A 63,861-nucleotide genomic window follows, 5' to 3' on the forward strand; every position below is an offset into this window, starting at 1 on the left:
AAAAAAAAAACGTGTTGAGTGAGTCTATTTATAAGTTGAATCGACATGGTGGCTTTGGGTTATGGCTAGTCCATATATGATTTATTCGTCTTTTTTCTGCACATGTATGTGACCTCATATCTGCTTCAATACATTTTATCCCATTAATCTCCACACTTAAAAATAATAAAAGAGTTTCTTCATTTTCAATGTGGGATTACACCTTTTTCCAACTCTTTATCTTCCGTGTTAACTCCCCCATCTTTACATTTAAGTTGCCAATTTTATTTATTTTAATTATGAGTCCGAATTTGGTAAGGATAGAGTGTAAAACTCATGTTTTACACCTTCCCATAAGAGATTACCACATCTGTTTTTTATTTAAAACTTAATACATTTCACCACACCTAATAACATCTCAATAAACTTATAATTGGATTGGATTTTCTGATAGGTATTAGAATTGATTGGATACGGTTATGTCTATTCTTTATTATGTGATCTAACGATGTGACAGGTTAGAATTGGATGATATAAAACTTATATTAAACACCACATTTTTATAGAATTTAATTTATTTAATTATTTAATACTAAAATGCTATAACAAGATCCAAGATTTGATCATATCAGAATTACCTTGGCAATAGAACTTTTAAAGTAATGTGTTGTCCCAATCTCTGCTAAGAAAGGGAGATTTACAAGATGAGAAAATATTATTGATAGGGGCACTTACGTTGGATGCTCTATGGTAATTTAGGAACAGACTTTGTTTTGACAGAGCTGGAGTGGACACACAAGGACTAGTGAAATAAATTAACAAGAGGTATTGTAGTTTGTGGAAGGTTTAAAGTTGACACTGATGGTTGGGTAATACTAAGGGCAAATTTGGTATACTCGATGATAATTACATTAGCAATAGGAATATGTTTTGTCGGTAATAGAAGATGTATTTTATTCATATGTTCGGTTATAAAATTCAAACAACTCCACTTTACCATTAGCTACAACTTTATTAGATGTGAATTTAGACAAATTTATCATTAAATTATATTTTTTTATTAAATATTTAATATTCAAGTTTTTGTAGTATAAAATTATGCATAAAATATAATTTTATGGATTGAATAGTAAATAATATCTGATTGACACAATTTTTTTTTACGCTTTAAGAGCATGAAGAGTATGCAATTTAATGGTTAGATTTTCAAATTATGTAATTATGTTAAGTTTTTTAGTGGGACTCATAACCATTAGCTACAACCAAGGTTATAACTAGCCAAACTTTGTCTCTTCTCCAAGCAAGTTTTTTTTATTCCCCTTCAATTTTAGTATTATTTCTCATAAACATTTATCACATTGAACAGAAGCTATGGATTTCCTTCATAGTAATTTCTTCGTTCTACGTTAGGAAGGCACGACGAAAACAAAATGTCTTTATATTTATTTGACTAGTTCTAAAACCTGATACACATGTATAAAAATAATACGAAATGGGTAAAATCAAAGAGAAGAAATTGAATATGGAAAACAATTGTTAAAGAAAACGTTTACATACAGTTTGAAATGACTGTTTCTGTCTTTCACTTGATTTTTCTAAATATTGAAGCCTCAGATGCTTACACAAGGGACTTGGATTCAACAAAGCAAAAGTGCAATAAGCGTTGGAATTTATTATTATTCGGAAGGTTTAGCTGAAAGTTTTGGGTACATAGTGCATAGACTTCGTTGATAAATTGGCAAGAACCAGGCTTTGGATTTTGGTTCCAGCGGAAAACCCAAATATGATAGCATGGGCTGGGCCCATTCTGTGAATCTGTAAGGACTATAGTCGAACACTGATTATTAAATGGGACAGGGCTTTTAAACTTGGGCTTAAACCAAAAAATAAATCGTTGGATTACATGAAATATATGGAAACCTCCCTCCGGCCTCCCCTCTAGCGATGATCGAGGTTGGGTCAAAGGTGTCTCGATCAAACTCCGTCTTGTTTCTTCTTTTGGGTTGGTTGAGTATGAGATTTCTCAACCCAAGGAGGTCGGGTTTGGTTTATAAATGTACAGAATTCAACGTAACTCAACCTATTTACACCCCAAGTAATGTTATATAAAAGATTTTTTTAAAATTTAGAGAAAATTACAATTTACTATTTTGTTATTTGACCTATTGCGATTTATCATAAATGTGTGTATATGTGTGTGTACATTGATAATTTGATAGTTGGGAAAGAGTTAATTTGAACCGTCGACATTTTTATTGAAAATATCGGGAGATGTTAATTGAATTACAAGACTCTTGACACTATAGAGATCTTAAATCATATCAAAATTTTGTAAATCATATAATGTGTAATAAAGTTGTGTTTTAGAAGCCGTGTTTGTTCCAAGTGAATACCCTATGTACTTGTCACAGAACTGATTTTAATAATAGTTTTAATAAATTTTTTATTAACAATGGTAAAATTTAAATGATTTGTATAGAATGTTATTGAACTGGGAACCATGTTTTATGTTTATCACGTTATCTTAATTTTAAAAAAATGATCTCAATTATAGAAAGAAATTAATATAATAATTTTTTTTAATCAAAATAGAATTTCCCAACATTCTCGTTTAATATTATAAGTATAGTTTTCACTTATTTTATATATATATATATTGTTTTTTTTTGAGAAGGAAAAGAAAGGGGTGCAACATGAGGACTTCCGAGAAGGCCACTTATTATATTAAAGATTATAATTTTAATTCTGTAAAGACTTATGTGATTCATTTGTCAATGATGGATTCTTCTGCAATGTTCATTTTATATTAATCATTGCTTTCTTATTATTTAGCTTGTCACCACATCTAATTGCCATACGTTTTGCTTTTAATGATAGTTTTATTATTAACTTTTATTAGCTACTTTTTTATACACGACTTTTCTTCAATGCAGGTAACATTTAGTTATTATTTCTCAATAAAATTATATATATATATATATATATATATATATATATATTTATATTGAGAAGGAAGAGAAAGGGGTGCAACATGAGGATTTGAGGTCACTTATTATATTAAAAATTAGAATTTTAATCCTATAAAGACTTATGTGATTCATCTGGGTAATTCTATAAAGACTTAAGATTAGAATTTTTAATACATGACTTTTCTTCAATCTAGGTAACATTTACTTATTAGTTCTCAATAAAATTATATATTTTATAAATTAATGACTAAAATCATGCATTGCAATTTGCAGATCTTTCTTTCAAAGCTTACTCTAAAAAATTTTAAAGTTATGTTCAACGAACACAACATATCACATTTATTATGGAAACATTTCTTTGTTTGAGTAGGACCGAAGTAAGTTGTTCAAACTTAAACAACATTATAGGTATAGAGCTATTAATAAATCGGAAAATTCAAAACCATATAAAAGATTTTTGCTTGAACGTTCCATGGTCAGAGTTATGAATTCATGACTTTTTTAGGGATTGAATGGAACGAGCAAAAGGCAAAGACTTCTTACGGCATTAATGCCACCGTAATTAAAGGTACAGTGTGGCAGTGGCATGAACCTCGTCTATGTACATTTTTATTCAAATTCCAAGTGACATGTTTCCCAAAAAAAAAAAAAAAAAAAAAAAAAAATCCAAGTGATATGGGATGAATATGTAAATAAAAATCAAAGACTTGTTTGGTATTGTTGTTTAAACAACAGTTTTCAATATTTTAACACCACAACACGCATTTACATAACACTTCTTAATTTACACATTTTTACAACACTTAAGCAATTTTACTAGAAATCTCTTATCAAATGGGTTCCCACTTTCCAAAACTCTCTTCTTTTTCACCAATCATATATATTAAAAAATACACATAGAATTTTAATTTATGGTGTCTGCTTATGATAATAAAAAAGTATAAGACATCAATTGATTTTTATTATTAGAAAGATTTAATCTGAGGGTGGGTTTGGATAGAGAAGTTGGCGTCTGCGTTTGGGATTTTCACGTTTTAAACTTTTTTTTTTTCCTATGCACAGATTTTAACCAGGAGACATAGGGTACTGTTCACCACTGTGCATAAACAGTAACCGCACAGTGGTGCACTATTCATGCACTTTTCAGCTTTTTTTTAAAAAAAAAATTAAAAATGAGACCTACGGCACTATTCACATATTTAAAAATTATTTTGCTACAATATTTTTAGTTTTCAATTTTCAGTTTTCAATTTTCAGTTTTCAACTGTATCCAAACGGACCCTGAATCTCTTTACTATTCATTTTGAGAAAGTTTTTATAGGAATTTGAAAAAACTATTAAAACAGTGAATCAATTTTTCATTTTTATATAAAAAAGTTTCTTAAAATAGTTTACTAATGAATATCTAGGGGCACATGATAGTAAAACTCTTTGATGTATTATTAATGAAGCATAAAATAGAACATATTTTTATATAGATGGGAGGTGTATGTAACTGGGTACAGTTAAGGTGTGTCCTTTGATATGTTATCAATGAAGCATAAAATAGAACATATTTTCATGTGGGTAGGAGGTGGGTGTAACTGGTTACATTTAATTTATCTTTCATTTTTGGTCGGTCAAAATCGGAATAAAGGAAAAGAATCGAAGACCAATCGAGTTTGAGATGGGGACTTGAAGTCAGGATTGAGAATACTGGTTCAAAGTTCTGTACCCATTCCTTTCATGAATCTCAAGCATAGATAATTTCAATGGTGGCCAATTACATTATGTGCTTGTCTTGTGCCTAAGATATCGATACCAAATGTCTTTGTCTGCTTTGATGCATCATGGAGAGTGACAGAAAAGCATGATCCAGACAAATTCGGGGTGTGCTAACTAGCTCTACCAATTTTGCATAGAACTGACTCCGTTGTCGTTCAAGCCACCATGTAACCTAATTGTGAAAGAAAGAAACAAAAAAGAAAAAAAAAAAATCAAAAGTCGATTTTGATGTTTTGAAAAGTCATTGAATAATTTTTCATCAAAAAAAAAAGTCATTGAATAATTTAAAACTTGGGGTCCTCGATCTAGACTTTCCACTATAAAGGTCTCTTTCTTTCTCTTTTCCCTTCCTGAATGATCAGGAAGGTACCTAGTGTGGAAGCCATCACTAGCTCTGGCAGTACACTTGCCCTAGACCAATATTGGGCTTGCTCTAATTATATTCTTTTGATAATTTTGCACGTGTTGTTGATATTTTTGCTTAGGACCAAAACGATTTTTTTTTTCTCAAAACTAATTTGAAGGAATCTCTTTGAACTTTCTAAACGATAATTACATGACCATCAACGCATTTGTAAGTTAAAAGAACCTTTTTTTTTTTTTTTTTTAATTTATGGTCTATTTGAATTGGAGAAAAACTTTTTATTTTTCTTGCATTTTACGTAACACAGTATTCTGGTTTTTTTTTTTTACTTTTTGATCATTTTCTTAATGTTGGTAAAGTTTTATATACCTTTTTATTTTTTTGGTGGTGATTAGTTTTAGTTCTTACCAAATCTGATTGTCTCTGTATTGGCGTCTGTAAAAATTATACTCCATTTTATAACAGTAGTTTTTGAAATTGTATGATACTGATATGCCACTTTATAAAAGCAATTTTATAGGCTGCCCAACAGGTTACAAATTATAAAAGCAAAAGTCAAATTCTCGATCAACGTAAGTTACATAACACACACACACACCAAAGGAAGATAATATGTGTACCATTTTATGTTACTTAAAAAAAAAAAGTGTGCCATTATAAGAGGTTTATCTAATTATAAAGAGAATGAGTTTGATCCTACAAACAATATTTTACGTTAAATAATTGTAATATGTATTAATTGGTTGCTCTTGTGGTGAACCACATTGGGTACATAGATATGCCTGTTCATCAAAATAATGATATAAAATAGCACTACGGTACTTTTCTGATAGGGAGATAATAAAAAAAGACGAAAAGAAAATTCCAACGTCATGGTGTGCTGCCCTGACATAATCATATAGTTAGGTGAGATATCAAGTCATATTTATGTTGAATCCATGTATAAGTGCACTTGCAGCAGTGGAGCTAAATCTCATTTTTTTAGCTCATTGTTTATGAGAGCTAAAAAAAAATTAATTTTTTATTTTGTGTTCACATTACCTTTTTATTGTGGTGTTTTTATTGTAGTGAGATGTATTATTTTATTGTGGTAGATATATTATTTTATTGTGATGTTTATATTATTTTATTGTGTTGAAAGCTAAAATAGATTCATTGCTGCAGCATGTGTGTAGGTAAAATAGATAAAGTAACTTTTGATAGAGCTAAATTGCTAAATTTTTAACTCCACTGCTGTGAATGCTCTAAAATGGACCGATTATAAAAAAAAATGTATAAAATGGACCATCATCAAAGATTTAATAAATAAGAGGTTCAGCCAAAAAAAAAAAAAAAAGGGTTATGAAGAAAATTATGTAGTCATAAACTTTATCACTTATGAGGGATTGAAGGTACTATTCTAGAGAGTGGCAGTAGGTTAAAATGCAAACTGTGGTATCTTGCGAGGTGAAGAAGAACGCTGTGTTTATTAGGTACAGAATGGGCAACAGCAAGTCCATTTGTTTATGAGATGCATTGTGATCGTATTGGATTGGGTTGGTACAAAGTTGGATAAAATTTTGATAATTTTCTAGTTGGTACAACTATTGGTGGACCCTCAAGTAGAATTTGTTTTTTAAAAATTGAGTGCGTGTATTTTCTGACCAGTTTATCTTATTTTTACTTTTTACTATGACTATTGATGTCCTATGGTGGTTGTGAAATTCAATTGTGTCTGCCAATGGGATTCATTCAGTTGGTAAGGGTCGGATGCTTCGTTTAAAAAGGTCTAGATTCGAGTTCTATTGCTAGTCGTTCTCCTTAGTGAAATAAGTCCAATGTAAGTTCTCTATAAGACTTGCAGTTTGCCCCTAAATCATGGGATGGGCCCCATAGTGGGATTCACGTATGGACCTAACTCTCATGTGAGAGGAGGGAGCATTGCTTTTGGAGCATGTAAGAATTACTTGGTAGAGAAAAACTTAGGTGCTTCAGAAGTAATGCTAGCTTCCTCCTCTCACATAAGAGGTGAGTCCTATGGTGGAACTCACGTATGAGACCCACCCTTCATGTGAGAGGAGGAAACATTACTCTGGAGCATGTAAAAATTACTTCCTTCCACCTAACTTTTCTTTACCAAGAAAAAGAAATTCCATAGTGTTTGGAACGGAAAAAGTTAATCCAAGCATGTTGTGCTTAGCCATAGTACTTTAGGGTCCGTTTGGTAGAAGAGTTTATATAATGTTGTTTGTAATTTTTTGAAATACTTGTGGGGGAAAAAGTGTGTGAAAAATTGTATAATATTATTTAACCACTGAAAATATGGGTTCTAACTACTCTACCAAAATAGGAACTTAGACTTTAGAAAGTGACATGTGGCATTAAAAGTGGGAAAGTTCTCCTGTTCATTGGATTAAATTTAACGTGGATGTTACACAGGACAAATAAAAAGAGCATTACCATCTTTTTGTGCCAAAAAAGAAAAAGCTATTTTGGCACATTAAATAACCTTTTTTTTATTTATTATTTTAACATACTATTTAACAATACACCTTATATTATACCTTTTATTTTGGTATAGAATATATTAAAATAATCTCAAATAATTGAACAAAATGAGGTATTGATGGTTGTTTTCGCAACAAATTTTCTACAAGCTTGATCTAGCCAAGTTTGACTTTTTTGTAATCTCAATTCATGTACTATAATAAATCTGACGTAAGGGAAATTTGAGAGAGTGTGACTTGGAGAGTATGAGTTGATTTTTTTGGTCTTTTTGCATAAGCCCGAGCTATGCATGCTATTGAGTGGGCTAAGGACACTCGCAACACTTAAAACTCATGTAAGTGGCTAGGTACCCAAAATCTTCACCCAAATAAAGACTTGTAGCTCCTGCCGTATGTGACTGAAGTTTCACATACTCCAATTTTAGGCCCCTAAAATTAAGCTGACTCCATGGCCGACTTTTGATGTGTTCAGCCACAAAGCAGCTTTCTTGGGAGCAAAATCAGCTAGGAGTGTGCACCCAATTGCATTTGGTCAAGCATTTCCTTAGTTATGATAAAACAAAACAGTCCATTCCTTTACCTAAACAAAGGCAATATGAAACTTTTCACTTGCTTGACAACATAGGGCCAATAACTTCACTCCTTATACTGAGACTAGTTCCTAAGGAATATCAAACACAACCAATTAATGTTTAACCTGAAAGCTAATATTTTAGAACAGAAGCTCATACAGCCATGAAAGAGCAACACGATTCTTCCTCACCACTTTTCTCAAATTCCGCTTCCTGTTGTATGTACAAAACAATTCTATATTTAATGAATTATGTATATTTTCCATCTCTTTGTTATTTTGCATTTTGATTTCTTTCTTGTGATATACCACTAAAATCTATTCATTGAATATTGAAAATTTGAGCTTGAATCTCTGCATTTAATCACACTTTAAAGAATCCAAGGGGAAAAAAAAAAGGAATCCAAGGGGAGTTTTGGACTTGTTTTAGCTTTTTCGGCCCTTGTTGCAAAAAGTAAGAGAAGAAATGAATAAATAAATAAAAATAAGGAAAAGAAGAAATGAAAAAAAAAAAAAAAACCGTTACTACAATGATCTACTACTAATAAATGGTAAGAGCAACCACATCAGCATGTGTAAAGTTTTCTAAAATAGAAAAAATGTATCAATTTTACACATTTTGACAAAAAAAACCCACATCAATAGGTGAAGAATTGTGCATTTATACACAATTGCTACAGTAACCGTTAATAAAATAATAAATGGACGAGCTACAGTAACCGTGCATATATGCACGGTTATTGTAGTTTGTCAATTTATTATTTTATTAATTTTTTCTCTCTCTTATCTCTGGTAGCTCGTCCATCGCTCTTTCTTTCTCTCTCAACCATCTGGTAAATAGAGAAGCAGTTTTTCTTCGCACTATTTTTGTTTGCTTTGATTGAAGTTTCACTATTTTTAGATTTGTGTTTTTGTGTAAAAGGTGTTTGGATTTTGAGATTCTAGTCGGATTTGGTCGGAGAACATGGTGTCGTCTTCATCAGTGTCGACTTCGGCGAGAGCCGGAGGAGGCTCCAATCAACCTTCGCAACCGCAACAGAGGAGGATCATGCGGACGCAGGCTGCCGGAAACCTTGGGTTTTGGGTTGAATGCGTTTGAATACCTAGTTTGAAGCAATTGATCTCTCTTGTAAAAAATCGAAAACCATGAGAGTAAGAAACAAAAAAAGCGCAAAGCAAGTAAATAGATCTGGGTAAAGAAATAGAAACTAATATAGAGTGGGTTGTGTTGTGCAAACTTGATTGGGTTGAGATGAGATGACTTGAGTCTAGTGTAATGAGTTATAGTGGTAAAACATTTTTAGGTTGTGTTGTTCTGATTGAGTGGGTTTCGGCTTGATGGTGGCTGGGTGATGATGATGGTGGTTGGGTTTGAGAGAGAGAGAGAGAGAGGCCATGGGTGAGAAAATAATAAAAAATGTAAAAGAATGAATATTTTATTGAATAAATGTGTAAAATAGATAAACTGATGTGAATGTTTTATAAAAATGGATGTGTAAAATAGAAAAAGTAGGTTTTAGATGTGCAAATTTACAAAATTTTTGCAAAAAAAATTGACAAACAGCACAATGGTGGTGAATATTAATACTTGGCTTTAAGACTACTTGTATAGACATGCGCAATAGATATGGGTGGAGTTTGGATTCAGCTTTTATGCGTTTTGCGTCTGCATTTTGTTTTTGTTTTTGTTTTTGTTTTTTTTTTTTTTTCTTCTGCTGCGGGGGGACAGGCGCGCACTGTGCGCGCAGTGCGCGTACTGTGCGCGCACTGTTCATGTACGTTTTTAACAATTTTTTATTAAAAATGGGTCCCGCAGTACTATTTACACATTTAAAAATTATTTTGCTACAGTATTTTCAGTTTTCAGTTTTCAGCAATAAGTTCTATCCAAACGGACCCATGGTGATTAGCCAGGGGTTCAAGCTGGCCATTTGGGGTGATACCTAGGTAGTCATCGATGTGAATATGCTTAGCTTGGATTTGCTACAATTGGTGGTTGATATTATTATAAACTTAAAGCATTCTATCCATTTGGTATATGCGGATCATCGAAAGAAAGTTGCTCATTTTTTTAGCTAAATGTGTATTTAACTGTAAATTTTCTATAGTAGTTAGGCTCAAATCCTCTAAAAGAGGGTTGTTGATGCCTTGGTCTATCATGGACCGATTGGGTGAGTAATTTATCTTTGTTTGGTTGGAATAATATTGTCTCTATCCAAAAGGAAAAAAAAAAAAAAAAGCACTAGGATTGAAACTAACTTTTACTAGAATATATTTAAAGATATCATTTATAAAGATAATATTATATGCACATATACATATACACACGAATAGAACATATTTTCCTAAGATACCATGGGTTACGGTAGTTTTGTAAAATCAGGGTTATCATGATTTTAGGATTACTATACTAAATATAATGTATTTCTATATAAATACCTTAAAAAATGTACTTGTTTAGTTCTTTTTGTTGTGGACATAGGCCAATGCAAACCACGTTATTTTGTTATTTCTAATTTAACGTGGCATCAAAGTTATGGTTTTGGACATGTTCGGTTGTGTTGTTTAAACAACACAACACATATTTTTACAACACTTTTTTATTACACGTATTTTCACAATACTTAAACAACGTTATTAGAACAACATTATTAAATGGACTATTTTGTAATCTTCTCTCCTTCACCATCTTTTTTGACATTCCTTCTAATTAGAATTACCTCCCTCCAATGAAGTTCATACAGTTGTCCAAGCATTGTTCTCTTGGATCTTTGCATTTGAGCTTCTTTTCAATTTCTGAATACGTCACTCAAAAGATCTAAAGTCGATCTACAAAACGCTGCAAAAAATTAGTCGAATTAGAGGATGTCACACGCACCCTAACGTAATACGTGACGCCCAAAGTTTCTATATGTCATATCAATGTGCCTGAAGTGTTGCTAGACGAAGCTTTTATGCGTCAACCATGCCTAAGAGCACTTGCACAGTAAGTGCAAAATTGTGCAAAATAGAAAAAGTGTTGAGATATTTACATTGTGATAAAAAAAACATCCACATTAATAGGTGTAAAATTGTGCATAAATGCACAAGTGTTATAGTAACTGTGCATAAATGCACAAGTGTTATAGTAACTGTGCATATATGCACAGTTATTGTAACTCATGCATTTAATATTTTAGTATTTTTTTGATAGTGATGGGTCTATGAGAGAAGGGTAGTGAGTGAGGAAATAATAAAAAATTGTAAAAGAATGAATATTTTATTCAATAAATGTGTAGAATAAATAGACTGATATGAGTGTTTTGTAAAATGAGTATGTAAAATAAAAAAAAAAGTAATTTTTTTTTGTGTGCAAAATAGACGGAAAGTTTGCAATGACTGATGTAGTTGCTCTTGCTATCATATGCCAATGTCTTCTAGTAATCTATTTGGCTCTCTTGTCGCTGCTGGGGTCGCCATTCTCTGGCCACCGTTTGCTACCCATATCACTCCTATCGCTGACTTCTGTCTCGTGTATCCTTGAGCCAATCATTCATCTACTAATGTTCCTTAGGCCACCAATGCAGTCATCCTCTTACCATAATAGCCACTCTTTGGCCATTGATGCAATTGTTCTCCTGTCCTAGTAGCTCCCTTTCAACCATCATCCATTAAGCCAACGGTTATTTTTCACTACCAGAACCAAAGTTTTCAAATGTTTGATTCCATGTCATGATCAATCCATTCTACGTTCGATTTGATCATTCCTGCTCATGCTTTCTTCCTAAGTTTATATTAAAAATTCAAGGCGGTTTCAAGCTTATACTCTGACTTTGAGGGGAGTATATTAGAATATATCAGGATATGAGCAAAGGTATGTAGACTATAATTTTGTGGAAAACCATTGGTTACTTTGTTTTAATTTGTAATACCACGGGCTATATAGCTATCATACTAAGACTAATATGTTGTTTTATATATCCTACAAGGATATGTGGCAAAACGGGCGGGTCAGATTGTGTCGATTTCGTGTTGGGTCAATAAGGTTTGGGTTGTGTTGGGTCGAGTCAACTAGTATTTTTCACATGATTTAAATAAAAAACATGTATTTGCCACTTGGTAAGTTAAGTAGCAAATTACTTAGTGTGAAATACATTACTTTGAATTCACAACTCAAGAAAAAGTTTAACTTAACAAATTATAAAATTATAATCCTAACATTGCTAACCAAAATAAATAGCACAAATACATAAGAGTTTAATCTACCATTTGAAAATCTAATTAAAATAAACACACAAATTTCACTTCTACACAAAATCAACAGCCTAAAGCATAAAAGAAAATTACAAATGCCCTATTGGATAGCTAATGTGACAAAGACTAAAAATATATAAGATATTTACAATCTTAAAAGCTAATTTTAGAATCTAATATCTTAAAAATAATCTAATATTTGTGCTTAATTTTAGATGTACTGTGGTTGACACTTTGTTAATTTCAATTTGAGAATGTACATCGAAGTTTGATCATTTACTTATTTATACATAATATTTTTATGAATATATCATTGTTAAGCAATACACTCCCAATAAATTATCATTATTATGAATATATTTAAGGCCATTGTTTTTGAATGACGTTATATGTTATACCACCTAATAGTTTGCTATTGAATTTATATTTTGAAAATTCAACCGTTGAATCATATATTCTATATATTCTTAACATGCATACCAATTTTCATGCCAATTGGATGTACCCAATAGCTTATTGAATTTATATTTTGAAAATTTAACTGTTGAATCACATGTTTTGTATGCTCTTAACATGCATACCAATTTTCATGTCAATTGGATGTACCCAATAACTTGTTACTAAATTTATAATTTTAACCATTGAATTACATGTTTTATATGGTCTTAACACACATGCCAATTGGATGTAATTTACTATTTGATCTATCTATCTATATATATATAATTGAGTTTGAATTATGCATTGTAAAGCTTACAAAAAAAGAAAGTGAATCAACCATGTCTTAATTTAACTTAATTTTTTTAAAAGTTTTTTAAAAAAGGGTTAGGTCATAAGTTAGCTGGGTTGGATCAGATCACATGTCAACTTGTTTTTTATTCGGGTAAAAAAATTTATCTTTTATTTTGAAAAGCTGTTTATTTTGGCTATGAACTGTTAAAAAATAGGCCCACAAACATCCATAATTTATGCCAATTTCATTAATATAATTCGGCTTCACTATTTTTATATTTATGAATACTTCTTACTCATGTTTATAATTTCAAATATATGTTTTTAACTCTACTGTAATAAAAAATTATCTTAGCATTTACATTGTCATTTGATATCTAAAAATATTTTCTTATTTGGTTATTTAAGCAATAAGAATGCCTTAATTGTTTGTCTTTCAATTCATTTGCATGCAACTAAATAAAGATTTCAATTGTTTTCTTAAGGCCATTGTATTTGAATGACATTATATGTTACACCACCCAATAACTTGTTATTGAATTTATATTTTGAGAATTCAACTGTTGAATCACATGTTTTATATGCTCTTAACATGCATGCCAATTTTCATGCCGTAATATATATATATATATATATATATATATATAGGTCTCAATTGTTTTCTTAAGGCCATTGTATTTAATGACATTATATGTTACATCACCCAATAACTTGTTATTGAATTTATATTTTGAAAATTCAACTGTTGAATCATATGTTCTATATATTCTTAATATGCATGCCAATTTTCATGCCAATTGGATGTACTTAATAATTTATTGAATCTATATTTTGAAAATTCAACCGTTGAATCACATGTTCTGTATGCTCTTAACATGCATGTCAATTTTCATGCCAGTCAATTTTCATGCCAATTGGATGTAGCCAATAACTTGTTACTAAATTTATATTTTGAAAATTCAACATTTGAATTACATGTTCTATATGCTCTTAACATGCATGCCAATTAGATATACTTTACCATTTGATCCATATATATATATATATATATATATATATATATAAAATTGAGTTTGAATTATGCATTGTAAAGCTTACAAAAAAAAGAAAGTAAATCAACCATGTCTTAATTCAACTTAATTTTTTAAAAAGTTTTTTAAAAAACGGGTTAGGTCACAAGTTAGCTAGGTTGGGTCAGGTCACAGGTCAACTTGTTTTATATTCGGGTAAAAAAATCAGATTCAGATCAAATATTTTCCTTTGGATTTGGGTCATGTTGGCGGATCCTAACTCGTTTTGCTATGTCTACTTGCGTGTACAGTTTCATTGTAACATACAAAAATAATTTAGAATCATAAAAATTTAGGTTCTTTGGATTTTATTTATTTATTTTATTTTTGGGTGTGGACATGGGTCGACCGTGAAATCGAATTATATTAAAACCATTGCTCTTGTTTTTCTCTTTTACATTATTTGACTTTCTTCATTCGATTTATAAAACATTAAAACCTACACATGTTTACCTTTTGATAAAAGAAACAATGCTATAAATAATATAAAAGCAAGTCGTTACCTATCATAGAAGCTAGCTATGCAATTTTCCTGAGGTCAAATTGAGCTTTGAAATTGCAGTGGCAGTTCCACGATTTCATCTTGGATCAAGAAATTGTCAACTTACTACTCCACGCAATGTACCTCTAAGTTGTGAGTCTTGTGACTAACGATTTGGTCTTAAAAAATTTACCAATTTTAAATTTCATGGCTTCAGTTTCGTGGTCGTAGCAGTCCATGGTTTCAGATGAATCAAGAAATTGTCAACTTATACACCATGTGAAATCGTACCACTTCTAAGTTGTGACTAATTTGGTCGCAAATGAAGAAAAAAAAAAATCAAAAGCAATTTAAAAATTTTCATGTCTTCAATTTAATAGTCTCTTAACTATGCCGTGGTAAAAGGGCAGGGCCATCGATCTCTTCTGGACCAAACAATACAAAGCTTAAGTTGTTAAGAGTCTTAAGATTATGAGTCTGTTTGGATAGAATTTATTGCTGAAAATTGAAAATTGAAAATTGAAAAAACTGTAGCAAAATAATTTTTAAATGTGTAAAAAATACTGTTCATTGGCCTAAAATTACTGTTCATGGTCAATGAACAGTGACAGGCACGCTGAAAAAAAAAAAAAAAAAAAAAATCCAAAATGTGGACGCTGGACGTTGAATCCAAACGCCCTCTATATATATTATAGGAAGTTACTTTCATACACGTGGAAGCGGTGCTATTTACCAAATAAACAAAGTACGAATGAGGCAAGGTAAAACTAGTTGTTGGGTATTACCAAATTTAAAAATTGACCAATAAAAAGAGGAAAATACCCAATTAAATAAAAAAAATAAGAGCATTGAATCAACAAATCTAGACTCTGTACGAAGAACCAAAGAATTTTTTTTTTTTTTTGAGAGGAAGGACCATAGAACTTTAAATCATCAAAATGGTCACGATATGCCTTTGTCTTAGTTATGATAAAACTGTAATAAAGGATTTTAATTTCAAGAGACGTGTACGCTTCAATTTTCAAACTCTATGTTCTCAATAAAGTTGGTTCCAATTTCCAACTATGACTGAATGCTTCATTTCCTCTAAGCTTCCTACTGTATTCTAGGATGTTTCCTTTTGCCTTCTGAGTTAAAAAAAAAAAATTAAGGGTAAAGCCACTCGTACATGAAAACGAGAAATCCATGCATGGTTTGATTTTATTTTTATAGACTTCCATCTCTTTCCCTAGTTATACACTGTATATTGTATTATGTACAATCGTCTATATGCATGTATTTTTATGTGTTTATATACTAAGCACATGCAAAGTATTCTTATAGAGCAAATACAATGACTTTATCAACTGTATGAAATGCTTGGTCAAACTCCAAAAGCTGCATGTGACATTCACTCGCTAGTACCTAAATGGTTTCCTTTTGTGTTGACTTACGTATATACATATTTTATCTATATGAAAATATATACATATTCTAAGTTAGTCAACACTTGCTTGTTTTATATTTATTTTCAATTTTGTGTCTTGCCTATCTCCTTTGCATCGAATGATCCCGAGTTGTTTCCCAAAAAAAAAAAACCCCTACACTTTCTAAAATAAATAAATAATAGGTTTGATTAGAATTAATAAATGAAGTTTAATATGTGAACATTTTAATTTTTGGACTTGGTTTAGATCTGGGGCATCTAGTGCACTGGACCTGGTCAAATGGTAATACATGTTCAAAAGTGGACACATGTTATCAATGGCGGAGCCAGGAATTTAGGTCAGGGGGGGCAAGATTAAAAGACAAGATTGGAAAATCATGATCAACTGGTTGACAAGGTTTATTTTGTAGATAATGCCTTCTAATTTGATCTCTTTCATTAGGATGATAGTTACAAATTTTTATTCTTAAACCAGGATCCGTGGGAAGATTTGCAACATCCACTTCGATACGAGTTCGTTTAGGATTTGATCCGGACTCATTATTATGATCAAGATTCTCCATAATCTCAATTAACTACAAATATATATGTCATATCATTAAAATAAAGAAAAAAAATTACAATCTATGATTAAGAATAATCAAATGAGGAGATCATTATAAATACAAATAGTTTAAACATATAATTTGAATTATAAATTTATGGTTAAGAATAGTCAAATTAAGAGATCCATCTAAATATAAACAGTTTAAACATATAATTTGATTCTTTAAAAAAAAAAATAATAAATCAAAGCAAAAGTATTAAGAGTATGCATACCTATAAATATTTGAATGTAACTTAAAAACCCAACTTGAATGCTTTTAAAAACTGCACAGCAATTCTGAGATCCAAACAAAGAAACTGGATTGAAAAGAAAATTTTTCGTTGTGATGGGAGGCGTGCCTTGTTTGCATTATATATACTTTTTTTTTCTTCAGAGTTCTACTGACTTCTAATCCAGGTAGGTGTAGCAAAGTTGTTATAGAGATCATTAGAATTGTACTACTTCTAGGGGTAGAAGTCTACTACTACTAGGAAAGCAGGAAAGGTTTTATCACTTCGTAAAAAAAACTAAATTAACTCACGTTACTTTTCCTTTTTTTTTTTTTTTTTTTTTTTTTTTTTTTTTGGGTAGGGGGGGGGGCAAATATGGTATTTCCTAGTAAAAAAAAATTGAAATTTCGTGGGGGCACCTGCCCCCCTCGCCCCCCCCCCCCCTCCCTCCGCCCCCCGCATGTTATCATCTTAACAAGTTTAGTGTCATTGGACACTAGACCTAAGTCTGACCCTTAACTTTTAAATGAGATAGAATCATAGAATTATTAAAAATAAGAAAAATAAAGGAAGATAGAGTAAAGATATTCAAATGTTATACCATCTTCCAAAAAGTATCAACTACTTTCATACCTTCCTCCAAAAAACAAAAAACAAAAACAAAAACAAAAACAAAAAAAAGTTATTGTTGATGAGAAAATATAGATTTAATCTCTTTAACCATTATTTCAAGAGCTAAAAAAGATTTATCATCGCACACCCTTGTTGAAAAGAAGCTCAAATGAAAATATAGATTTACCACCGCACACCCTTGGTGCAATGGTCACTCCACAAGTATAAGTGTTTGTGAGGTGTGAGAGCAAGGGCCAGGGTTCAAGTCTCTAGGAGGGAGATTCACATATATATACACTTAGATTAGGCTAGAGTAGAATTCTATCTTGTATAAAAAAAAAAAAAAAAGCTAAAAAAGAAGAGGGCTGCTTTAATGGGTACCGCAAGGTGCTTGTTAACAGCAATATCTTTATATTTTTTCTGACAAAAGTTTTTGTTTTTATTCACATTTATGACAAATTTTCAACTTTTTAAGTTTTTTTTTTTTTATCTTTATTTTTTTTACAAGATAGAATTATACTCTAGCATAATCTAAGTGTATATGTGTGTAAAGTTTTCTCCTGGAGACTTGAACCTCGGCCCTTACCCCCACACTTCACAAGCACTTATACTTGTGGAGTGACCATCGCACTAAGGGTATGTGGTAGTAACTTTTTAAGTATTATATGATCTTTTTGACTTTTTTTTGGACATTTTTTTTTGTCATTTTTCACCTTAATAAGCAGTGAACCGGTGCTTATTAACAAATCTCCGAGGAAGAAGACATGAAACACCGATTTGATGCGCCAAAAGTTCATGTGTGTTTGTTATATGTCAGACTGAATGAGTGAACACATTGATTGCGTGGTCCTATTATACGGATTACACTGTGAGTACTTTTGTATCAAATACTTACATTCTGACCCAATGAAAAGTCCACGGATCGATCTACCTAGAAATTGCTTATGTATTTTCCTTCTGTACCCAACAAGATCATTTATTAACGCAAACTATTCATCAAAGAAACTTTGTCAAAGGTACATAAACCCGTTTTGTATCAAGTTATTTTATGGGAGACTCTAACCCCATTGTCCTCCAAGCTCTTAATTTGGTGCACCTGCTAAAATTTTGTATTATAGCACGTCATAGTTTCGAATATTTCTATATGGTCTCCCACTATGGTATAAAGAAAAACGAAATAGGTACAGCAAAGCTATTATAGATAGGATGAGACCAGTCCGAATATATAGTTTAATAGCTAGTGTGAAAGAACTTACCAGTCTCGATGTGGTGTTGTATGTATTACTTCGGTTGTCCTTGTCCTTGTTCTTTTGTTATTATTACTTTCTAAGCAATAAATATGAAAAGCAAATCCATCAGTCAACTGTTGTACAAATGTGCACATAACTAGCTAGAATATGAAATTATGGGTTTTAGTTACTTTTACTCATTAAGTCTTCAGTCATATTTTTTATTAAATAAAGATTTCTATCATTGAATAAGGAATGTGAATGTGATCTTTACTGTTAGCATAAAATATAAATGCATTAATATCTTGTTCTTATAATATCTTGTTCTTATAATAGTTTAGCAAAAAATCTTGTTCTTATAATAAAGGATAATTGTCTATAGCACATGTTACATAAAACTTCAAATTCTTTCATATTTATTATAAAAAAAAGAATTTGAGAGATGGTCTAGCAATGTGTATTAATCTAAATTTATTAGCGGTAGAAATTGAGATTGATGCTACCTACTTTTTGATTGGGTTGCTGGCTCTCATTGTAGTAATTTACAGCATACAACTTTTGTTATGAATTGCGAAAATCCCTTTCAGTCAAATACTAAATTGTCAGTTAAAGAAGTTAAAAAAAAAGACACATAGGTAGGGCAAAGCTATTATAGACGGGATGAGCCAGTCTGAATATATAGTTTAATAGCTAGTGTGAAAGAACTTACCAGTCTCGATGTGTTGTTGTTGGTATTACTTCGGTTCTCCTTTATCTTGTTCTTTCGTTTTTATGACTTTCTAAGCAATAAATATGAAAAGCAAATCCATCAGTCAACTGTTGTACGAATATGCACATAACTAGCTAGAATATGAAATTATGGTTTTAGTTACTTTTACTCGTTAAGTCTTCAGTCATTTTTTTTAATGAATAAAGATTTCTATCCCCCCTCAAAAAAAAAAAAGATTTCTATCATTGAATAAGTAATGTGAATGTGATCTTTACTGTTAGCATTAAATATAAATGCATTAATATCTTATTCTTATATATAATAAAGGATAATTGTCTATAGCACATGTTATATATAACTTCAAATTCTTTCATATTTATTATAAAAAAAGAATTTGAGAGATGGTCTAAGAATGAGTATTAATCTAAATTTATTAGCGGTAGAAATTGAGATTGATGCTATGTACTATTTGATTGGGTTGCTGGCTCTCATTGTAGTAACTTACAGCATAAAACTTTTGTTATGAATTGCGGAAGTCTCCTCAGTCAAATACTACATGTAAAATGATTAAGCACTGCTTCCACGAGAAAAATTAATGTACAAATGTTATGGCTAGAAAATGATCAGATCTAAGCCAGGAACATAGGTGACCCGACATTAAAGTCAAGGTGGTCACATGACCACTTGATCTGGACATAAAATAATTATTATATACTAATTTAAAAAATTTATGACTTTTTTACCGGTAAAAGAAATTTGTGACTATTCTAAATTCTTTTAGGTCCAACATAATTAAACTTTGGAGAAAGTTTGACAATAAATTTAGCTATAGACTAAAGTTACAACCTCACTTAATATATATTTTTTATTGGATGTGAATTTTGATAAATCCACTATTGAATTACATTTTCTTCTTTTATTCTCCATAATTGTAAAATTTCAATAAGATCAAAGATTAATAGTTATATTATCAATCAAATATTTAAATTTTGAATTTTTGTAGTCTAAAATTATACATACAAAATAAGTTTAGAGATCTAATAATAATAATATTTGATTGATATAAAATTTGACATGTGTTTTAAAATTATAAAAAACATTCAATTAGATTTTAAAAATATATAGTTATTTTAATTTGTTTAGTGAAAGTTACAGTCTTAGGATACAATTAAATTTGCAGTCAAATGTTGTCCTTAAAATTTGGTCTCCTTAACAATTTATTAAACTCTTACAAACAAAAAGAAAAAGTTCAAGGAAATTTTTTATTGAACTAAAACTTTGAAAGTCATATAGTTTGCAGCATTAATAATGATATTATCATGCAACGATTTTAAAATAACATTGTGGAAGGAAATTGTAAGACTTTCTGTATTTGCGTGTATTTTTCTTGTTAAAATATGAAGTTCCCTAGAAAAAATTCCTGAAGCGGCCATTGACTAGGATCTTGTTATTTTTCATAGTCTCCTTGGAGATTTTTGTATTTTGCTTCATTGTGACAAATTGGATATGTATTACGAGAGGTGTTGTCCTCCTAACAATGTTTTAATTATCTGCTTAGTCTTTAAAGGCATGTATTTACCACGAAAAAGAAGAAAAAGAAGTTACTGAGAAATTCCAACTTATAATTACCATGTACCACCTAAGGAAAAACCAGGGAATGGACGAAATTTCCCTTTCCTAACTAATCAATTTCAGCTTTAGAGCAATATTATTATTATTATTTTTGTTCGGTAATAGTCACATTTGGCCCTCACCAACCTCCCATTTTTCATAACATGTGCTCTCAGCGTGTCCACTCATGCAAAATCCCTATAAATACCAAGCAAAACCTTCACATTATTCCAAACACATTTCAAGTTTCAACCCTATAGGTCTCAGCTCTCATCACATCAAAAATGGCTCCTGTTTTCTCAAAAATTGGCATAATAGGAGCTGGTGTTAGTGGCTTAGCTGCCGCTAAACAACTAGCCCACCACAACCCTTTAGTCTTTGAAGCCTCTGACTCTATTGGAGGGGTCTGGAAGCATTGTTCTTATAGTTCCACAAAGCTTCAGTCCCTTCGTTGTGATTATGAGTTTTCTGATTTCCCTTGGCCTGATAGGGATAGCACAAGTTTTCCATCTTATACTGAGATATTGGAATACTTAACATCTTATGCTAACCACTTTGATGTCCTCAAGTTTGTGAGGTTCAACTCAAAAGTGGTGGAGATTAGGTTTGTTGGTGATAGGGAAGCCACTGATCTCACTGGGAAACCTGGTGACTATCCTACTATATTGCCTGGACACCCTGTTTGGGAGGTTGCTGTGCAAACCAACCATTCAGATACCATTGAGGTCGTTACCCATTTTTTTCTTTTCTTTAACTAATAAAAAAAATGGCTTCCAGGATTTTACTAGCTAGGGTTCCAAAAGAAAAAGAACCTGATTTTCTTACTTCTTTCTTTGTGTATTTCCTTTCATTTACTCCGTTTTTTCCTATCTATTTAGAACCTACATACTCCGGTGTTTCCTAGTTTCTAATCTCTCTCTTTTTTCTTTTTTTTCTTTTTATTATTAAATCCTAGCTGGTCTCCAAGAAAAAATTGACACCTTGTATTTTGGCCTATGTCAACCTTCAAAGTCTTATATATTTTGCGACTAGCGGTAACGGGATATATAATTTGTTGATAATGAGAAAAAATCTTTTGCTTCAATATGAACATTCAACTTTATGCTTTAGCAAGCTTTGCTAGTCAAAAATCTTTTTATTTTGAGTAATCAAAGTTTAAAATGAAACGAAATGAATCAAACACACATGGGTAGACTATAAATATATGATTTTTGTGTGATACTTTGTGGTCCACCGATTGTATATATAGTTGGCAATTTGAGGAATCGTATAATGAAACTTCCTATAAGTATATTACCTAGAAATTAAGGTCGAAAGTCTATGTATATACCATCGTTAGTATTACCTTTACATCTACCTAGTATTTTGGTGACTAGATTATATTATTTTATATGTATATTGACTTGTGTTAATTTATTCGATTCATTTCAGTGGTATGCCTTCGAGTTTCTTGTGGTTTGCATTGGAAAATATGGAGATGTACCTAAAATCCCAGAATTTCCAAGAAACAAAGGCCCTGAAATATTTCAGGGAAAGGTCTTGCATACCATTGATTACTGCAAACTTCAAAAGGAAGAGACTTCACAACTACTTAAGGGGAAGAAGGTTGCAGTCATTGGTTTCAAGAAATCAGCTATTGATTTAGCACTCGAGTGCGCAGAGGAGAACCAAGGTATAAAGATCTCTCTCTCTCTCTCTCTCTCTCTCTCTCTCTCTCTCTCTCTCTCTCTCTCTCTATATATATATATATATATATATATATATATATATATATAAAGGTTTTATACCAATTGTCCCTAAATATTTTAGGTACCAAAGTTTCATTATTATTATGTTATTATTAGTGTTATTATTAGTATTATTATTATTATGTTAATTAATGGTTGAATAAGAGATCTGGAGTTCAATCTCCGTCTACACCAAAAACTGATTAGTGTCTTGATTTGATGATAAAGGACTATCATTACGAGTAGACGCTATAGATTGAAACTCTCTCTCAAAAAAAAAAAAAAAATCATTCATTAATTTCCCTCACAAAATATAGTTGGACCCCTATCCTAAAGAAAGAAACAAGTTCATTGATGTGTAGTCATCATGCTCCAATTCAGTTGTCATCACCTTGTTAAGTGACCTATCAAATTTTTTTATTCTTATTATTAGCTTAATTTGTTTTTTGTTAATATTTTTTTATAGGTAGTATAGTTTATTTCTAACAAGCACAATCAATGGGATGGTTGATGGGTTATACAGCTAATAGCGGCTAGTAATTTATGATTTCCAAACTCTGTTAGTCTTTTTTTGAGAAGCAACTCTGTTAGTCTTTGAATCAAAATTCTCACATTTTCCACAAGCGTGGAAGATAAAGTGAAGAGTTGAATTATTAGGGATCCATACAGGAGTTGTGTATTTTTAACAGACACAAGTGCACGTGGAAGATGAAGTCAAAAGTGGAGTCAATTTTTAATAAAGTAATAAGTAATATTCTATGTAAGCCTAGTTTCGTTTAGAAACTTATAATTGAGATATGAATACAATGAATTGGACCCCCTTTTTTGTTTTTTTGTTTTTTCGTCAATTCAAAGCCCAGAAAAGGTTTTATAAGATTGAAACGTCCATTCAACACTTACTGACGTATTATTTATATATTATATCTTTTATATATAGAAATTAAATTCTATAAGTATGGTTTAAAATCTAAGTCTTATACCTCCAATTCCAAATTATCACATCATCATATTACATATTAAAGAATAAACACACTCAATAAATTTTAATACCCATTTAAAAATATAACTTAACTATGAGTTTATTGATATATTATTATGTGTCATAAGATATATTAAATTTTAAGTAAAAAATTAATGTAATAATCTCTTATTAGATTATGTAAAATATAAGTTTTACCATTTATCTTTATATTTTGGACTTATATATATTCATATATCTATATCTATATTATATATATATATATATATATATATATATATATATATATATATATTCCTAAGTGCATCAAGTTTGTCCTTTTCCCTTTGTTTCCGTAACTTACAATTACCCATTTGGATGAAGTTGATTGTTCAGGGACTTTTGGTCGCCAATTACCTTTTGTTTCAGTACACTTTTTGCTCTTTAATTGAAACATAGAATCAATTTGGTCCAAAAGACAATAGTGAATGTAGTGCAATTTAATTAGCTCTTATTTTTCACGTTATGTAGTTGGCATTTGCATGGTTTGGGTTTCACACAATCAAGACGTATTTGACTTGTTGACTTTACAACTTTGTACTTTTTAGACGATTCCAAAACACATGAATTAGAATTCCGCACATCTTCTGTACATTATGAGGAAAAGAAAAAGACTTACTAAGTTTCAACTTTCAAGTTTCAACAACACGCACTACAGCAACGGGTATCATAATATGTCTGCTCCGTATTGGGCCAAGCTTGGAAAATTCTTGATACCGATATGTTCCCTTTAATTGCTGTCAACTATTTTTGCATGGAAAATTTTGAGATGCATAAATGTGCAAGAAAATAACTTTTGTTCCTGTTTTACTTTCAAAAAGTACGAAGACAATTGCTTTTTTTTTTTTTTAATAGTTCAAATGTTAGGGTGGAGGATTTTAACTTCTTGACTTCTTCCACCTCATTTTGTTTTCATAAAGGTTTAGGACACATATATTGCATCACAATTTTGATATGACCAACTACGAGTATGGTTCAATTTTTAGAATCGGTCAATGAACCATTTTTGAACCCGATTTTTGGTTTTTGATAAATTTTGGCTGGTTACTAGTTTTGACCAGTTTTAAGTAGTTTTGTCAGACCAAATTGGTACCTGATTCTCAGTTGAATCAGTTTGACCAGTCGGTTCAATCCGGTTTTTAAACTATGACTACGAGTAAGGGATGAAAGTTATGGATCCAAGTAAAAATTATTTTTTACTGCTCACAGCCACTTTAACAAATTGCGACAAATGTTGTGTAAAAAAAAAAAAATGTAAAATTGAAATGCCATATGTCATTCCTTTGTATTTGCTAAAAAATAGTGATATTAAGAGTCTTATAAATTTATTATATAAGTGTTAAAAATGGTAAAACTTAATAGTAACTTTAGCATTTTCCTATTAAAATGATGGAAACTCTACAAATTCTGAGAAAAGCTAAACTTTGTCAATCCCTCTCTACAATTCATATATATATATATATATATATCAAGGAAATTTGGATAATTTCTTAGTGGATTGGCTATTTAGATTGCATTATGAGATGATCAATATTTTGATGTTTTGCAGGACCAGAAGGACAACCTTGCACCATGGTGGTAAGGACTTTGCACTGGACAGTTCCCCATTACTGGATTTGGGGTTTGCCATTTTACATGTTTTATTCAACAAGATCCTCTCAGTTCCTCCATGAAAAGCCTAACCAAAGCTTTCTCAGAACTCTTCTTTGCCTTCTTTTATCTCCAATGGTAATTGATCAATATTAATTTCTACTGTATGCACTTAAAAATTAACTTTTAGTACAAACTGAATATTAGTCTGGTTGATGAGTAGAGTACCAATGTTAATAAGTTGTTGTATATAATGATCTATGACAGAGGCGAGGAGCTTCAAAATTTATCGAGTCCTATTTGCTGTGGAAACTTCCTCTGCAGAAGTATGGATTAAAACCAGACCACCCTTTTGAAGAAGACTATGCATCTTGTCAGATGGCTATCATGCCAGAGAATTTCTTCTCCGAGGCTGATAAGGGAAAGATTCTCTTTAAAAGAGCATCAAATTGGTGGTTCTCAAAGGAAGGAATTGAATTTGATGATAACACCAAACTGGAGGCTGATGTTGTAGTTCTTGCAACTGGTTACGATGGGAAGAAAAAGCTCAAAGCTATCTTACCAGAGCCTTTCCGTACTTTGTTAGAATATCCTTCTGGTATCATGCCCTTGTATAGGTAATTAACAATTCTACTCTTGAAATTGTAATCATTGCTTCTAAATTGTAACATGGTCAAAATATACTTCAACCCCCTCTTCCAAATCCCACAAAAGTAAAAGTTTTATGTACTAGATAAGACCTTTTAAATATGATGCAATTCTCTTCTTTTCTTTTTTTATTGCAGGGGCACAATCCATCCACTAGTTCCAAACATAGCATTTGTGGGTTACCTTGAGAGTGTTTCAAACCTTCATACATCGGAGCTGCGCTCCATATGGCTGGCTCGCCTTGTAGATGAGAAATTCAAGCTCCCTAGTGTTGAGAAGATGATTGAACAGACAAACAAAGAAATGGCAGTCAGCAAGAGGACAACCAGGTTCTACAAGAGGCACTGCATTTCTACCTTCAGCATTAACCACAGTGATGAAATATGTGAAGAAATGGGATGGAATTCTTGGAGGAAGAAGAATTGGATTTCAGAAGCATTTAGCCCCTATGGTAGTCAAGACTATAATTGAGAGGAATAAAGGAAGCGGCGATAATAAAGCAAATTATTGTCCGTCATTACTTGCTAAGAGGTTTCTCCTTCCTAGTGTAGAATAATCTATAGTTTATAACCATAAAAGGGGAAAATAATTCAACATAATATATATATGTATTATCAAAAAAAAAAACATGTAGCATGTAAAGGAGGTTTTTTATGTTTGAATAAACAATGTTTCTTCTACCAAAAAAAAAAAAAAAAAAATTTCTACTTACATTATCCAGAAAATTGGAGAGGTAAGTACAAAGTATAAGAGTAATATTGAACAAGGACCACTTAAAGGATCTTCCAAAAGCATTTAATATCTCAATAGCTAGGGTTTGCACCTCTTGGCACCAAGAATCAATCAGGTCATGTTTCCTATGTGTGGTTTGACTTGCATTTTATTTATTTTGTTGCTTGAACAAAGAAAATTTTTATCCATGTGTGGTTTGACTTAGATACCACTCTATGGGGCATAGCAAATATGTTCGTCTCTATGTCAAAGTGAGGGGCTGACACACCAAATAACCCCACAAAGCTTACACAGTACATTATTAATTGAACCCAAAATTGCCCCATGCAAATGCAAAAACAACTGAAACCTCACCAGTAAATAAGCTTCATACCTGATTTTTTTTCATTCGTCGAAAAGGTCAAAATAATTTGATATTCTTCTAGAGTAGAAATGATGATCATCACCTCCTCTATAGGTGGAATGAAGGTCCAAATTACCTGGCTAATATCTAAAAGTAATAACAAATTAAGGACTTTATTTAACTCCAATAGACAGTGGAGGTACAAAAAATAGAAGAAAAGAAGAAGTTAGAAGAGGCTCAAACTCAAAGGCTTTGATGTAGCTTTAAAGTCTCATCAATTTGCTTTTTGGGTTGGAACTAATTGTTGTAGATTTGTTGAACCACCCCATTCTTCTCAAGAACAGAAGTCTGTCTTCCAGGCAGCGCTCCAAACAGCACTCCCCAATCTTTCCTCACCCTAGTCATCCTCTCTTCACTTAGCAGCACTCAAAACTCATGAACTTGGTTAATTGGCTTGGATATCACTTGTCAAACCACGCGCAATGCCACTTTGTCTTAAAACCAATTGGTGATGAGAAAAACACTCAAATTTTTTATAGCATTCAATATTGCATCATGTGAGTCTGTCTTTAGGGTCCATTTGGTTGGAGAGTGAAAAAGTGGGAGGATAGAAAATATTTGGTTTTCCTTCATATGTGTTTAGTTGGAGGGGTGAAAAAGTGAGAGGGTGGAAAACTATTTTATTTGGTTGGAGAGAAAAAGAGGAGGATGGAAAATGTAGAGGATGGAAAATGTAGTTTATATAAATTGACTATTATACCATTGTTACATAATATGTAAGAAATAAATTTATTTGTACTCATTAAATAATATAAAATTTACCACATCATATATATAAATTTATATCATTATTTTTATTATTATAATGTAAAAATTACAAGTGTACATATAAATTTAATTGGGCAAAAGATTTTGTGACCAGAGTATTCCTATAACGTGGGCAACAAATAAGCTAAGCAATTCAACTGGGCAAAACTTATAAATCAAAACTTGCATTAAATTTTTTTTACATATTCTCAGCAATGTGGTCAACAACTGGGCATACTTTACACTCATTAAAAAAAAAAAACTTTATCTAACCATTCAACGTGGTCAGTAACTGGGCAAACTTTCTTCACCTGTTGTTGTGCTGCCTGCTGATTGAACAAGGCAAAAAAAAAAAAGAAAAAAAAAAAGAAGAAAAAAAAGAAGAGAGAAGAGAACTTGGACGTTGCTATGCTGTGAAGGTAAAGTGAAAAGGATGAAGAGGCAAAAGTCATCAGGTCATAGGTAAGATGAATAAAGTGAGGGCTAGGTGAGATGAATAAATTGAGGGTATTTGTGTAAAGTGCATCTTTCAGCACTTTTCCCTTCCAGTTTTCCTCCCAAATTGGGAGGATAAAAAAAGGTAGGTCCGGAGGGAAAATTTTCCTCCTTATTTTCTGTCTCTCTCTTGTTTTCTCTCCTCAACCAAACAGTAGAAAATGCTATTTTCCACCCTATTTTCCTCTTCCTATTTTTCATCCTCTCTGTTTTCACCCCAACCAAACATATCCTTAAAGTTATTGTAGAGAGCCGAATTGTGATCCACGAACATCTTTTATAAGGAGAATCATGATTAGAATCCCCCTTTCCCACTTATTAGAACAATTGAATTATCAAATAAATTTTTAAAAAAACCTCAAAAACTCATGGGTAATTATTATAGGTAGGACGATCAGGTATCTTTTCAAAAAGATTAGTCTTGAAATTGCAAAAGCTTAATTAGGCAATTTTATAAGTATCTATGATCTAAAAGATTACATCCATTAAAAAAAATGAACTAGCTTCTACATGATTAATAACCAAATTACATTTTGGAAAAAGGATTGATAATTTATACAATATCACAACATAACTAGAGGTAGATAGTGTCCACTCCGCCTATTGCTAGCATTAAAATCAAATACAGAGCTAGCTTGTCACAAAATAAAAGAGTTTTAATTAATTGGAGTTACTTGGGAAATGTACAGCTAGATTAAAGGAGCCTATACTTGGAGCTGTCCAAAAATTAGTAGTAAATTGTGGTGAACATGACATTAAACATGTTTTAAAGAAGTTGTAACACAATATTCTTGGCATGTACAAATAAATAAATCAATACGAAAAAATTCCTCTAGTGTTGAATATAAAGCTATCTTATTGGTTTTCAGACATGAACTATTCAAAGAACTGGAGAAGGGAGAGGTTTGAGGTTTGAGGTTTTTAAGGTCGGATTGAGGTCCAACTGAGGTCGAACCGTGATGGCGTCAAAATTAATATAATATTAATTAAAATACAAATAAATGTATTAAATGTGTAAAAATATGAAAATTTACCCTTAAAAAAATACTAAGCAATTAAAACAACTTTCAAATTTTTTTTTTTTTATTTTTATAAAGTCAACAGAAAATAATAAATAAAAACAAGCTTTAAAAAATTGTATTTATTACTCTTTCAAATAAAAAGTGCATTTTAATTTAAGATAAAATCATTTTTAACATAAATTTACAATTTTTATATTCATATATATTGATGTGAAAGAATAATTCTTGAATAAAAAAAATGAAAATACTATTAAGTGAATAGTGATAAAATTAAATCCAAAACTATTAATCTTGTAAAATTAAAATAAATAAAAGAAGGAAACCTACTAGTTCAGTGATTAGCGTGGAGCATGTGTTTTTCCCAATTAATTTTAAATGTGTGAAAAGGTATCTTTTATTGTTACTTATTTCTAATGTTATCCATTAAAAACCATTTAATTTCAAGCTATTCTTTACAGCCATTTTCACTGCATGTTATTTTAGATAATTTAAATATGCAACTTATGCATATTTAATTTCAAGCTATCTTTTCTGCCATTTTCACTTAGCATGTTATTTTAGATCATTCAAATATGCAACTTATGCATGCAATATTTTACGGTTCTGATGACCACAAGAGATTTCTAAATTCTAAACGCTGTCATTGATCTAAAGGCAAGAGGTCGAAATTTTTTCTATTGTAATATCTATCTACATTTTTCAACACATGGAGTACATGACTGGCATGCTTGCATTCTCATTTCTAGTCCTCTACGTGAAGTATATGATCTTGAAAAGAACAAATATCAAAACAATGTTAACATTCTTCTAGAGTATTTAAGGAATCTGCATGAGCATTTCAGTGGCAAAAATAAAGTATGATATGAAGGTATTTCTTTTTTGGTATTGTTTTATTTTGTTGCAATTGCAATGTACATAAAATCACTTTTTTATTTGTATTGCAAGCTGCAGTGCAATCATATGTTGAAAAAGATATGAATAGCTTGTTTCTAGAGTTTTGTTCAAAATTGCTTGATGCAATCCTCCATGGGCTTTATAGCCAGGAAGTTCACCTTGGAGGCAAAAATTTAGTAGATATTCTACTTGCTAATTCATATGACTCAACCAAAAGTTATAGGTTTTTCTAACGCTTTGTTACTAGTGTAAGAGTGTGTTTGGATATCGCTTATTTTTGCTGAAAATTGAAAATTAAAAACATTATAGCAAAATAATTTTTAAATGTGTGAAAAATGTCGTGGGACCCATTTTTAAAGGAAGTTTTGTTGGAAAAGAGGTTTGTAGGTTTCGTGAATAGTGCATAGGACCCATTGAAAAGCTAAATCACACTTCTAAAAAAAACAGAAGCCAAAACGCAGACGCAGACGCACTGGACGCACTACCCAAACAGGTACTAAATAGTAATTTTTCTAAATTTAATCTTATAATGACAAGCTATCTTCTATTGTTACTTATTACTAATGTTATCCATTAAAAACCACTTAATTTGTTGATAATCTGCATATAAAGAATCTAGAATATAAATACATTAATATAGGAGTAAGCATTGGTTGGCTAAGCTGGTCAAGATCTATTTCAAAAAACAAATTGGGAACAAGGGTAGTTATGTTGGTTTCATGCCAGACGGCTTCAAGCTGTTCTTTTCTGCCATTTTCACTTAGCATCCTGTTTTAAATCATTCAAATATGCAACTTACGCATCTAATATTTTACGGTTTTGACGATCGCAAGAGATTTCTAAACGCTGTCATTGATCTAAAGGCTAGAGGTTGAAATTTTTTCTATCGTAATACCTATCTACATTGTTCAACGTATGGACTATATGACTAGCGTGCTCGCATTCCCATTTCTAGTCCTCTACGTAAAGTATATGATCATGACAGGAGCAAATATCCAAACAATGTTAACAGTCTTCAAGAGTATTTGAGGAATCTGTATAAGCATTTCCATGGAAAAAATAGAGTATGATATGAATGTATTTCTTTTTGGTATTGTTTTATTTTGTTGCAATTGCAATGTACATAAACTCACTTTTCTATTTGTATTGCAGGTTGCAGTGCACTCAGATGTTGACAAAGATATGAACAGCTTTTTTCCAATTTTTTTTTTTCAAAATTGCTTGATGCAATCCTCCGTGGGCTTCATAGGCAGGAAGTTCAACTTGGAGGCAAAAGTTTAGTAGATATTCTATTTGCTAATCCATATGACTCTACTAGAAGTTATAGGTTTGTCTAATGCTTTGTTACTAGTGTAAATAGGAATTTTTTTTTTTTTAATTTAGTTGTATAATGACAAGCTATCTTCTATTGTTACTTATTACCAATGTTATCCATTAAAAACCATTTAATTTGTTGATAATCTGCATATAAATAATCAAGAATATATATACATTGATATAGGAGTAAGCATTGGTTTGCTAAGCTAGTGAAGGCCTATTTCACAAAACAAATTGGGAACAAGGGTAGTTATGTTGGTTTCATGCCAGACAACATCAAGCTATTTTCACTCAGCATGCAGTTTTAGATCATTCAAAAATGCAACTTATGCATCCAATATTTTACGATTCTGACGACCGCAAGAGATTTCTAAACACTATCATTGTTATTAAGCAAGTGGTCGAAATTTTTTCTATTGTAATACCTATCTACATTGTTCAACATATGGACTACATGACTGGCATGCTCGCATTCCCATTTTTGGTCCTTTATGTGAAGTATATGATCATGACAGGAACACATATCAACACAATGTTAACAGTGTTCCAGAGTATTTGAATAATCTGCATGAGCATTTCCGTGGCAAAAATAGAGTATGATATGAAGGTATTTCATTTTTGGTATTGTTTTATTTTGTTGCAATTGCAATGTATTTGAACTCACTTTTCTATTTGTATTGCAGGCTGCAGTGCAATCAGATGTTGACAAAGATATGAATAGCTTGTTTTCAAAATTTTGTTCAAAATTGCTTGATGCAATCCTCCGTGGGCTTTATAGGCAGGAAGTTCACCTTGGTGGCAAAAATTTAGTAGGTATTCTATTTGCTAATCCATATGACTCAACCAAAAGTTATAGGTTTGTCTAATAATTTGTTACTAGTGTAAGGGTGCGTTTGGATACCGTTTATTTTGTTGAAAATTGAAAACACTATAGCAAAATAATTTTTAAATGTGTAAATAGTGTCGTGGGACCCATTTTTAAGGAAAGTTTTATTGACAAAAGAGGTTTGTAGGTCTCGTGAACAGTGCATAGGACCAACTAAAAAGCTAAATCACACTTCTCAAATAAAGAAGAAGCCAAAACGTGGATGCAGATGCACGGGACGCATGGGACGCACTACCCAAACAGGTACAAAATAGGAACTTTTCTAAAATTAATCTTATAATGACAAGTTACCTTCAATTGTTACTTATTACTAATGCTATCCATTAAAAACAATTTAATTTGTTGATAATCTACATATAAAGAATCTAGAATATAAATACATTGGTATAGGACAGTGGCGGCTCCACGTTGATCCCAAGAACACCCTGAATTGAAAAAAAAGATTTATTTTATATATAATGTTTACCCTTTAAAAAAATGAGGAACACCCTCAATCAAAACTAGGAACACTCTCAACTTAAAAAAAAAAAAAATTATTTGTTCTTACTTTCAAGCCAAAAAAAAAAAAAAATGGTAACAGAGCAAGCCCACCAGGAAAAAAAGCCCAACATCAATCAGTAAAGCAAACTCAATCTAAAGGAAAAAAAAAACAAGGTAAAGTAAACCCAACATATTACAGTAGCAAACCCATGGATTCTAAAAAAAATAAAAAACCAAACAAACCAAAACCCAATATACCGAAATCAGAAACCAACGAACAGTGCTTGAAAGAAAGAAAGAAACCTAACCTAAAGTCTAAAGAAAAAAACCTAACCCATAAACCCAATATACTGAGCTCCAGAATGGCAGAACACCAGAACCAACGGATTGCCGGATCGAAGAAGAGATCGCCAGATTTGGCCTCAAACTCGAGCTCCAGAATGGTAGAACACATCGAATCGGAGATCCGATCGGTCTTCCTCACCTCGACGTGTTGCCCGAGTCCTGACGACGCCGCCCCTCAGCCTTAGGCCTCCCTGCTCCCTCAACCTCAAGGTATTTCATCTCTGTCTCAGTCTCTCTCTCTCTCTCTCTTCATCTTATTCTCTCTCTCTCTCAGTCTCAGTCTCTCTCTCTTCATCTCAGTCTCTTTTTTTCAATATTTACCCTATTTGTTTTGGCTTTATCTAGTGTTGGTGTTGGTGTTTTTTTTTTTTTGATACAGTGTTGGTGTTGGTGTAGGTGTAAGGTCTTGGTGTTGGTGTTGGGGAGATTATTAATTGTCTTTTAGTGTTGGTGTTGGTGTCTTTTGGTGAGATATGATAAATTGGCTTTATCTAATTTACTGTGTGCTAGTGCTAGTGCTAGTGCTAGTGTGCAACAATAATTAATAAATATGGTTGTGTGCTAGTTGATTAGTTTAACTAATGGTCATAAAATATGTTATAAATCACTCTTTTTTAGACTTGGACTTAAGCTATATGACCTATATATTTTTAGACTTGGACTTAAGCTATACAGCCTATATATTTTTGTGTTGCACAATTTATTGACTTTTTTTTGTTTGTTTGTTTGTTAAGTAATAGTGTGATATTCCAAGTATCAAACAACCATAGTAATTAGTTGAACTAATTAATTTTGTTTGTTTGGGATATTAATTAACCAATCATTAATTGGGGAAAACAACTAATAAACAATAATTAATAATTTACTTAACTAATACATTACAAAAGACAAACAAATTAAATTATGTTAGGCTAAACAACAATTAATATTAATGAAACAACAATATAACGAATTATAGTTTATAAAAGACAAACAAATTAATGAAACAACTAAACAAAAATACATTTGGAAAAAATTCCTGGAGCCTCTACTGGGAAAAACTATGCTTCTAAAGGAACACCCTGGAAAAAATTCCTGAAGCCGCCACTGATATAGGAGTAAGCATTGGTTGGCTAAGCTGGTGAAGACCTATTTCAAAAAACAAATTGGGAACAAGGGTAGTTATGTTGGTTTCATGCCAAACAGCTTCATGCTGCTCTTTTCTACCATTTTCACTCAGCATGTAGTTTTAGATCATTCAAATATGCAACTTATGTATCCAATATTTTACGGTTTTGATGACCGCAAGAGACTTCTAAATGCTGTCATTGGTCTAAAGGCAAGAGGTCGAAATTTTTTCAATTGTAATACCTATCTACATTGTTTGATGTATGGACTACATGACTGGCATGCTCGTGTTCCCATTTTGTTAGATTTTGTCTGGGTCTTATGGATATAGTTACCCCAAAACTATCATATTTTTATTTGGCATTCTTTTATAATTGTTTTCTATACTAGTTTCTTTTGAAATTTAAAATCATCAATTCTTAATTACTTATTCAGACTTATTTGCTAGCTATATCTATATAGGAACTAGGAATAAAAAATATTACCAAAAGAATAAATCTCATTTATGCTTTATTTGTATTAAAGATGTCAATTTTTTATGGGAAAGTACATTACTTTTTACAATTCTTGTCTAATGAATGTTAATGCAGGGGCAACTTACTAATAACATATTTATATACATTGACACACACAAGCACACCCAAACATAAACATAAATATTAACATATGTATATATATAAACTAACATAATAAAATCAACAATTAATAATTTTATAGAACATAAAATAGCTAAATGAACAAATATTTATGTTATTAGCTTAAATTTAAAAGTTTATATAGAAAAATTCATGAAGAAAAACAAAGTTAATAAGTTTTAAAAGGAAATTCTAAAGTTAATTTATGTTTTATTTGCATATTTTCTTTTGGATGGCATATTTATATCCTTGGGTTGTGTATGTTATAACAATTGAATTAATGTTACAAATTTTTACCAATAAAAATTTTATGGAACTTTATTTATTTGATAAATCAATTGATGGTGGGAATTATTAGGTATTTATAGAAAATTATTAGATTTTTTCCCGGCTCTTATAAATATTAACATAGATACCCTCTAAAACCATCAATTGTTTTTATTAATTTTTTGTTTCTTTTGAAATTTAAAATCATAAAATTTTAATTATTGATATAAACATATTAGCTACCTATACCTATATAGGAACTAAGAAGAAAATTTTTTTTGCTAAAAAATTACTTGGTATTTTGATTGATTTTATGCTTATCATATTCCCAGAAATTCACATAAATTATCGTAGTGTAGAAATCACGATTGAATACCTGTAACTTGAATATATTGATCCTCCCCAAAATGTGGAATATTATAACTATGCTCCAATTCAACACTAGCCCTACTTCATTTATAAGAATAAACATATGAACAAATTATATTGACAATGCAATGCATATACTTTCCTCGGACCGATATCTCATTATAGCTATGTCTTGTTGTAGTCTCATTATAGCTATGTCTTGTTGTAGTCATTTGAATCGGTAGGGCACCTCCAAATATTTTCTTCATCTAGAACTTCCAAATGTTTTTTTTTTTTTTTGGTTTATAACGTTTCCTATTAGGTAGAAAAAATGTGTGTCAAAGTCAAAGATGACAACAATGTGCTTAGAATCTAGATTTTGTAATAAAGATGGATTCTTTTCAATTTGTTAGAGTCAAGTATAGTACTTTTTTATAATTCCTATCTAATTAATGTCAGTGCGAGTGCAACTTACCAATAATATAATTCAATACTTTTATATTATTTTGTGACTAATTATATATTATATTTGTTTTATCTATACTACTATTTAAATGGTTTCTCCTATTTGAAATTTTCATTTTTTTTTAATTTAAAAATGCCCCTACATCTCTATATTTAAGTAGAGACAAAACTAAAAGACAATCCAAGAAAAATATAATTCTAACTTCTACTAAAACATTGCCTAAAAAATAGGACCACTTTCCTGTTAATTTTCAAATTACTTTATTCACTTATAAATTAGATTTTTAAAATAAAAATTATATATATAAAATAAAAACACAAAATTTTTTTTCTAAAGATAAAAAAAGCCTTGTATGCTAGGTGGGCCAGGCCGATTATAAAGCCAACTTAAGATAATAGAGCGTGCTGTGAAATAAAGATTCAGCCCAGAGAAGTAGAACATCCAGCCTTTCTTTTCACGGAGTGGCCCAATTATCTCACTTATTTGTGTTTCGGTGGAGTAAGATGAAAGCCCAACATCGTATATGCAATTATGACCACAAGCCCACCCGTACATCTCTTATCCACGAAAGCACTCCTATTCTATTATTTTTTATTCCTTTTTCTTTTGCCTTCTACACTTCACTCCTGATTTTCTTCTTCCTTCTTTTATTTTCTTTAATTATTTTCCTTTTACTTCATGCTTTCCAGGTTTCTTCAAGTTGGCTTAGCAATTGACATTAGCTTGACTTTGCATGTAAAGCTCTTATTACATGCAACACAAAGATAATATATAGTTAGTCACAGAATATCATAAAAGTAAGGTTAAATATGTAAATGTGATGGTACTTTATTGTATATATTTTATGCACATCAAATATTCACTAAAAAAAAAAAAAAGAAGAAGGAACTTTCAGATTCCAAGACTTTCTTCCAACTACTAAGAGGGTGTTTGATTCGCTATAATGTGCTTTTGATGTGATCCACATTACGATGATGTGATATTAAGGTTTTTGGTTTATTTTATTTTTTTTAACGTCACCATAATATAAAATTACAAAATATATAACATCATCTTCCTAAATAATGTAATGTTTTATTTTTGTATTGAGATTTAATTAATGTAAGATTACAATAACGTAATATAATGACATAATGTAATATCTTGACAAACCAAACACTCGCTAAGAAGCTTTTGCACTTGAGGAAAATATACTTTATATTGCAAACCAGCCCTAACATCGCCTGATATTAGCTTGCTTCATACATTGACATTGCCGAATATGCCCCTCTTGCCAAGATAAATATGCTATAGAAAATGTCCAAAACTGGTCATCAAAAGTGAGGAGCTTCAAAAACTTATATTCAAGAAAATAAAATAACCCGCACATATATTTAACAAGAAATTATAGATTTAAGGAAGTGTGCACCTTGGACTTGTCTTCACTTGTGTAAAATGGATTAAAAAAAAAAGAATTTAAAAATTTATAGATTTATAATTAAGGAATTCCAACCCTTGATTTAAAATCCAGATTCAATTATATATATCCAGACATGATTGTTATCTCCATTCAAAGGTGAAATATGGTGATCGAGGGGTTATTATTCTTGAATTTGTTATATAACTTGATGTTCCAGTTTAAGTAGATAGTCATAGATCCTTTACTCTTAATTGTTCTCTCATTCTCATATATGCTAGCCACATTCCTCATCAGTCATCTTGTATCTTCACACGAAACTGAAATGCAGCTTTTGGCATTGCTTATTTCTGCTCATTGAATTTGTAAGTTCCCATTCCTTCTCTATCTCGAAGTCCTACCAATGAAGACGACCTTTGCCTATTCAAAAGCGTTTTAATAAAGTAGTGTATAAGCATCAATTATTATGTATAGACCAGTCACACTGGCTAATTTTTTTTTTTTTTAAGATATATTTTGGGTTTATTTTTTATAGTTGGGCCCCCTCTTATACAGCCCAGCCCAACCCAAAAAAATTATAACACATTACCCATTTCAAGTTTATAACCTACGGTTCTATCCACACACACACACACAAAGAAAAAAAAAAAAATGAAGAAGAGAGTGGGATTTGAGTTGTGATTTGTGAATAAAGTTATAATATTGGCCTATTGGGCTATTGGGTAATAGTGTGTTTGGGGTAGTAGGTAAGTGACAGAGATAAAGAGACAAAGACAAATATATAAGACAATAAGAATATGCCCACGTTGCTAACTCATATTATAACTAACAATTTTAAATTAAATAAACTTATAATTGAAAACTAGTAAATTTATAAATTGAAAAATATTAAATTTATAATTAATACAATTAGTCTTCTTGTGAGAGATAATATATGCAATTCTTATTTGATTTATATATCATGAAGAAATCAACTACTTAGTAAATTTTTTTTTTTTTGGCTTATACTCCTGCCCTTCCTAACTTAAAATCTTAAGTCCATCCCTGCCACTAACCATTTTTTCTTCTAGTGTATCTAAACAAGAATATGGAATTGCAGCATAGAATGGATATTCCATGCTATTCAAAACCAATATAATAAGGTAAGTAATTAAAATTAAGCATCAATTATACCTTATGTTCATATGAAAAACAAAACATTCTTCGGCATAAATAAGGAATTCACATGCTTTTGATTCCAAAAAATAAACAAAACAAAAGATCACTTACTCGTCCACCCATATTCATTTTCGACAAGTCATCTTCATCATCACTGTTCACAATCTCACTGTTATACTTGTTACTCTGGGCAACATTCAAAATAACTCTCACAAATGAAGTTAGACCCTTTCCTCGAGCATCTTTCTCCCTCAATTGTTGAAGTCACTTATCATGCTTTGTAATTTTTTTTTCCCCTTTCCTTGTAGTAAAAATTTTCAGTTAAAAAAAAACCATTTACTAACTAAGTGCTGGTTTGGATCCAGCTTATTATTGCTGCGTCCGCGTTTTTTTTTTTTTTTCTTCTGCTGCGGGGGACAAGCATGCAGTGCGCGCACTATTCATGTACGTTTTTAGCAATTTTTTTATTAAAAATAGGTTCTGCAGTACTATTTACACATTTAAAATTTATTTTGCTATAGTGTTTTCAGTTTTCAGCAATAAGTTCTATCCAAACGGACCCTAATTCTCTAATTAAGCTCCAAAACTAAATGGAACCTTCACACTAAGATAAGTATAAACCAGCCACTAACAAGCTGACACGTGGCATATATTATACCTAACTCATTTACCCTAAACTACCTGTAGTTTTATCTATACAAGTAAGCTACTGTTGCTTACAATAAAACTACTGTTGACTAGTCTTGCTTAATTTCCTTATTCTTCTTTTCTTTTTTGCTGTGATCCAGAGCATGATTAAGCTTTCTCTTGCACGTTATTTTCAATTCTCTGATACAAAGCATTTATGATGAGTAATTTCTCTTTCTCCAAACTTTGGCCGACTCTTAATTTCTTTGTTGACTAAGGAACAAACTCGTAGCCACCAGTCATTCTTGGAGTTGGTGTCGAGTTGGGCTTCCAAGCTTAATTTGACATGAATCTTAAAGAGTTGCTGTGAATCTTGTGATTAAATAACATTATTTTTATTTGGATTCATCATTGATACACCATAATAAGTCACGTCAACAATTGTGTAATAAATTGTAAGAAATATTGTATGCCTAAACTCGTTTGTTAAAAATTCTTATTTCTCACATAAGAAAGAGAAACACGGATAGAAAAGAGGGGGGGGGGGGGGGGGCGAAATCTACCAATGGATCAAATTCAAGGGAGAAAAATTCTTAGAATTTCAACAAGATAGCAAAGGAGGGGAATGGAAGGTCAAACGTCAAAATTAAGTGCAACTCAAATGGAAGAGGTAAGGTAGTACTACGACGGGAACACCAAGTCACACCATCAATATCCTTAATCATGTCCTCAAAATAACAAGATAATGGAACAAAAAAACCAACTATGATTTAACTACTTGCCATAAATATGATAATTCTCTACAAATTCATAACAAACTAATAAATATTCATGAACACTTCAAAAAAAAATATTAATATAAGTAATAGTATCAACATAATTGCTATTGATTCTAACCAAAAGGTCCAAAATCAATTGGTTGGGTACAATTGTGAAGTTTTCATTTTATATTGTTCTTAAGCAATGCTTTCCATTGTGTATAGTTGGAGACTTTTCCTCACATATTTATTTTTATTATGCCATAATATATCATTAGTTCCTCAAGTTTGCTAAGTGAGTTTTTTTGGTCTCTTAAATTTCAAGTGAGTACTATTAGTTATTTTGTTAACTGTTGTTAGTCTCAATGTTTATGTGGCTAATGGAACAATGATGTGACGTATTTTTAAGTGATGTGACAATTTTTGATTAAAAATTTACACCTCTTTTAAAACATTCTTGTGGAAGAATGAAGCTACTTGGATGACTAAGATAAATTTGACAAGCATATTGAAAGAGATTTTCTTCATTAAGGTTTTACTTAATTGCATGTTTCTCTTGCTAACCACATAGTGCCATTTCAGTGCCAGAATTGTTAGGTGTACATGTGTGAGTTAAGTTTCATATTGAATAATAATGAAAAGAATGAATGATTAATATAAGTTATATAACACATTAATTAAGCCCAAAATCACATAACATAGTGTTGTCCTATATGTTATATGCCTCTCTTGAATTCCACTACTTAAGATTCTCAAGGTCTTTTTGCTTCCATTGTAAAGTAAAGACCAATACGAAAGGCAAATCTTTTATTTATATATATATATATATATATATATATATATATATATGTGTGTAGACGACTAAATTTCTCGGTTCGAAATAAATCAAACAAGTAAAATAGTTTCACAAATACGAATTTGTATTGATAAATGTGTGGTACAATTCTCTGTAATTACAAAAGAGTGATCCTCTGATTCGATCTCCTTGAAAGATTTTTGATTAGAATTGCGGTAATGTGATTTTGATTTGAACATAAGATATTCTTCAATTTGGCTGAGGAATGGATCGAAGATCTTTGAAACGGAATTACAATGAATCTCTGGCTATGAGCTTGTTAGAAATTCTTTGTTCTTCGTGTTCTTCGTGTTTGAAGGTTTGTGGTGGAAGTTCTTCGGTGCTTTAGAGGCTTGATTCTGTAGAGCTTCGTTGATTTATGGTTTGTTGAGGTTTCTGGAGGCTTTTGAGCTTGATTCCAGTGAACTTTGAGATTTAGGAATATGATTTGGATGATTCCTCTTTGATTGTTCTTCGTATTTGAAGGTTTGTGGTGGAAGTTCTTCGAGGCTTTGGAGGCTTGAATCCGTAGAGCTTCACCAATTTGTGGTTTGTTGAGGTTTCTGGAGGCTTTTAAGCTTGATTCCAGTGGACTTTGAGATCTGGACGAGTAGTTTGGATGATTTTGCTTCGAATGTTGTTTGTATTCGAGGTTGAAGTTCTTGAAGTTCTTGGAGGCTTCGGGGTTTGATTCCGGCAGAGCTTCTGGATTTCTGAACTCAAGATATCTTCTTCCTTCTGTCTCTGTCCTCTCTGTCCTCTGTGTTGTCCCCTAAATGTCTTAGGAAGGCTTCTATTTATAGGAGTTTAGGGGTAGGTGAGTGACACGTGGCGGAGTCTGATTGGTGACACTTGTCACAGCTTGATTGGTCCGCTTATGTCATCGCTTACACGTGCTGAGTGCTTGTGTCACTGCTTACACGTGCGAGGCTGCCTGTGTCATCGCTTACACCTGCTGATGCAGTTTCATGCCTTTATTTCAATGACACTTGACAAATTTCTATTGGTTTCTGAATAGTGATGGCAAAACCTAACAGCAATACGTAGCGCTTTGTAATTGGTTGTATTTTGTGGACTTGGTAGTATGATGTGTCAGCTTGTGATAGGTCGGGAATTTTCCCTCTCTACAATATGTATGAATTTATATTTATATTTATATTTATTTATTTATATAAAAAAAAACATGCACACTCAAACATAAATATAAACATTAATATATGCATATATATATATATATATATATATATATATATATATATATATATATATAAATATGTATGTATGTATGAATTTATATTTATATTTACATTTATTTATTTGTATAAAAAAAAACATGCACACTCAAACATAAATATAAACATTAATATATGCATATATATATATATATATAAATATGTATGTATGTATGAATTTATATTTATATTTACATTTATTTATTTATATAAAAAAAAACATGCACACTCAAACATAAATATATGCATATACACATTACACAAACTAATCTACTAAATTCAACAATTGATAATTTTAGAAATAGAAAACAGCTAAATGAATAAATATTTATGTTAATAAATAAAATTTATATATGAAAATTCATGGAAAATAACAAAGTTGATGAACTTTAAAATGTAATTTTTTTTTGAATTTGCGTATATTTATTTTGTATGGCATATTTATTTCATTGGGTTGTGCAAATGTAAAAATTGAATTAATCTAAAAAATTTCAAATAACAACTTTTATGGAAATGTATTTTATTTTTTTGATAAATCAAGTTGTGGTGTAAAATTATTTAGTATTTATAGAAAATTATTAGGTATTTTAATAAATTTTGTTTGAATCTTATAGATATAGTTACCCCCAAAACCATTCATTTTTTTATTAGTATTTTATTGTTAAATTTAAAACCATTAATTCTTAATTATTTATTTAGACCTTTAGCCAGTCATATCTATGTAAGAATTAAGAAGAAAATTATTCGGTATTTTGTTAGATTTTGTCCGGTTCTTATGGATATAATTACCCCAAAACCATCATTTTTTTAATAGGCATTTTTTTATAATTGTTTTTTATACTAGTATCTTTTGAAATTTAAAATCATCAATTCATAATTATTTATTCGGACTTATTATTCAGCTATATCTATATAGGAACTGGGAAGAAAAAACAATACCAAAATAATAAATCTCATTTTATGCTTTATTTGTATTAAAGATGTCAATTTCTTAGGGGCAAGTACATTACTTTTTACAATTATTGTCTAATGAATGTTAGTGAAGGTGCAACTTACTAATAACATATGTATATACATTGACACACACGAGCACACCCAAGCATAATTAAACATAAATATTAACATATATATATATATATATATATATATATATATATATATAAACTAACATACTAAATTCAACAATTAATAATTTTATCGAACATAAAATAGCTAAATGAACAAATATTTATGTTATTAGCTTCAATTTAAAAGTTTATATAAAAAAAATTCATGAAGAACAACAAAGTTAATGAGTTTTAAAAGGAAATTTTAAGTTAATTTATTTTTTATTTGAGTATTTTCTTTTGGATGACATATTTATATCCTTGGGTTGTGTATGTTATAACAATTGAATTAATGTTACAAATTTTTACCAATCAAAATTTTATGGAAATTTATTTATTTGATAAATCAATTGATGGTGGGAATTATTAGGTATTTATAGAAAATTATGAGATTTTTTCTTGGCTCTTATAAACATTAATGATGAAGCAGAATCTCGTCGGTTGTTTTGAGGGTTTGTCCAGATGGTGCCGGTTGTACTCTGACAAACCTATGGAAGCAAGAACTTACTCGAATGGTCACCGGTGTGATGCCTGCCACAACGCCTCCGATGCCAAAGTCAGTGTGAAAGAAGGTAGTAGTCAAAATATCAAGAATAACTTAGTATAGGTTGTGATGCTGTGTGTACCTTGTATTGGTGTTGCGAGGGCTTTATATATCCTTGGGGACTATAGTCGTTGGGGTGTTAATGACTCCCCTGATAACGTCTCTGGTGGAGTAATGGGTTTTAATGCGTTTCCACCGGTTCGTCCAGCTGGTCTTGTAACGGTCGAGGCATTATTGGCAGCATTGAATGGCATTAACGTTCTCTCCAATGACGCAGATAATTGGTCATGTCCGTCCATAAAGGCTACCTCGTCGGTGTTTAACTTCGTCAGTCCCATCAGATGCCCCCCGGGTTTCATGGTCGTCAGTGACGATCGTGGAAGACGAACAGTTTTTTTTTTTTGACCTTTGGGATTTCGTGCCGCATTGAATGCGTGGTGGCGGCGTTACGTGGGTTGTGGCCACGTGGCGTGATGTGGTTGGAGAAGGATTATGTCCTCATTACATGACCCTTGGGTTTCCCACTGATTTTCAGTTTCACTTCCATTTGATTTTTAAACTTCTCCTCCCCTACTTTATCTTACATTTTCTCCCAATTTTCAGTTTGTCCCTCTGAGCATTTTTTTCACCTATTTCTTCATTTCCCTTTGAGCTGGTGCGTGTTGGGCTTTTTGTTTCTTTTCTTTGAGGTACGTTTTCTATTCTATTTTTCTTTCTTTTCTCTTTTCCTCTTCACAAATGTTTGATTTCCTTTTCTTTTTGGCCCCTGCTTTTTTTTTTTCTCCTTTTTACTTGTACTTTGTCTGGGTGTCCATGGTCAGTAGTTTAGAAGTTAGAGAAACTTGCCCTTCGATTTCCTTTCTTTTTGCTCGCTTAGGGGGGTCCTTAGGTGTTTTTCCCAATTTGGAGGGTTTCGTTTTTGTGGGTAACAGCTTAGGCGTTGTTTTGGGCGATTTGTTTCCCTTGCTCCTCCAATCAGTCGATTGGTTTGAAGGTTTGGTGAGGGGGCAACGGTCGATGTCTGAGGTTAGGTCTAGTGATCTCGAGACTGGGTTGTCGTCTAGCGGCGATCTTATGGAGGGGGATACTATCGCATCGTCCTTTAGAGAAGTTAAGGCTTTTCATGCCCTCGTGGAGGCGTGTGGGCTAGATTCTGACGCCGTGGGTAGGTTTAGGGATAGGTTTCAATTCCCGAAACGGGTTCGGGTCCGTTGGCCTACTGACGAAGAGAGGGCTTGTCAGTTTTTTCCAGGTGAAGTGTGCTTTTATGAGGCCGCTTTTACTTGTGGACTAAGGCTTCCCGTCCACCCGTTTGTAATGGAGCTCTTAGCTTATTTGGGTATCGCTCATGGGCAGCTTATGCCCAATTCATAGAGGATAGTGGTCAACTGTATGGAAATATGGTTGGCTGCTAACGGGGATATGATCAAGGTAAATAAGCTTGTTTATTTGTATCGTTTAAAAGAGTCCAAGGAGTACGGGTATTATGAGCTAGTACCTTGGGAGAGAAGAACCAGGATCGTTAAGGGCTTACCTTCGTCCTTCAGGTACTGGAAGTCCAGATTTGTGTTTGTGTCTGGGGACGACTTTGAGACCCCCTCTAACCAGGATTGGGGAGATATCCCCAGATTGCTTCGTCGGTGGGGAACCCCGACTTTAGGTGCGTCAGTATCCTTTCCTTTCCTTTTCTTGTTGGATCTGATGTTATCGTTACTAATTTCTTTCATCCCTGTGCAGTCAAAAGGAGGCCAAAGCTCAAAAGCAGGTACAAGGAGCGTGTTGAGACGGCCATTGTGTATTCCCAGTCTATCAAAAACTGGGACGACTTAGTAGATCCGCAGACGCTCGCCTTTTACAACCTTGGTCCTGATCCGTCTCCCTACGTCCTGCGGAGCCTTGATATTGAAGGAACGAAGAGTAAGTATTTGGGTTTGTCAAATTCAATCCCGTACCTGTATTTAATTGCCTTGTTCCTTTACAATATTTCCATTCTTCGCAAAGATGACGACTAAATTTAACAAGGGCATGTACGAGAAGATGCGATCCAAGAAGGATGAACCGCTGTCCAACATCAGGAAGAAGGTGGTTCGTGTGAAAGGGAAGGTTTCCTCCGTCACTCCAGTTGCTTCGGCTACTCTTGTGGTTTCCGGTGCTGAAACGACGAGGACGGCTTCGCTGGCTACTTCGATAGAAGAGATCTCGACCCCTGCTTCGAAGAGGCCTCATACATCAGATTGGGGGAAGGAGGCTACTTCTTCGTCAACCATTTGGGATGACGAGAAGTTGGCGATGGACCAGGCTTGTGGTGTTGTGACCGCAGAAGACCTAAAGGTGTTCTCGGGTATGCCCCCAAATGAGTTGATGAGTCGTCATCTCCAGAAGCTTGTCCAGGTAACCTGCTCGTTTTAAGTGACTACATATATATATATATATATATATATATATATATATATATATATATATATATATATATATATATATATATATATATATGTTTCTACATTGGTGTGCTTTGGGCTAAATTCCGTCACGTATATATAAATATATTTTTTTTAGGTGCTGGGGGAGACTGTTCACCTTTCGTCTGAGTATCTTGCTCATGAGGTTAAGGTTGAGTCCTCGCTTTCTCGGATCAAGGTCCTGGAGATGGAGAATTCGAAGCTGAAGAGAGATCTAATAGCTTCGATGGAGGACGTTCATCAAGCTAGGGATGAGGCCAAGAAGTTGAGTGACGAGCTGAAGGTAGAGCAGCAGCTTGTACTGGAAAAGGACGGGGAGCTAGCAGCCTCGAAGGAAAAGATCAAGGTCGTCGCCTCCAGAGCTATCGAAGGTTTCCAGCAGACAGAGGAGTACAACTCTGTGCTCTTCAGCTGGTATTTCAAAGGGTTCGAGCTTTTGAGGAGGTACTGCATCAAGCACCCTTCTGGGATTGACCTGGAGACGCTGGACATGGAGGAAGTGGACAGGGAGACCTCTGCTGACGAGGCTGCCCAAGCCGCAGCTGCTGACGTTCCTAGAGACCTCCCTGCTGTTGATGTCCCAGTCGTCGAGGCTCCTGCTCTTGAGGCCCCAGCTGAAGACGATGACGTCCCGGACGTTTGAACCTGTTATCAATCAGAAAAATTCCCTCTCTTTTTTCCCTTTTTTTTTTAATTTTTTTTTAAGGTGCCTGATATGTTTTAAGGCTCAATTTCCAGAACATCTAAAAAATTTTTATGTGTATTTTTAGCCCAGTATTTATGGGTTTTTTAATATATAAACAATGGTGAATGCCTTTGGTTTTTAAGCCTCTATGAAATCGTATTTACTTACACATCGTATTTGCTTAAAAACAATGGTGAATGCCTTTCTTTTCTTTTTTACCTTCGTCGGCGACGCGATTCCTTCTACGAGGAATATTATTAGCTTGGTATTTTCCTTTATCTTTATGCCTTCGTCAGTAATGTACATCCGTCTATGTGGAATCTTATTACTCAGGCATTCTTTATCTTTTTGCCTTCGTCAGTAATGTACATTCATCTACGCCGTAACGGGTTTCCTGAAATTTGTACCGACGATACCTGTATGAACACATTTTTTTGAATCGTTATTTCATTAATTTTCAGGATTGGGTACATTCTTTGGGTTACATCTGTCCATAATATTTCTTCAAGTGTTCAATGTTCCAAGGTCGCGGGAGTTTCTGCCCGTCTAGGGTTTCCAAGTGGTAGCTGCCTTGCAGGGAGTAGTGGACGATTCTGTAAGGTCTTCCCATGTGGGACCGAGCTTCCCATGGGCAGAATTTTTTGTTGCATTGGTGACTTTGCGTAGGACGAGGTCGCCAATTTCAAGTCTTCTGAGCTTTATCCTCTTGTTATAGTATTCGGTCATCTTCCGCTGGTACTTCATCGTCTTGCTGGAGGCCTTGTCTCTTACCTCGTCTAAGCAATCCAGATTGATTCGAAGCAGATCGTTGTTGTCCTCCTCGCGGAATACTTCTCGCCTGGTGCTGGCCACACCCACCTCGACTGGGATTACCGCCTCAGTGCCATAAGTGAGTCTGAAAGGTGTCTCTCCCGTTGGCGTTCTTGCTGTTGTTCTGTAGGCCCACAAGACGTTGGGCAATTCTTCGGGCTACGCACCCTTTGCTTCGTCTAGTCGGGCTTTGATAATTCTAAGCAGTGTCTGGTTAGTTACTTCTGTTTGTCTGTTCGCTTGTGGGTGTCCAGGGGACGAGAACTGGTTCCTGATACCTAGTCCCGAGCAAACGTCTCTAAATCCCTGGCTGTTGAACTGACGACCATTATCCTAGATAATCGTTTGTGGAATCCCAAACCTGCAAATTATATTCTTCCATACGAAATTACGGATCCTCGCCTCTGTAATAGTCCCTATTGCTTCTGCTTCAACCCATTTTGTAAAGTAGTCGATGGCAACGAGCAGGAACCTTACCTGTCCTTTTCCCTGAGCCAGAGGGCCGACGATATCAATCCCCCACTGTGCAAATGGCCACGGGGAGGTTATCGTCATCATCTTTTCTGCTGGCAGCCTCTGGACGTTCCCGAACCTCTGGCACTTATCGCACCTTCTGACGAGCTCCGTAGCGTCTGTCTGCATGGTCAGCCAGAAATATCCTGTCCGAATAATTTTGCTTACCAGAGATCTAGGCCCAGCGTGGTCTCCACAAATCCTTTCGTGGCCTTCTCGGAGAACGTACTTGGCTTCCTCCTCGTTGACACACTTCAAATGGGGCAGGGAGAAGCCCCTTTTGTATAAGGTATCATTCAGGATCGTAAATCTGGCCGCTCTCGTTTTAATCTTATTGGCTTCTAGGGCGTCGCGAGGGAGATGCCCGTCTTAAAGAAATGACACGATCGGTGCCATCCAACTATTCGTGCTTCGGATGGAAAATATTGGGAATTCTTCGATGCTGGGGTGCTTCTGAATCTCCATGAGTAACTCCCCGTTCGTCGGTTCTTCTTCGGACGAGGCCATTTTCGCAACCTCATCAGCCGCCATATTCTGGTTTCTTGGGATCCGGGCGAAGTCCAACTTATCGAACTCGCGGGCTAAATATTTTGTCAGCTTGAGGTACTCATTCTCTTTTCTTTTGCCTCATACTCGTCCCTGATTTGTCCTATTGCCAATTTGGAGTCGCTCTGAATAAGTAGGTTCTTAATCCCAAGGGCTTTTCCAATCCTTAGTCCCGTTAGTATCCCTTCGTACTCGGCCTCGTTGTTGGTTGCTGGGAACTTAAGTTGGACTCCATATCGGAGTTTTTCTCCATCGGGGGTGTTTATGATGACCCCTACCCCCCTCTCTTTTGGGCTGAAGAACCGTCAGTCTGAATCGTCCATCGTTCCAACTTGTCACTGCCGTCGTCATCTTCGGGAAGCGTGAACTCAGCAATATAGTCTGCTAGGGCTTGTGCCTTGATGGCTGTTCTGGGGTGGTATTCGATGTCAAACTGATTGAGTTCGATTACCCACTGGACCATTCTCCCCGCTGCCTCAGGTTTATTCATGGATTTTCTGATTGGTTGGTCCGTCATTACATTGATAGGATGTGCTTCGAAGTATGGTCATAGCTTCCGCGAAGCTACTATTAGGGCGAAAACAATCTTCTCAATCTTGGGATACCTGGCTTCTGCTCCCTGGAAGGCTTGACTGACGTAGTAAACTGGAAGTTGCTTCTTATCTTCCTCTCGGATCAATGCCGCACTGACGGCCATGGACGACACAGCCAATAAATAAAGGTTTTCCCCTGCCTTTGAGGGACTCAAGAGGGGCGGATTGCCTAGGTAACGTTTGAGCTCTTGGAAGGCTACCTCGCATTCATCAGTCTAGGAAAAAGCTTGTTTCAATGCCTTGAAGAAGGGTAGGCATTTGTCTGTTGCTTTAGAGACGAACTTATTGAGTGCAGCGATCCTCCCTGTGAGCTTTTGGACTTCCTTGACGGTCTTTGGTGATGCCATGTTGAGTATTGCCTGAACCTTCTTTGGATTTGCTTCTATTCCTCTTTGGGACACCATGAATCCTAAGAACTTTCCTGAAGCCACCCCGAACACACAGTTACTAGGATTCAGCTTCATCTGGTATTTCCGGAAGGTATCAAATGTCTCTCCCAGGTCGTCCAAGTGAGTCAACTCTTTTTTGCTCTTGACGAGCATATTGTCCACATATACCTCCATATTTCTACCAATTTGCTTGCTGAACATCTTGTTTACCAGTCTTTGGTATGTTGCTCCTGCGTTCTTCAGTCCGAAGGGCATTACCTTATAGCAGTAGAGTCCTTGACTTGTGATGAAAGCAGTTTTTTCCTGATCTTCCTCAACCATTTTTATTTGGTTGTATCCTGAAAAAGTATCCATGAATGTTAGTAACTTATGTCCAGCCGTAGAATCTACCAATTGATCTATCCTCGGCAGGGGAAAACTATCCTTCGGGCAGGCCTTGTTCAGGTCCGTATAGTCCACGCACATTCTCCACTTTCCATTTGCTTTTTTTACCAGCACGACGTTGGCTAGCCACTCGGGATAATAAACCTCTCGGATGAAACCTGCCTATAACAACCTGTTAACTTCGTCTGTGATTGCTCGGTTCTGTTTGGGGGCAAAGACTCGTTGTCTCTGTTGGATGAGCTTTTTCTCGGGGTCTGTTTTCAACTCGTGCTGGATTACTTGGCGTGGTATACCGGGCATATCCTCGTGACTCCATGCAAATACGTCCAAGTTTCCCTTTAGGAAGTGGACGAGTTTATTTCTCATCTCTGTGCTTAAGGTCGTTCCTATCCTCGTCACCTTTGACGTTTCTCCCTCGACGAGTTCTACCGTTTCCAGGGCTTCCATATTGTCTTCTTTTTCTCCCTCGATCGTCCATGTGTGGTTTTCCCCTGCAGCCAACATGGCCTGGTAACATTCTCTGGCCAAAACTTGATCTCCTTTTACCGCGCCAACTCCGTCTTCAGTTAGGAATTTTATCTTTAGGCAGTAGGTGGACGTGGCTGCTTTCCACCTATTGAGCGTGGGTCTCCCAATGATCACATTATATGAGGAGGGGCAATTTACCACTAGGAAGTCCAGATGATGGGTCTGCTGCTTCGGGTAGGCGCCTATTGTGACTTTTAGCGTCACAATACCCTTGGGGTATATTCTGTCACCGCTAAAGCTGACGAGGGGGGAATCGAATGGGCGCAATCTACCAGGATCTAGTTTCAACTGTTGGAAGGTCAATAAGTACATGATGTCTGCAGAGCTGCCGTTGTCGACGAGGATCCTCTTAGTGTTAAACCCTTCCATTGTGAGTGCTATGACCAGGGGGTCTTTATGGGGCTGCCTTACTCCCCGAGCATCCTCTTTGCTGAAGAATATATCCTGGTTCGTCCGTCTTTGCTTCAATAGGGGTTCCATATGGACACTGTTTACTTGCCTCTAGCATGCTTTCTTGAGTGACTTGTATGATCCCCCCATGAAGGATCCCCCTGCGATTGTGCTTATCTCCCCGATCACATCCTGTTGTGGTTGGGATGGGCAAATCTCATTCTTGGACGAGGATTCGCGTTGGCTCTTGTCACCCTTCCTGAACCTGCCGGAGTCCCCCTTTGTTACATACTTCTGAAGCTTTCCTTTTCGTATCAACTCTTCTATCTGTCCTTTCAGGTCTCGGAAATCCTCTGTGTAATGGCCGTGATCCTTATGGAACTGGCAGTATTTGTTTTTGTCGCGCACGTTTGGTGACAAATGCAAGGGTCTTGGCCATTGTAGGTAGTGTTGAAACTGGATCTGCGTCAAAATCTTGTCAACAGCTATAATTAGAGGTGTGAATTTTACCGGTCGTGGAGCTTTCTCATCCCTTCGTTTGTGAATGTCACCTCCTCGACGGCTTGGGCACTCCCTCTTTTTTCCCCTGCATTCGTCTTCCTTCCTTCCTTCCTTCTTCGGCCTTTCCTCGTCTATGATGGCCGCCAGCACGTCCTCAGCATTCATGTACTTTTGGGCTTTCAGTAGCATCTCCGCCATTGTCCGGGGCGGATTTTTTGCCAGTGAGACGATGAATTCTCTAGACTTAAGCCCTGCTTTAAATGTTGTCAGCTAGACCTTGTCGTCCGCGTCGTCCACCTCTAGGGTCTCTCGAGTGAAGCGTTTTACGTACGACCGCAAGGTCTCCCTCTCTCCTTGCTTAATAGTGAGTAGGTGATTCGCTGGTCTCTTGAGACGTTGCCCCCCGACAAAATGGCGCAGGAAGGCACTACTTAACTGCTCGAAGTTGTCGATGGACGAAGTGGGCAGTCTCGTAAACTACTCTCGTCCAGCTCCCTTCAACGTAGTAGGGAAGGAACGACACATGATCTCATCAGGGGGCTGTTGAAGGCCTAGGGTTGTCTTGAAGGTATTAAGGTAATCTTGGGGATCCTTGAGCCCATCAAAAGGCTCGAGCTGAGGCAGCCGAAATTTTGCTGGTACTGGTCGTTCTAAGATTGCCATGGTAAAAAGGGAGTCCGTCGCCCTGACCATTCTATCTAGGCTTCGGTCCGTCTTCTCTTTGATGGCATTTCTCAATTCATCCATCTCCTTTCTCATTTCTTGGAGGATGTCAGAATGTTGTTCCTCTGGAGTAACGGTTCTCCGTCGGTCACTCCTTCCGTGGCTGTCCCCCTCATCCTCTTGGACAGCTCTTGACCGGTTCTCCTCCTGCTGCAGCTTTTGTCTCATTTCCTGATTCTGTCTGGTGAGTTCTTCGATGGTGGCCGCGAGAGTTCGAACTTGCTGTGCCAAGGCTGCTGAGTCCTGGTTGGATTCCATCTGGAGCTGGTAGGAACCGCGTTTTCATTGTATGAGAAAATCGTTCCCACAGACGGCGCCAAACTGATGAAGCAGAATCTCGTCGGTTGCTTTGGGGGTTTGTCTAGATGGTGCCGGTTGTACTCTGACAAACCTATGGAAGTAATAACTTACTCGAATGGTCACCGGTGTGGTGCCTGCCACAACGCCTCCAATGCCAAAGTCAATGTGAAAGAAGGTAGTAGTCAAAATATCAAGAATAACTTAGTATAGGTTGTGATGCTTTGTGTACCTTGTATTGGTGTTGCAAGGGCTTTATATATCCTTGGGGACTATAGTCGTTGGGGTGTTAATGACTCCCCTGATAACGTCTCTGGTGGAGTAATGAGTTTTAATGCGTTTCTACCGGTTCGTCCAGCTGGTCTTGTAACGGTCGAGGCATTATTGGCAGCATTGAATGTCATTAACGTTCTCTCCAATGACGCAGATAATTGGTCATGTCCGTCCGTAAAGGCTACCTCGTCGGTGTTTAACTTCGTCAGTCCCATCAATTAACATAGATACCCACCAAAACCATCCATTTTTTTTTTTTGATTTTTTGTTTCTTTTGAAATTTGAAATCATCAAATTTTAATTATGGATATAAACCTATTAGCTAGCTATACCTATATAGGAACTAAAAAGAAAATTATTTATGCTAAAAAATTACTTGGTGTGGGGAGTAAAAGGACCTGAATGGGCATATGGGCATTTGGACTGTAGCATGGAGGGCCGACCTACTCCAGAATTAAACTCTACAAATTGGCCCATACGCCGAGGATCCGAGGGTACAGCCGAGAGCGAGCTTCTCCTCGGACAGAGCCAAGAAAACTCAAGACTTCATTATGAAGGTCAAGGCATAACTCTCGAAAGACTAATGGTTAAAAGGGGACACCCTGAACCTTCTAGATGCACCAGTGTTAAAGAAAATATCAAGTGCAAAGGCTGCCACCTCCGCATTAAAGGCTCTGCATCTACCTCCCTGGCCGCATTAATGGGGAAGTGACCCCTGAACAGTAGGGCTGAAACTTCTAGTCACTGTCCAAAAAGTATCAGGGAAGGAAGTATTTAAGGGGGGTGGAGGCCAGAGAAGAGGGGGGATCAACAAAAAAAGAAAGAAACTAAGAGTTGTAACTTCTAAGGAAGAAATATCAATAATATAGAAGTGGTCCTCGGCTTACGTCCGAGGAGGCTTTTTTTCAGTTATCTTTTGTTATTTACATGTGTTTGTAACTCTTAGCCCGTTATTAAGTTTCAGCACTTCTAATCTAGGTTACAAGCCCACGCTCTACAAATTTTATTGTCTAAGGCTCATTGGGCCTGAGCCCGTAGTTGTCTTTGGGTCCAGGTGCAATTGTGTACTTACACTTGGTATTTTGAGTGATTTTATGGTTATCATATACCCAGAAATTCACATAAATTGTTGCAGTGTAGAAATCACAATGGAATACCTGTAACTTGTGAATATTGGTCCTCCCCAAAAAGAGGAAAATCATTACTATACTCCAATTCAACACTAGTCCTACTTCATTTATAAGAATAAACATATGAACAAATTATATTGACAATGTAATGCATATACTTTCCTTTCACCAATATCTCATTATAGCTATGTCTTGTTGTAGTCATTTGAATTGGCAGGGCAACTCCAAATATTTTCTTCATCTAGAACTTCAAATGTTTTTTTTATTTTTTATTTTATATATATATATATATATATTTTTAAATAAAGTTTCCCACTAGGTAAAAAAGATGTGTCAAAGATGACAACTATGCGCCTAAAATCTAGATTTTGTAATAAAGATGGATTCTTTTCAATTTGTTAGAGTCAAGTATAGTACTTTTTTATAATTCATATCTAATTAATGTTAGTGCAAGTGCAACTTACCAATAACTTTTTTTTAAAGAGAAAGTTTTAACCTATGGTGTCCGCTCCAGATGATAGCTCTTTATTATTAAATCAAGACACCAATCAATTTTTGATGTAGGTAGAGATTAAACCCCCAATCTTTTATACAACTATCAGAGACTTTACTAGTTGAGCTAATTGGAACCCACAAATTACCAATAACTTATATGCACACACATGCACATCCAAACACACACATAAACATTAACTATGCATATACATAAACTAACACATTAAATTCAAAATTTAATAATTTTATCGAAATATAAAAAATCTAAATGAATAAATATTTATGATAATAAATTAAAATTAAAATTAAAACTAAAATTTTATATTAAAAATTTCACGAAGAAGAATAGATTTGAATGTATAACATGTGTAACATCGGAAAACAACTATAGCTGTTTAAGAAGTTGCCTGAAAATTACTTGGTGGGAAGGTTAATTCAGACATAATTTAAGTTGAAAATTCTAAGTGTTGTTATAAGTTGTTGCTGCTTGGTAGTTTGAAGCTGTTGTCTCCCATATTTTAGGATTTTATGGATAACCATATAATCAGAGAGAAAAACAGCTTGAAACTCTCTGGTGGAAATTGCTCATAACCAAAACTCAGAATTTCACCCTTAAGGACATGTCCATGGTGGCTAATGTCTTCCCCGTGTCAAATTGAGGGGGTTGAGACACCAGATAACCCCTCAAAGCTCACGCAATTGGCTACATTATAATTGAACCCAGAATTGCACAATGAAAATGCAAAAACAACTGAAACCTCACCTATAAAAGCAAGCTTCATATTTGATATTCATTCATTGAAACTGTCAAAATAGGCATGATGTTCTTCTAAAGCAGAAATGATGATCACCTTCTCTAGCAGTGGAATGAAGAGTCCAAACTTGGCTAATATCTAAAAGTAATTACAAATTAAGGACTTTGAATGGTACAAGAATAAATACTTGTCTAACTCCAAGAGACACAGGCTCAAAGGCTTTGAAGTAGCTTTAAAGTCTCCTCAATATGCTTTTCGGGTTGGAACTGATTGTTGTAGATAAGTTGAGCCACCACATTCTTGTCAAGAACAAAAGTCTCTCTTCCGGGCAGTGTTCCAAATAGATCTGTTGGCACTCCCCAATCTTTCCTCACCTTGTTCCCCTCATCACTTAGCAAAGTGTAAGGAAGTCTATATTTCTTTGCAAAAGCCTACAAAGTACAAACATCAATTTAAACTTTCATTGTCAACTTCAGTCATGATTAGCTACGATTACAAGATTATAAATATCACAATAACTCAATGGTAGGATGAACTATATTTTCAAAAAGCTTAATTAGTATTGAAATTGCAAAAGCTTACTAAAACTAATTTATAAGATCTGTGATAAAAAAAAAAAATTACATCCATTAAAAAATGAACCAAGCCTCAATATGATTACCCAATTATATGTTAAAAGAAAGAGTTGATAATTTGTACAATATCACAACATAAGTAGAACGAGTCAAGTCGCATTCCCCCGCTTGTTGCATACATACATTACATGGCTAATGGATAAAAGTAAGAGTGTGCAGAAAATCCACCGACCCACCAAACCCGACCTGACCCAACCCAACCCGCCGAGTTGGGTCGGTTTTTAGGGCTTAGTGGGTTGGGTTGGGTTATAATTTTTTTTTTTTTTGTAATGGGTCGGGTTGGGTTTGGGTCGTAAAATTACAAACCCGCCAAACCCACCCCGACCCACCTATATTTTAATATATATTTAAAATATATTATATATTTAATAAATATTTTTTTAAGTTAAAACCCAAGTACTTCATCAATTCCTACAAACATATATAATATAAAATCCTATTACTTTATTTAATATATATTTAAATATATTATATAATTAATTAAAAAAATATATAGGTTCAATTTAATAATAATAAATAAATAAAAAATGTCAAACCCATAGGTTCAACCCAACTCAACCCAACCCATGTGGGTTAGGTTAGGTTGGGTTGGACATATGTTATGGGTTGGGTTGGGTCGATTTTTTTTGACCTACTATGGTGGGTTGGCTCAAAAAAATTTCTCAACTCGACCCAACTCGACCTAGGCACACCCTAAATAAAAGGACCTTGCATGTAGTATACCCATTATTGGTGGGCAAGATAGTACATAAGTAAAACAATATTTTTATATTTTTTCTAACAAAAATTGTTGTTTTTATTCACCTTTATATCAAATTTTTAACTTTTTAAATATTATATAATATTTTTTTTATTTTTTTTTGACATTTTTTTTGTCCTTTTTACCTTAACAGTCACCGGATGCTTCTTAACAACTCCCAAAAGAAGAAGACGTAAAACACTGATTTGATGCGCCAAAAGTTCATGTGGGTTATATACTTATATGTCAGACTGAATGAGTGAACACATTGATTGCGTGGTCCTATTATATGGATTACACCGTAAGTACTTTTGCATCAAATACTTACATTCTGATCCGATGAAAACCACGGATCGATCTACCTAGAAATTGCTTATGTATTTTCCTTCTGTACCCAACAAGATCATTTATTAACGCAGACTATTCATCAAAGAAACTTTGTCAAAGGTACATAAACCCGTTTTGATTCACGTTATTTTATGCGAGACTCTAACCCCATTTGTCCTCCAAGCTGTTAATTTGGTACACCTGCTAATTTTTTTTATTTTTTGATTCTCATAGTATTTTTTCAAAGTTTTCAACTAAAGGCTAATTACTGTTTGCGTTGAGTGGATCTACAAAGGGATAAACGCTGGCCTAAGAAATTCTTTTTAAAGTACGGGTAGCAGAACTCGAACTAAGGAGCACACCCAATTGAGTCCAGTACAAACATCTTAAAACTGAAAGCCCAACTAACTTAACCAACCCGTGAGTTTGCCTGCTAAAATTTTGTATTATAGCACGTCGTCTTTTCGCATATTTCTATATGGTCTCCCACTAAGGTGTAAAGAAAAACGACATAGGTAGAGCAAAGCTATTATAGACAGGATGAGACCAGTCTCAATATATAGTTTAAAAGCTGGTGTGAAAGAACTTACCAGTCTCGATGAGGTGTTGTTGGTATTACTTCGGTTGTCCTTGTTCTTGTTCTTTTGTAATTATTACTTTTTAAGCAATAAATATGAAAAGCAAATCCATCAGTCAACTGTTGTACAAATATGCACATAACTAGCTTGAATATGAAATTATGGGTTTTAGTTACTTTTACTCATAAGTCTTCAGTCTTTTTTTTTTTTTTTTAATGAATAAAGATTTCCATCATTGAATAAGGAATTTGAATGTGATCTTTACTGTTAGCATAAATTATAAACGCATTAATATCTTATTCTTATAATAAAGGATAATTGTCTGTAGCACATGTTATATATAACTTCAAATTCTTTCATATTTATTATAAAAAATTTTTTTTTTTTGAGAGATGGTCTAGCAGTGTGTATTAATCTAAATTTATTAGGTAGAAATTGAGATTGATACTACGTACTTTTTGATTGGGTTGCTGGCTCTTATTGTAGTCATTTACAGCATACAACTTTTGTTATGAATTGCGGAAATCTCCTTAGTCGAATACTAAATGAGTTTTAGTTAAAGAAATTTAAAGTCTGTACTGTATATTCAAGAATTAGGCTCTTTTAAATATATACTACTGTAAATTTCTTTAAGATTTCCTCCTCTCTCCCCGTGTGTGTATTAAAATACTTAGTATTCTAAAAAACAAAAAATTTAATGATGAAGCACTATTTCCGCGATGGGAATTAATGTACAAATGCTATGGCTAGAAAACGATTAGATCTAATTAAGCCATGATCAAAGGTGACTCCACATTGAAGCCAAGGTGGTCACATGACCACATGATATGGACAAAAAATAATTATTATATATAAATTTAAAAAATTTATGACTATGTTACCTTTAAAAAAAATTTATGACCACCCTAAATTTTTTTAGGTCCAACATAATTAAACTTTGGAAAAATTCTGGCAACAAACTTGGCGGTAGACTAAGGCTATAATTTCATTTAATATTTTTTTATTGGATGTGAATTTTGACAAATCCACCATTGGATTACAGTTTCTTCTTATATCCTTCATGCTTGCAAAATTTCAATTAGTTTAAAGATTAAAAATTATATTATCAATCAAATATATATAAAAAATAAGTTTATAGATCGATAATAAGTAACATCTAATTGGAATAAAATTTGACATGTTTTTTAAAAATATGCAATTCAACAACTAGATTTTAAAAATATGTAGTCATTTTAATTTATTTAGTGAGAGTTGTAACTTTAAGATACAATTAAATTTGCAGTCAAACATTGTCCTTAAACTTTGGTCTCTTTAACAACATATATATTAGGCCCTTACAAACAAAAAGAAAAAGTCCAAGAATATTTTTTATTGAACAAGAATTTTGAAAGACATATAGCTTGCAGCATTGATAATGATACTATCATGCAAAGATTTTAAAATAAGATTGTAGAAAGAAATTGTAAGATTTTATATATTTGCATGTGTTTTTCTTGTAAAAATATGAAGTTCCCTGGAAAAAAAAATTCCTGAAGCGGCCATTGACCAGGATCTTGTTATTTTTCATAGTCTCCTTGGAGAATTTTGTATTTTGCTTCATTGTGACAAATTGAATTTGTATTACAATGGTGTTGTCCTCCTATCAATGTTTTATCTGCTTAGTCTTTAAAGGCATGCATTTACCAAGAAAAGAAGAAAAAGAAGTTATTGAGAAATTCCACCATATAATTGTTGGGTGCATGTGACACCCTTGGATTCCAGCACACACCTTATGAGCTTGTTCCAAAAGTCTTCTAAGCTAGCTCTTTCATTTATTGAGAAATGAACAAAGCATGGGAGAGGTCTGACTTCTCTTAATGAGAAGTGATGCAAGGCGTGTGGGACACACTGAAGGAAAAGAAAAGAATAAAAAAAAGAAACTAAGGCCATTTGGCCTTGTGGGAAGCTGAAGCAATTAGAGCCAATTTGGCCATTTTGTGTGAGTTCCAGAGTGAGCAAGAAACACAGAAAAGAGAGAGCTTCAACTTGAGAGCTGCAATCCAAAAAGATAGAGAGAAACACAGTGAGTTGTGAGAGAGTGATAAAGAAAAATGAGACATTTTTCTTTGCTCAAATTACACACAAGGAAGATAAATTGGTGGAGTTCTCATGGAGTTTTTGAGTGCTACAACCGTAGAGAGTTGGAGTATTTAGAGAAAATTTTTGCTACTGGCTTTGTGATGAGATTGTATTTACTCCTTAAGATTCATTTGTTGTATATCCAATTTATTGTGGACTCAAGTTTAGCATAAATTTGATAGTTGTAATCTCATTTCATAGTAGATATTTTTCGAAGCTGCCCTTTAGTTTTTCCTTCTACACCGGAGGGTTTTCCACGTAAGATTTGGTGTTCTTGTGTGGTTGTGTTTATGTGGTGCTTGCTGAAATTTTTGTTTCTGTAATATTGCTATTGCTTGGTAGTTATATATATTAATTCACACATAGACATTGAGGGGATTAGGATTTTTCCCCAACAAGAGGTATCAAAGCTTTTGGTTGCTTGGGTTTGATTGTCTTGTGTTGGATTAAATGGAGAATATGAGTATGAATACTATGGTTAAACTCTTGGCGTCGAATTATTAGATATGGAAGTTGATGATGGAGGATGTCCTTTATTGCAAGGATTTACATGACCCTATTGAGGGTGATAGTGCCAAGCCTAGTGATATGTCAGATAGAGACTGTGAGAAATTAAATAGAAAAACTATCGGGTGTATTAGACAATGCATCGATGTCAGTGTTTTCACCATGTGTCTCAAGAAACAAATGTAGAGGCTCTTTGGGAAAAATTAAGGAGTCTTTATGAAAGAAAGACAGCTCAAAATAATGCTTTTATTGCTAGAAAGCTTGTGAATTTGAAGCTTAAGGAGGGTAAGTCCATTGTCGAGCACCTTAGTGAGTTCCAAAACTTCGTTAATTAGATGGTTACAATGAAGCTAGTAATAGATAATGAGTTGCTAGCTTTATTGCTTATGAGTTCCTTACCTGACAGTTGGGAGACTCTGGTAGTGTTACTTAGTAATTCTGCTCCAAATAGTGTGTTACAACTTGCCATGGTTAAAGATAGTTTTCTTAATGAAGAAACTAGAAGAAAGGATATGGGCAAGGATATTGAACATGCTATTGTCACAGAGAACAGGAGGAGAAGTAAGAGTAGAAGTTCTAAAGGGTGAGATAAATCCAGAAGTCTGTCAGAATCAAAAGGAAAATTCAAGTGCTTTTACTGTGACAAAGAATGTCACATAAAAAGGAATTACAAAACTTGGAAGAACAAACAGAAAGAGGATAAAAATCAGAAAAAGGCGGATGATGAGAATACCGCTGCTGTTATAGTGTTGGAAGATGAGGTCCTAGCCATAGGACAAGATGATTGTTGTACAGTTTCAGATCCTTATGTTGAATGAGTGATTGATTCAACTGCTTCCTGCCATGTCACTCCTAGAAGTGAGTTATTCACTTCATGCAAAGCGGGAAACTTTGGGAGAGTGAAGATGGGCAATGATAGTTATGCTGACATTGTGGGAATTGGTGATATTTGTGTTAGGGCTAACACTAGATACAACCTGAATTTGAAGGATGTGAGACATGTTCCAAATATTCTCCTAAATTTGATTTCCACTCGTGTTCTTGATAAAGAAGGTTATGGCAATTATTTCCGTGACGAAAAATGGTGGTTTAGGAAAGGATCATTGGTGTTCGCTAGAGGGAAAATTTGTTGTACACTTTAGAAGACACAAGTAAAGTTGTGCAAGGATGTTGTTAGTGCAACTTAGGAGGATTCTTCGCCTAACTTGTGGCATAGGCGGCTGGCTCACATAAATGAAAAAAGGTTGCTGTCATTCCCTTTGCCAAAGGTATGTTACTAAATCCTTGTGACTTTTGTTTATTTGGTAAACAACATAGAGTTTCATTTAATATACCCTCTACTAGAAAACCCAATGTATTAGATCTTGTTTATTCTGATGTATGTGGTCCAATTGATGTTGAGACTTTAGGTGGCAATAAATATTTTGTTACATTTATTGATGATGCTTTATGAAAGGTGTGGGTTTATGTTTTAAAAACAAAAGACTAGGTATTTGAGCACTTCAAGAAATTCCATGCCATGGTGGAAAGAGAGAAAAAGAAGTCTTTGAAGTGTCTCCGTAGTGATAACGGAGATGAATACACATCTAATGAATTCAAGAGTTACTGCTCCGAGAAAGACATTAGACATGAGAAGACAGTTCCTGGTACCCCACAGCAAAATGGTGTGGCAGAAAGGATGAACCACACTATTGTTGAGAAGATCAGATGTATGTTGAGAATGGCTAATCTGCCTAAGCCATTCTAGGATGAAGCTGTTGTGACTGCATGCTACCTAATTAGAAGATCTCCATCAGTTCTTTTGGATTTTGATATTCCATAAAGAGTATGGACAGCTTACTCTCAGTTGAAGGTATTCGGGTGCAAGGTATATGTTCATGTGTCTAAGAAACAAAGATCAAAGCTTGATAGCAAATCCACTCCTTGTATATTTGTTGGATTTGGAGATGCAGAATTTGGCTACAAGCTATGGGATCCAAAAGAAAGGAAGATGATCAGAAGTCGAGATGTAGATTTTCATGAGAATGAAAACTTGGCAAACTTTGAGAAAACTGAGAAGCCTAAAGCTACAGTTGAAGGTGCTCCTGATCTTACACCTACCTCTTCTTCCTTAGATAATGTCACAAATAAGGAAGAGGTACAATATGAGAATTATGGTGATGAACCAACTGAATTTGATCTTGTTGAGCCAGTAGGTGTTGATGGTGATGATGTGACAGATACACATGGTGTTGAGCAGGGGGAGCAGCCTCCTCCACTAGAGATGGTAGAACCTCAAGTGAGAAGGTCTACTAGAGAGAGTCGTCCATCGACTAGATATCCCACTTCTGAGAATACCATGATTACTGAATAGGGGGAGCTAGAAAGTTTTCAAAAAGTACAGTCTCACAAGGATAAGCAAATTTGGCTAAAGGCTATGCATGAAGAGATGAATTCTTTGAACAAGAATAAGACTTATGACTTGGTGGAACTTCCTAACGGCAAGAAGGTAATGAAAAAAAAAAAGGGTGTTTAAGCTAAAGAAAGATGGTGACACGTTAGTGAAGTATAAAGCTCGATTGGTGGTCAAGGGTTTCAGTCAGAAACAAGGAATTGACTTTGATGAGATATTCTCTCCAGTAGTCAAGATGAGTTCCATTCGGGTAGTTCTAGGATTAGTAGCTAGCTTGGATCTTGAGCTTGAGCAACTTGATGTGAAGACAACTTTTCTTCATGGTGATTTGAAAGAAGAAATCTACATGGATCAACCAGAGGGATTCAAAGTAAAAGGGATAGAACATATGGTTTGCAAGTTAAAGAAGAGTTTGTATGGCTTGAAGCAAGCTCCAAGACAGTGATACAAAAAATTTGACTCATTCATGGTGGGTCATGGGTACACGAGAACAAATGCAGATCATTGTGTGTATGTTAGAAAATTTCCCAATGGTAAATTTGTTATTCTTCTGTTAAATGTAGATGATATGTTGATAGTAGGACAAGATGTAGGACAAGATGTAGGTGTGATTAGAAATTTAAAGAAGGACTTGTTCAAGTCCTTTGATATGAAAGACTTGGGTCCAACAAGACAAATTTTGGGTATGCAGATTCTACGTGATAGGAAAGCTAAGAAGTTATGGTTATCACAAGAGAAATATATTGAGTGGGTTCTTGAAGGGTTTAATATGAAGCATGCCAAGCCAGTCAGTACACCTCTTGGTGCTTATTTCAAGCTAAGAAGGAAATCTTGTTCTTCATCCAAGAAAGAGACAAAAGATTTAGCTTCAACCATTTATTCCTCAGCAATTGGGAGTTTGATGTATGCTACGGTTTGCACATGACCAGATATTGCTCACGTAGTTGGTGCTGTCAGTAGGTTCATGGTTAATCCTGGTAAAGATCACTAGGAAGCAGTGAAGTGGATTTTTAGGTATTTGAGAGGTAGCTCTAAATTGTGCTTGACTATTGGTGATTCTAAACCAGGTGACCTTAATGGTAGGAAATCTACATCAAGGTATGTATTTACTTTTGCAGGGAGAGCTATATCATGGCAGTCAAGATTGCGAAGTGTGTTGCCTTATCTATAACTGAGGCTGAGTATTGCAGCTAATAAAGTAGGTAATAGATGCTTTGGTTGAAACAGTTTCTCCAAGAATTGGGTTTGAAGCAAGATGG

General features: G+C 33.8%; 3 protein-coding genes across 3 annotated transcripts; 1 reads left to right on the forward strand and 2 right to left on the reverse strand.

The window, feature by feature from the left end:
* Positions 1-21,303: 21,303 nt before the first annotated feature.
* LOC142641971 (putative flavin-containing monooxygenase 1) lies at positions 21,304-26,675 on the forward strand. Its single transcript, XM_075816298.1, has 5 exons — positions 21,304-21,777; positions 22,484-22,724; positions 25,347-25,525; positions 25,655-26,004; positions 26,173-26,675. Exons 1-5 carry the CDS (start codon positions 21,337-21,339, stop codon positions 26,504-26,506), a joined length of 1,545 nt encoding a protein of 514 aa, XP_075672413.1. The 5' UTR covers positions 21,304-21,336; the 3' UTR covers positions 26,507-26,675.
* Positions 26,676-47,525: 20,850 nt separating this feature from the next.
* LOC142643166 (uncharacterized) lies at positions 47,526-49,365 on the reverse strand. The gene is made up of 4 exons (XM_075817713.1): positions 49,152-49,365; positions 48,267-48,448; positions 47,957-48,122; positions 47,526-47,842 (listed from the first exon to the last, which is right to left on the reverse strand). The coding sequence occupies exons 1-4, from the start codon at positions 49,363-49,365 to the stop codon at positions 47,526-47,528; spliced, it is 879 nt and encodes a 292-aa protein (XP_075673828.1).
* A 1,011-nt stretch (positions 49,366-50,376) lies between these two features.
* Positions 50,377-51,222, reverse strand: LOC142643167 (uncharacterized). Its single transcript, XM_075817714.1, has one exon. The coding sequence runs from the start codon at positions 51,220-51,222 to the stop codon at positions 50,377-50,379; it is 846 nt and encodes a 281-aa protein (XP_075673829.1).
* Between the last annotated feature and the right edge of the window lie 12,639 nt (positions 51,223-63,861).

Source organism: Castanea sativa, chromosome 7, assembly GCF_040712315.1.
Source record: "Castanea sativa cultivar Marrone di Chiusa Pesio chromosome 7, ASM4071231v1".
Lineage (NCBI taxonomy): Eukaryota > Viridiplantae > Streptophyta > Magnoliopsida > Fagales > Fagaceae > Castanea > Castanea sativa.

Coding starts and splice junctions, on each gene's coding strand:
- LOC142641971 (XM_075816298.1), top strand. CDS start 21,337: ATGGCTCCTGTTTTCTCAAAAATTGGCATAATAGGAGCTGGTGTTAGT. Junction 22,725..25,346: donor GTGCGCAGAGGAGAACCAAG/GTATAAAGATCT, acceptor GATGTTTTGCAG/GACCAGAAGGACAACCTTGC. Junction 25,526..25,654: donor GCCTTCTTTTATCTCCAATG/GTAATTGATCAA, acceptor GATCTATGACAG/AGGCGAGGAGCTTCAAAATT.
- LOC142643166 (XM_075817713.1), bottom strand. CDS start 49,365: ATGACGGACCAACCAATCAGAAAATCCATGAATAAACCTGAGGCAGCG. Junction 48,123..48,266: donor TGGCTCAGGGAAAAGGACAG/GTAAGGTTCCTG, acceptor ACGATTATCTAG/GATAATGGTCGTCAGTTCAA. Junction 47,843..47,956: donor CCGACTAGACGAAGCAAAGG/GTGCGTAGCCCG, acceptor CGGTAATCCCAG/TCGAGGTGGGTGTGGCCAGC.
- LOC142643167 (XM_075817714.1), bottom strand. CDS start 51,222: ATGGAACCCCTATTGAAGCAAAGACGGACGAACCAGGATATATTCTTC.